Genomic DNA, 72,089 nt, shown 5'->3' on the forward strand with positions numbered 1-72,089 from the left:
ATATATAGGGGTACTCTAAAACTACAGATAGAGAAGTTTTCTAGTGTATGTATTTCAACTATTGTGTCCCTGTCTACAGTTTATGAATTTTGTATACAAAAAATTTTGTCGTGTAGGTTATTAGAAATACATCTAATCATAGTAAATGTCTCCTTGACTTGCTCAGGCATGTCTTCCTCACTGTGAGACATTTTGAAGTCATTCATTTTCTTCCAATTAATATCTTTTTTTTTTTTTTTGAGTCCGAGTCTTGTTGTCACCAGGCTGGAGTGCAGTGGCATGATCTCGGTTCACTGTAGCCTCCGCCTCCCGGGTTTCAAGCAATTCTCCTGCCTCAGCCTCCCTAGTAGCTGGGACTACAGGAACATGCCACCACGCCCAGCTAATTTTTGTATTTTTAGTAGAGATGAAGTTTCACCATGTTGGCCAGGATGGTCTCAATCTCCTGACCTCGTGATCAGCCCACCTGGGCCTCCCAAAGTGCTGAGATTACTGGTGTGAGTCACTGCATTCAGCCATATCTAATTCAGATATTAAATTCCATTTGGAATTCATATTAATGTTTGCAACTGGGAAGAGGTTTAACTATATACAGGCACAAAACATGCATTGACATATATTTACAAATAAACAATTGTATAAATTCCTTTATTGAAAAACTTTTCTCTTCTAGGTTAGTTGAGTCACCATTATCACATATTAAATGATCATACATGTATGGTTCTGCTTATGTTTATTTCTCTACACCAGGTGGAATATTTAGTAATGTTGAAACAGATACCATTGTCTTGTTCTGGCCTTACTAAAAAAGTCTTTGTACGTTAGAAGCAATATGATGTTTGATATTGATCTTAGATAATTATGTTTCATAATATTCAGAAATTCTTCATTTAGTCCAATTGTATCTTGGTAATTTTATAAAAATGTGTGCTGTATATGATCAATATTTTTGTGTCTACTATATATTCATAATTTCTTCCCATTATTTGCTAACTGGATGATAAATGTTTGTTTTCTCATACTTATCCATCCTTGAATTGCTAAAATTAAATATGTTTGGTCACATTTTTGCATTTCTAATGGAGCATGGATACATCTGTTACAAATTTAGATGCTATATTTAACTATAAAATAAATGTTTTTTAATAAAGGACCCATAAAACAAACATGTTTCTCAAATGATTAGTGAAATAAATATACATTTACAATATGAATAAAATAGTTGCAAAATTCTCAGAACTTTTTTTGATTTGCTTGTTTTGAGACAGAGTTTTGCTCTTGTTGCCCAGGCTGCAGTGCAATGGCTCTATCTCAGCTCACTGCAACTTCTGCCTCTCTGGTTCAAACCTCCCAAGTAGTGGAGATTACAGGTGAACACCACCATGCCTGGCTAATTTTTTTTATTTTTAGTACAAATAGGGTTTCACCATGTTGGCCAGGCTAGTCTGGAACTCCTGACCTGAGATGATCTGCCTGCCTCCGTCTCCAAAAGTGCTGGGATTACAGGCATGAGCCACTGCACCTGGCCAATTCTCAAATTCTCAGAACTTTTTTTTTTTTTGAGACAGAATCTTGCTTTGTTGCCCAGGCTAGAGTGCAGTGGTGCGATCTCGGCTCACTGCAACCTCTGCCTCCCAAGTTCAAGCAGTTCTTTCCCCTCACCCTCCTGAGTAGCTGAGATTACAGGAAGCGCGCGCCACCACACCCAGCTGATTTTTGTATTTTTAGTAGAAACGGGGTTTTATCATGTTGGACAGGCTGATCTCGACTCTTGACCTCAAGTGATCTGCCTGCCTCAGCCTCCCAAAGTGCTGGGATTACAGGCGTGAACCACCACACCCGGCCAATTCTCAAAATTTTATACCCACGCATGCACACACGCATGTGTGCACACACACAGAGACTCACGCAGATTCTCTTTAACCATGGAAGTCTAAAGAGCAGTTATGAAAAGAAATAGATTATGGAATAAATTTTAGCAGAGCACGACTCTTTAAAAATACTGTAGTGTGAAATTTTGGCGAAAAAATTTAGCTTTAAAAATTCTAGGAATTTAGCTTTGTACTGTCAATGTAAATAATAGAAGGAGGCTCTCTAAAAGAAAGTAATAGGTGTTAGGGAATAGATCACTGCAATGGAATATGTATGTCATAGTAAACTGAATATTCAGGGAGGAAAATAAAAACAAAAGTCTTCAAAGAAAAGGAGGAGGATTATTTAATTATTCTTGGGTACAAAGATCAATAAGGAGGGTCACACTAGTCAAAGGTTGGACAGGGAGTGGCTGAGAAAATGTCCTTGCAAAAGAAAAAGCTTTTTTGTGTAAGATTGGTATGGTCTGTGTGCAAAGTTGTTGGTTTTGCAGTCTTTTGTGATAGTTCTTTTGTGATCTTTTTTTTTTTTTTTAAATCAATCATTTATGTATGAGAATTCTTCTCTTCATGATTTTTTTGGCTCTATTTGACAGGTACTCCCCAACCCCCAGCCCCCAACACACACACACACACACACACACACACACACACACAAGTAACTTCACTTTGATTCTGATAACTTTCACATTTCCTCCTTTTGATCAAGATCTTTCTTCAAAAGCATCACTAATCAATCATCCCATAGTTACGTTTGTATGTTCCTTGGTGTCAGGATGGACCTGTCCTGAGTTGCTGGTCTTATCCTACATTGGAAGGATTGAATGGTGGGTAGGAGTCAGTGTTAAAATGCTTTTAGCCACATTTGAGCAACACGGGAGGATTGAAAGGAGTGGTTCGCAGACTAATTCTACTAGGAGTCCATTATAAAGTTCAGTTATATCTGTTCCATAGTTTCATAAAGTACTGGGCCAGCATTATTCTCTTAGGAGTTGTTGTCTGCAAAAAATTTTAAAGTTACAGACACAAAGTTTTAAAAGGAAAAATGAAAGGAAACATTAATAGTAATATGACAGTCCTACTTTTATAATAGTTTTGAGATATGAACTGAGGCTGAAAGGCAGCCAAATGAATAAATTAAAGGACCTTTAGCTTGCCAAGTGAAAAAGTGGGCACTAAGATGGTTAAGAGTCTCATTACAACACGTCCTGGGAAACGTCTTGGGAAAGGCAGTGTAATGGGTGAAAACTTCAACTTAATTTTCCAGTTTTGTAGTTTGAATGTCTCTGGTTATGGCATTGGATGGGTTTGTGAATATTTGTGTGACCCTGGACATCAAGCTTGATAATTGTTTTGAAAAATGCATCTAGTTTCAGCTTATAGGGCTTCAGAAACAGAGTAGTTTTCATTTTTATTAATTCTGTGGAAGAAAATTAAACTGGAGGAACCTGGAAGAATTTAGGATTTTGTCTATTCTACTGGTTAAGAAGAGCTTGAAAACAATGCATAGAGCTACAGTCTAAAGCCTGGTATATAATAGCGTTTCTTTAAAAACATTTCTTCTATCTACATTAATCACACAGTAATCTCAGATTTAAAAACCTGTTGAGACTAGAAAGCAAAACCAAGGCAGACTTTAGATTTTACCAGATTCTGGGCTTTCCAGGAAGTTACAATTTTTATGTTATCACTATAAGGCTATAAATCCTCGAAGCCGGGTATTCTATGCACTCAAACACAATATTTTAGTCAAAGTCTTGGTAATATAACCAGTGTTTTCACTTGCATCATATTATAATGAAAGGGATGAGTTTTACTGGACATATGCAAATAACATATTGCCATAAGAATGCTCATGAGTAGTTTCTGTATTATGGAGAAATTAAGTAGGTAAAAAAAGACAAATGCTCTTATCTTTGTTCACAAAAACATATTTTAACAAATTGCTGTAAAGTGTACGTAGCTTAAGAAAGAAAATTTTCTTAAATGTGGAAAACACAACATTTAAGTGAAAAACTAATGTGTCAAGTAAAAGTCATAAAAACATTACCATCATCAATTATTCAATTATTTAATGGAAAAGCAATTTTTGGCTATAACTGATTACAGATGCTTTTAGAGAAAAATTAAAAAATTACCATAGATGAAAAAAACTTTTAATAGCCGTGGTTAAACTCAAATGAAAGTCCACCACTGACTATAAAATTTAGTTATTTCTGTTATATACAACCTTTTTTGTAATAACCAGAATCATGACAGTTTGAGAACCAGATTATCAAATGTTTATACATTTTATATCATCTTTAGAATACACACATAAATAATATTTCTATACAATATAACTTTAAAGAAGATTTGACATAAAATAAAGTTATAACTAATAACATATTAGATTTTATGAATTTATATCATTTTTGAAACACTTATATCAACATTAACTTATAAATGTAACTGAAAAAATACCTAGACTTATCATTTGACAATGTTTCCCATACAGTCTACCAAACAAGGCCTGATAATTTACTATATCTACAAGATGAGGAATACATTCTTTGAGGCTCTGCAGGATTCCCAACTTGAAAATCCGTAAGTTAATTCTAGGTCACATAAGACTTAAATTTGAAGTTTTTGTGTTTTAAAAATACTTTTATTGACGTACAATCAATATACAAAGAATAACACTTATTTAACATGTGCAATTTGATAAATTTGGATAGAAACAAACACCTGATACCATCACCAAATTCACAATGACAGACATATCATATCCAACACTTCCCAAAGTTTCCTTGTGTTCTTTTGTTTTTATTTCTTCGTGTGTGTGTGTGTGTGTGTGTGTGTGTGTGTGGTAAGAACACTTCACATGAGAACTTCTCTCAGCAAATTTTTAAGTGTACAATACTGTATTATCTATAGAGAATATTTAATAGAGCAGGTCTATAAAATTTAATAATTTAGAATTTGATCTTGGGAAGATCTGCCAAATATTTCAAAACTGTTTAAAACACTTGATCATAACAAGATCACAGGTTAGTGTGAAATAACAATAATTTAAGTGGGGTGATAATTGAAAGTTTCATAAGCAATATAGAAAGTTACATAGATATAGAAAATCTTAACCTTTTCAAAGTTCAGTTTTCTTAAGTAATCAATAACATAGAAAAGAGAACACAGGGCATTATCTTAACAAAACACAAAATTATTATTTTTAGGCTTGTTACCACAAAGGTAAAGGAAAATCCCTTGCACTGTGATTACTTCTCCTTACTGGGAGTCTATTCCATTTAGATAACCTGGAAATCAATCTGATAAAAAAGAGTAGTTGAATTTATCAGACACAGGAAGAGTGTGTCCAAGGTTATGCATGTATACCAGATTCTAGGGGAATGTAAACAAGAACACTAATATGTTGATCAGGGGAACACGTAACTTTTAGTAACAGCATGGAAAGTATTCTGCTTAAATGAAACAATTCAGACACATCAAGAAAAATGAAGTGTACCAAGTTACTCTGGAGGAAAACTTTGCTTCCTAGGCCTTTATGAAACACATTTCAGCATTAGGTCATAACAGTAAAATTAGAACAGCAGAAGAAGGTTATAAGACCTGACAAAAAAAAGTAAAAGGAAAGAGAGATTATCCCAGGCCTCTTTGGGAAAAAGAACTAAAAGTAATGATGCATGAACTATAAAGAATATACTGTTGATTACAGAAAAAAATTAAAGTTTTGAGGTATGTATCTGAGAAGCTTCAAGAAGAAATCTCTGCTGCAAGAAATGAGATTACTATGCTGAATATAAAAAAGATAGCATTTCTTATCTGAAACTTGAAAAATTAATTAAAATTAAGTAGGAGATACATGGCAGAAATAGAAGCTGCCTGCAGTTGAAAAGATAGCTATTAAACAGATTTTAGAAATAGAAATCAATACCTGTTCCAGTTTGGCTAACAGCAGATTAATACTTTAAGAAAACCCTGTTGTAATATAGGGGACCAAATTTTCAGTTTTGTCTTAGTTTATTTTTAATATCAAGGCTCAAACTTTTGAATGGCATATAAATAATTTTCTTCTAATTATAGCCAACTAGATCACATGCAAAATTACTTTGATAAACAAAGGAATGACAGTGTGAAGTTAGTCTTACTTATCAATCAACAAATATTCTGTTTTAGGCTGGTTTATTGTCTTAAAACCTTTGTGTCAAACCCTAATCCCTTAAAATATTTAGCAAAGACAAATTGAAAACTATATGACCCATAAACCCAGGAAAAATATATGCTATTTTGAATATATTTCTATTTGTATTTTTCCAGCAAGTTTAAGACCAAATTATTTATTAAAGATAACTCCAATTGGGTGAAGTAAAAGGCATTTGAGTCAATTGCTACATATTTTACATGAGTGCTCATTTATTTAAGCCAAGCTGGATAGGATTCCTTAGGGAATTCTGGCGAACAATGCCAGATTTTACCATGTAAACACAATATAACATAGTGCATGTGCATGAGTATAAACACCTTTACACACACATACACACACAGAGATCTTGTAGCTTTCATTTAGAATTTTAGTCACAAGGCAATAAAGATAATACAAATTAACTTGTTTACAAAAGATAGTTGTATCCAAATACTTCTGACAAAATAGGATCAGTTCACATGAACAAAATTTCTTTGCCCCAGTAGGTAACCTAGTGAAGATGATGGATTGCAATTTTGGATAAAACAGTTTTCATAGTATTTTAAGTTTAAAATGTTTTTTATTCAGTTTCAAATAAGTTGAGGTTAAATCTTTAAAGTTTACATTTTAGCTAAAACCGGTTGAATTGTGGAAGAGAAATAAAATCCTCAAATAATCTTATTTTTTCAGGAACAAATCTATCTTTTGTTTGCTATTTGGTTTGTTTAACTAGTCAAAACAGGCAGGAAAGCATTTTAGCAGTTTCTTTTCTTTTTTATTTCATTTGTTCTGCCCTTGCATGGCATAATAATTAATTTGTATGCCTGACTGAAACAATGTACATTATTACTGTGAGCTCAGGATTTTGACCTATTTGATCCGAAAGCCTAACTTTTATAAACTTTTATCTAGTTCTTTTGTCATTGACTATCAAGCCTTCAATTAACTGTTCTATCAACCTAGCAATTATTATCAAGTAAACCTAAATTTACATTTCCAAAATGTGTTTGGGTTGTTGATTAGCATGGAGTTCTTGTAATTTGTAAAGCCACTAATTTAAAAGTCCTTTAGGATTTTATTTTTAATATTGGCTGGAATACCATAAGCAGTGAGTTTTATTTCAACACCAGTAGGCCTGTCAGGAGATTCAAAATAGCAAAAAACAACCAACCAACCAACCAACCAACCAGACAATACAGTTTTAAGAACATAGAAGGCTCTACATGTTAACTCTGGGAGTTAACATGTGCATTTGATACTTGTTTTTCAGGTTTTGTAAGAGAATTTGAATAGGGACCATTTTAACTCTGAACCTTCCATGATGTAATTTGTCCCTCAATTAAAAATGAACACAAGAATGAACTACACTGTGTAGTTGGCTGGAGTCACATAAAATTTTGGCATTCCATAATGTTTGAGAATCCCATTACATTTCTTATTAATTTTCTGAAAGAAGTGAAAAATTTTATAAACCCTGTCAGAGTGTCAAAAATTTGGACCTGTATTTTAGATGGTGGTGACTGACTAGTTACTTTGCATTAGCCACCATGTGTACATCATTTAGAGTGTTTCTTTCTGCTCTCAGAGGATTTTTAGAAACAAGCAAACGAAAAGAGCCAAATAATTTATGAAAGCATGTAACTAAATCAAAATAAAATCACAAAGAGTGTTCACAAAAAATTTAACCCAGATGCACATATCAAACAAAATATTAAGTTAGGCATGCAGAGAGAACCAAAAGTACCTTTACAAGAAAAGTCATGCCTCAGAGGCAGAACAAATTTTGTAGAAACCAGACTGCTCCAACCAGAAAGATGCTTGCTTTCACACCTGAAAGAACTTGCCAGAAAGTACAAAAAGTATTTGGTTATCCCAAGAGGGATGTAAAGATTTTTATTAAGGCAGGCTTAAAACCAAACCAAATCTCAAATAAACTGAAAACCTTCTAGCAAAAGAGGGAGGCTTAGTCTGGGAGAAGACTCACCTTGAGGAGAAAAGGTGAGTTGTGGAAACAAAGAGCTCAAAGGTCTCAAGTGGGTACCTCACACAGGTTTCAAGAATCAACAATTTTTTTTAGTGATTTTTCTTAAGATCCTGTTTTGGACACAATTTATGTCAACCTAAATAACAAATAAAGAGAGATTCTCTAAAATAAAATGATATTTATTTAAGAATAGGACATTGCAATGAAAATATGTGTGTCATAATAACATATATGTGTATTCGGAGAGGTAAAGGAAGACAAAATTTTTTAAAGGAAGAATGAGGAGGATTACATTACTATCTTGAGATAATTATCCTTGGCTACAAGTATCACTGACAAGGGTTACATCATTCTAAGTTTGGACAGGCAGTTGCTAGGCAGATGTCCTTTCAGAAGTGCTTTCTGTGTAAGGCTGTGATGACCTGTGTGCAGTGTTGTAATGTTTGCAGTGTTTTGTGACAGTATTTGTTATCAGGCATTTATGCATGAGAACTCGTCCTTCACGGCCTTATCCAGCTCTATTTGTCAGGGTTTTTTTTTTTTTTTTTTTTTTTTTTTTTTTTTTTGGGAGGGGCTTTAACACCAATGACTCTATTTTGATGCTGACAATTTTCACAGTGCTTCTACTATTGAAAAAAAGATGAAAAATTCCAAGCCACATTTCTTTTCTATTATGTTATAGTTAAAAGCTCTATTCACTTCAGTGCTCTTTTGAAGGAGATATAACTTCTTGACTTTTCTTCCACTGCTTCTCCTCATTCTCTTGCTTCTTTACAAAATCCTTTTGGCTTTTGTAATCTGATTCTGTTAAGTGTGGGCCAAGGCAATAATGGGATGGGATCTCAACAGTAAGCTGTGAATAGAGGCAATTTCAAAGACAGTAATATGGGTTTCAAGTCCTGTCTTGGGGTCATGATGCCAGGTACTCTCAGGGCAGAAGCGTGACTCTACACAATCAAAAGTTGAGCCATGACATAGGACCCATCCACGGGTAATGCTGGCCCAAAGGCATGATGACTGAAGCATCTCTTGAGAGTCACCTAGTGTTGCTGATGAAGCATGCAGGATGAGTTGACTCAGTTGTTTGTCCCCTCAGATCAATTTCCTTCTTTGTATATGATTTGAAAACCTGAACACTGAGGTATACCAGACATGATCAGGCTTGTATATTCAGTTTCAATTCTCTCTCTTGGAATCCACAGTCTTACCATATACAATTTTACCCCAAAAGAAAGAAACATTCTCAGAGTTCAGCCATTTTGCAAAGGGAACTATTTTGCTGTTCTTCAAATAATTGCCACACTGGAATGAAAGTGTTGAAATCTTCTCACTGTCTTCTAGGAAGAAACCATTACAAAAATACCTGTCCCTCGTGTTTCACTGTGTGGTCTTGGAACTGCTCCAGATTCTGAAAATCTTATATATAGTCAAAATAAATATAATAATATAATTTTACTTAAAACGTATCTTTTTTTCTTGTTTAAAAAGTGTGTAGTTGGCCCTCTGTATCCATGGGTTTTACATCTGTGAACTCAACCAACCATGAATCAAAAATTTTAAAAAACAACAACTAAAACTACAAATAAAAATACAGTATAAAAACTATTTACATTGTATTAGTTATTATAAGTAATCTACAGATGATTTAAAATACACAGGAGGATGTGCATTGATTATATGCAAATACTACATTATTTTATATAAGAAACTTGAGCATCTTAAATTTTGGTTTCTGAAGGGGCATTTAGAACCAATCCATTATGGATACAAAGAAACTACCCTATAGCAAGAAACTTATTAGGTATCAGAAAGGTATGGAAGGCAAATTGAAGTAACATTTCTGTATTCCTCTGAGACACTGAGCATATTCGTAAGTGAGACTAAGTGTGTTTTCTTTTCTCTGTTTTCTTCTTTGTCTTCCCTCTCTCTCTTCTCCCTTTGTCTCTTCTCTTGTTGTTGATATTTAAAAAATGTCCTTTTTTTGTATGTTGCCAGACATTTTCATTTTAAGGGCACATAGCATAGATATCAGAAATACTAGTTCTGCAGTGAGGGTGCAGATATTTACTTCTAATTCTCCTCATATAAATATTCTGAGCAAGACATGCATCCTTCTTAAATTTCAGACTTCCTATCTCTAACATGGGCATGAAAATGCTGTTTATATTAAAAATGACTTTATGATAATTAAAGTAATTTAAATAGAAGAATGTATATCAAGCACTCTATAGATATTAAGTAATGTATTATTTTATAATTAGCATAGTTAATAAAGTTATAGTAAATTATTATTTTAACATAAGTATTTATTAAATAAATCATGACCTTTTTTTATGTCTTTTTTGTTCCTGAATAGTTAGGTAACATGGAGAAAAAAAAAGAAGAAGTTGTCTGTGAAACACTGACTCCTAATACAGTGCTTAATCTTTGATGATATTTTCTGTGTGTTTTATGGCTGTCAGTTTGGCTACTTGAGTGAATTAAGAACAATGTATTTAAAAATTTAACTAAGTTTTCAAATTTATCATGAAATTTTATTGAATATACTTCTGATTACTTAACCTCATTTATTTTCTTTGACTCAATGTTATTGTATATTTGTAGCGTTTCTTTAGATAAATTTGTTAGCTACGTCTGTTTTACAAATCCTTTATAAGCATTATAATTTTTATTAAATTTGATGTTTATAATTTTCTGTTTTCTTAACTTTGCTTTTATTTTAATTATTTTTTTTTTGAGATGGGATATAACTCTGTCACCAAGGCTGGAGTGCAGTGGTGCAATCACAGCTCACTGTAACCTCAACCTCCCTGGGCTCAGATTATCCTCCCACCTGGGCCTGCTGAGCAGCTGGAACTACAGGCATGCACCACCATGCCTAGATAATGTTTATGTATTTTTTGTAGAGTTGGGGTTTTGACATATTGCCCAGTCTGGTCTTGAACTCCTGAGCTCAAGTGATCTGCCGTCTTGGCCTCCCAATGTGCTGGGATTACAGGTGTGAGTCACTGTGCACGTCCTATTTTTATTTTTTAATTTTATATATTTTCTTTGATTTTATGTGTGTGTCTTTTATTAAACGAAGTAATCTAAATATATCTTTTTTTAACTTAAAAAATAAAACTTTAAGACTCCACTTTTCTATTGAGTACAGTGATTTATATTGATTCTCATTGATTGATTTTTTCAATATATGATTCTTGAACAACCTGGATGGATATTTTTCAGAAGTGAGATGCCTGGGATTCAGTCAAAAATGTCTATGTCAAAATATTAGAAAGCAAACAACACACAGTTGCATTAAAATATATAATTGTTAACTATAATAGTTTCTATATTTTTAGTTTAATGATTTCCATTACTTTCTCGATCACATTGCAGTTTAGTTACTTTAAAGCTAATATTAATTTTAACAAATATTTTAGGCATTTCAAAAATGGTTAAACTTTTATTTTTTGTGTTTGTTGTAATTTATCTTTTCATTGTTGATTTTGTTTGTTTGTTTCTCACTTTTGGTAAGAGAAAAAGCACCTTTACTATTTAGAATTTATTTACATTCTCCTTATGTTCAAACATAAAATTATTTTACAAAATGTCTTATAAACAAAAATTGTAGCCTCTGTTAATTATACCATTAACATTGTTTTCATACTAATCCATATTTTTTATTCTTCATTGCTCAAATTCCAGAGAAGTAAATTAAAATCCCTCACTATAATTGTGCTTTCTCTAAGTTTCCTTGTATTTCTAAGAATTTTGCCTTATGCATTGCACTGCTTGTGTATTATATAAATGTATTTCATCCTTGATTATTTGTTGCTTTCATATTTACTACTTTTTATTTTGCCAATCTGATATATTTGGCCGAAATTTCTATTTTAATTTATGTGTCTTTGCTTGAAATATTGACACATTCTTGTTCATCCTGTTACTTAAATGTAATTGAAATTCTTTTGGCCCCTTTGGCTTTTAAAAGGGGTACTAACCCATTCGCAATTATTGTGATAAATGATATATTTGGTCTTATTCTTAACATTTCTTATACTTTTATTTTTTGGTACTTGTAGTTCATGATTTCTAAACGTGTTGAGCTTGATCAATTTTTCCTTGAATTAAACCAAGAGAATTTGTATTTGTACAGCTTGCCAATTTAAGTATTCATTAAATATTGAAATTTAAAACATTTCTGTTTTTATGTTCAAGTTCTTCAAGGTGAAGACACCCTCCGCCTAGTAGATCTTCCAAAATGGAGCCTGAATCCTGATTTGAACATATCAAGACATTGTACCTTGCTCATAGAGTAAATAAATGTGGACAGCAGATGGCTATATAGCTCTTCATAAGATATATGTTCTGAAATAATGCTAACACATGGCCTTGTAGAATTTTATACTCTGGTTGTATTTTGCTTAAATAAATGCTTTGAAAATTTTATAACCTGTTAATATTTAAGTACAGTCAAATCACCACAAAGATTTCTTTTCCTTTTATTAAGTTTATCTGCAGGTGTTTTTATTTAATCAAAAAACTATATGCTAATGTTTTCCATTAACAGAATGACTGCTGTTGGAATTCAAGTAGCTCACAATTCTGTGTAACTGCCATATAAATTCACGATATATCATAATCAAGTTTGTACTAGAAATGGGTACTTATAGAAACACTAATGAGGAAGGCCTCAGAGAGATGACATTGATATGGGCTATGAAAATGAGACATTGAGGAATAATATTTTAGGTAGAGAGATTAGTGTAGAAAAAGTCATAGATGTATGAGTGTTTGTTGAACACTAACTGCGATGTGGTTACAGTACCACCCAAAACATAGGATGTGAGATGAACCCAGACTGGGCCAGTTCTGAATGGCATGCCAAGTTGTTGGCTTTTAGAATATAAACAAGAATGAATTAACAGTAAGTCATTGTAAATGGTGACACATGATATAACTAGATGGATTTTGAGAAAGGGAACATTAATAATGTTGCAGAAGATAAATAGAATGAGGAGGAGAGGGAAGATAATGAGAGACAGTTGGTAGGAAAAGGTTTCAGATATGAGAGGCATTTTTTAAAGTTGGAATTTTTGTGATTTGTTTGCTGTTTGGATATTAGAGATGAAGGGAAGGCAGGAATTCAAATAAATATTACCTACTTAAAGAGTATTACTTAATACTTATAACAACTTTAAAAAATAGATGTCATTATCCTCATTTTAAAAATGAGTAGTTCTTAATTTTTGTGGGTACATAGTAGGTATGTGTATTTATGAGTTACGTGAGATATTTTGTTACAGACATGCAATGCTTAAGAATTATATCATGGAAAATTGGGTAATCATCCCCTGAAATGAGAGAAAATCCTGAATCTAAAAGAGTTTAGCTAATTTGCTCTGATACTTGTTCCTTACAGATACTGAAGTTCCAGGAAAACCCCAGTTTATTTGATTGCTGAACTGACACCAAAACCTTACCTCCACAGAGGTAGCTCGGGGTACTGAGTGTATGGTAATTCCTCAACCGATCTGGGGAATAAAGGAGAGAAACACGTTTGATGGTGTCGGGGGAAGGAAGATATATATTCTTGCAGATAATTTTCAACCTCGAATTCTCACTCAACATAATTATTATGAACTGTTTTTGTGCTATTTTTGAAAGGAAGTAAAAAGCTCAATTGACCTACCTCATTATAGAGTTGGTGCAGTAGAAAGTAGGAGGGTATAAACATTTGAAGCCAATTTAAATTTTCTGCAGTAAAACTGTTCCTAATATATAAGTTAGCCTTTTCATAGCTATGTAGTTTATGGCAGTCTTTCTACTCATCCTCTGACAAGACTTTGTTTACCAAAAATGGGGAATTTTTACATCTTAAATCACAACCACTTTGATCGGATATGCAATATTTTTTTAAAAATTGGAAAAATATTAAACTTAAAATACAAAGTTTTAAAAATGTATCATATCAAAATTTAGCTCTAATAACATACCAGAAGTTATAATTATGCACACATTGCTTTGAGATATATTGCTATGAAGTAAAATTATTTTAGTATTTAGCTTGAAGCTGATAATTCATTTTTAAGGATCTATAATTTATGACATAAAAGAGTTTAATATTTATAATAATGATAAGTAATAATGAGGCTTATCTCCCTTCTAAATTTTCTTAGTCAGGTTTGAAAACATTTTATTTAAAAGACATTTTGCTATAAAAGAAAGTGCACTTTTGGAGTGTTTGCCAGTGTAATTAATGTCATCACACTTAAATGCATCAACAAGCTCAAATTGGCAGAGCTTGTACTATGAAAAATGGAACATTTTTTATTATCAGCTACTTTCTTTGGTGAAAAAAAACAAGAGTTATGAGTTATATTTTTTCACATAAACGTATTTATCAAAAGGCATGGCATAATTTGATATGGATCTTTTGCCTCTAATGTAAGGAAATGAGAAGGTAAAACAATGACATCAAAGACATGGGATGGACATTTTATTTGATTAATGTGTCAGCCGGGGGAATTCCATAAAAACTGTAATGGTATCTGGTTAAAAAAGGTGATCTTATTTTTTAAACTCTTTATGTTATATTTTTTTAAAAAAGGAAAACTGTATTTTCACAATATTTCAGCACATTTTAAATCATCTACAACTCTACAACCTAGCACAATTAAAGTTCTTATATTTTCTCTATTTTGTTCATATGCCTATAAAATTTTATATCATTATAATCAAAACATATGTACCATTTGGCAATTTAACATTTTCTATTACATTATATAAATTTACACAATTCTACACATTCTTCATATATTTTAAATTGTATTTTAATACACAAGTAAGCATAGTGACATTTTTCAAAGAGAGAAAAAAGAGCTAAGTTATCAGCAAAGTTATGGAATTTTCTGTTGTTTAGAATTAGTTTTACTCAATGAAACATCTTAAACTGAATTGTTGTGGTAGCTTTATGGTCGTAACTAATTTTATTGGTTTGCCAGACAGCAATGACTAACATTGGAACTTCACCCTGGTGAGAATGATTTTGAACTTCATATCACTTTCACTTCTTATTCCCATGAAACCTTAGAAATCTTAGCCTAAAGTCAGTTTTCTTCCCCCTCAATCATTTTCAACATGCGTCCTTTCCAAACATAAGTAATGTAAGGTAGCCTTCAGCACACGTTTTTGTGCTTGTCTAAGATAATGTATAACCATTATTCTCAGAAACTTAATGATGAATACTAGAGAAATTTAGTCCATAAATATATGTGAAATCATAAAAATTGTATGTCTGTAGACACATATGCAAGCACACATCCCTTGCTACCCCCTTCCACCATCACACATCTTTCATCTTCCTTTTTCTTTTTGTGACTGACTCTCACTTGTTCTATTCTGTCATCTTAAAATGGCTAAATGGATTGTAAAAGTCCAGGATGTTATGTTCATTGATCTTCTCAGAACACCTGAGTATCCTAATATAGAGTTTGGGAAGCAGTAACAGTGGCCCAGATGAAATATGCAGATGTAAATTTCTCATTAAATCTCCTCATTTAAATTCATTGTTTAATATCATTTTATATTCATTAAGATTTACATAATAAATTAGACCCAGGTGACCAACTTAATATCATTTCTAATGCTATAACAATGAACCCCCCAAATCCACAATGTCATGAAATGTCTTCCCAAATCTCTCAGTTCTCTAATGTCATTTCTGAAACAGATGCTCACACACAGGGAATAGTAATATTCATTATTCATTCTAGACAGGTTAACAGAGCATCTTCTAAATACTTAGCATTTTTCTAAGCAGCATGGGAAATGCAAAGAAGATGAAGTTCTTGACCTTAAGAGACACAGAATTTAGTTGAGGAAGCAAGACATATTGACAGGAACACTCTCATAACCAAACAGGGTATCAAAGTAAGGTGCCAGGTCTGAGAAAGAAAGCAAACATTTTAGAGATTCACAAAATAATTGAGTTCCATGCATACGAATGAGAGAAGGGTCTAAGATCTAGCTTAACCCTTTAGTATTTAACACTCTATAATGTGCAATATAGAGATGCCTTGTATCTCTTAGTTATTTGGTAATTTTGTAAGTACTTCTGACTCATGTGTGGTTGGCTAAGTGTGAGGATCTACCATAATCTTCAAAAGTCTACTGTTCTATCAGCTTTTTTATTTGCTTCCACTGCAGGCTCTCAAATTGACTTTTAGAATAGTGGAAAGATCATCTGACTCTGAGTTTCAGGTGGTGATCTTATTATCATAGTATCTTGCAGTTTGTGTCTCATGTCTCCTGCTCCAGCGACTTGCCTGCATGCTGGCTTTCTTGCTTTGCCCTAGCTTTCCATCTTCATAAGTTTCTGGACTTTTCTTTGACGGGTTTTTGACCTACATCTTTGATTTGTTCTCGAGTGACCAAGGTGTCGCTCTGCTCACTCTCTTCTCTCTGTTTGGTTTGCTGTATGGCTTTTCCTCAGAACTCTAATCTATTGTGTTCACTGATTCAACTCACTCCCAGGTTTCTATGTTTTCTCCTGATGTGTCATGTATCTTTTTCAATGTATCTATACAGCAAACTCTAAATACTGTGGTTTCTATTGAATCTCAGCTCCATCCCCTCAACTCATGAATTCCAGTGGGCTCTGCCTGGGTTCTTCTTTCTCTCCTGCAGCCTAGAGACTCTCCATGCAGAAAGCTAGAGCAACAATAAGCTGATTCCTATATGGGAAGGGGTGGTGGTACTTTCATTTAGTAGCTTGAAGCCAGAAATGTTGCTAAAAATTTCATAATATACAGAACAGTCCCCCACCTTCAAATGCCAATAGTGCTGAAACTGAAAAATTTTACCCTAGGCATAAACAACATCCAGTGTTTTGGAGCAAAATTATGCTCACTTTTTCTCTTTCTGTATATTTTAGTCCTAAGAGATGACTGTGTGTTTGATTTCTATTCAATTTCTGCATATTAACAATTTCGGCATGTTCAAAGAGAGAAGCAAGAGTACTGTTTTTGCCGCTAATGAGTAAAGGCCACCATGAGATCTGAAAGGGAAAATACAGCAAGTGAAGGAAAATCAGTAAGATACAAAGATACAGAAAGACTACTAAACTTTCTGTTATCCCCAAATAATAAACTCAATTGAAATTTGTTAGATTGAGACTTACCTTAATTATTACATTTTAACACTCTATAATTATTTTATAAAAACTACCACGTGTTATTATTCTAATTATGTAAGGAACAGAGAAGTTAACTGATGTCTGAGGTGGTGTGGGTGATAAGTAGAAGAGTTATTGTTTTAACTTGGTTCTTTCTAACTCCTAAGCCTTCATCCATCACTTCTTATGCTGCATGAAACAACAGAGATAGGCTAATGTGAAACTTCAAGCTGTTGAGTAAAAAGGTTTAGTTTTACTGTCTCACAACTAAGATTTTTGTTGGTGATAGGGGAAACTCCGTTCTGATATTGGGAGAAATAGGACCATATAAACTGGCCACCTGGAAAATCTATAGAATGTTTATCTCAAGGTATTATGGTTTTTTTAGTAGAACATCTAAGAGGAAATAAGCCCCATGAAGACAGCCTTTTAAAAGGAGGAGAAATTACTTGACTTTTTGAGAGTCAGAAGAATTGTGTGGCCCAGGGATTCCTATATATAACATAGCATCCCTATGTATAACATCCCTACATATAACATTCCTATATATAACCTTATATATAACATAATATCCCTATATGTAACATTATCGGGGGAAACTTTGTTCTTCAGTTTAAAGCTTTCTAATGCAGAACAGATGATACTCTTGGGAGCAGCTGAGCTCTTGGTACTCTGAATGTCATGACTATTTTAAAAATAAGATCACCAAGCTGAAATTAACACAATAGAAATCATACATCGGCAGGGAGCGTAATATCAGTCTGAATTTTTTTCTTGTAATATAGCATTGGTTTGGAGCAACAGAGTTTTGATATAGTCTATAAGCATCTTGGCTTCTCATTGATTCTTCGTAGTTCTCAGGTCCCCTACATATATCGTCAGACTGACTCCTTCTTGACATCATCTGTACCAAACAAAGCACCTGGGTTGTTCTCAAAAGCTTTACAACCAATCCCCAACTGGTGTTGGCTTTACTCATTCATTTAAGTGAAGTCTAATCTTATATGAGACCTTGTAATTAACAAATTAGTGGGGACTTCTTTTCTTCTTCCTCAAATATACTCTACAAACCCTGCTTACTTTATGAATTAATGTGAAGAGCCTTGTAAGGCTGCCATTATGGGTATTTCTGTCTGTAATTTCAGTACCCTCTTTATGACTCTGTCTTCTGCTGGCTGTGTGCTCCCTGAGGTACTGGAACAAAGAAGATTGTTTTATTCTGCTTTTTTTGATGGAAGATACTTCTATATTAGAGTTAAAACCCTCTCAGATATAGCAAACTCTTGTTTGGCAATTTCTCATGAGCTGTACCATAAGCAATGATGGCTGAGCCAAATATGAACCTGTGTCACTTTGGTTAAAAGGTTTAACACTTTAAGGAACACCAAAGCTGAACAACAACAACAAAAAAGCAGATGAAAACAAGGACAACTAAGTGTCCTGCCAAAATGATATAGTTTATACCACTGTTGTAATTCATATAAACATTGGCTAAAATCCAGGATTTTTTCCTCTGGAAAAGTGAAGGATACTCCTTTCTCATAAAATTCTGTCATGTTTATAGAAAGGTGAAATCCCATTCATGTGACAAACCGCAAAGGTACAGAGTAAGTAGACATTTAAACATGAAATTTTATGTGAAGATTCAGTAGTTTCATCTATTTGCCTGGCAGAGAGGGTAGGTGGTAGAAAGGAAGTAGATTATACATACATCAGCATTTTTAATGCATTTTGATCACCAGCCTTAAAATGTAACTCATACATAAGATCATTATGTGTTTTATTATGTTTTTTTTCCTTTTCTTCTCTGATTATTCTATTCTATTCTATTCCTTCTATTACAGTCCATTTTGATTTATTCTACTCTATTTCCTCTTTTTAAAAGATGATAAAAGAATTAAACAACAAATTGGTGTTTTGACTCAAAAATGTATTACAGCCAAATGATATAGATTGATTTGTAGACTTCCAGTTATTTTTAAGCAACAGTTAAAAGTCAATATTCTTTTTTGTTGCTAGTATCCATTTTTAAACAGCATTAGTGAGATATAACTCACATATCACAAACTCACCTATTTAAAGTATATAGTTCAATGGTTTTCAGTATATCCTCTGAGTTGAGCAATCATCACAAAAATCTAATTTTATAACATTTTTATTACCCCATAAAGAAATCTTGTACCCATTAACAGTCATTCTTCACCCAGTCCCCTCCTTCCTTCCTGGCTGGCTTGAATAACCAGTAATTGAGTTTTTTCTGTATCTTTTTTTTCTAAGCATTACATATAAATGAAATTACACAATGTATAGTCTTTTGTGACTGGTTTAACCTAGCATAACATTTTTAAGGCTTAACAATGTCATAGCATGTATAAGCATTTTTGTCTTTTTTCTGATGTTCTTTTTTTTTTTTTTTTTTTTTTTTTTTTTTTTTTGATCTGTTCTGGAAGCTTTTTATCGTTGCTCCAAGTTTAAGAATTTTCACTGATGACAGAAAATCAACACTTAGACAACCTCCCGCATAGCCCTGCCCAGCTTCTGAATCTTGGTCTTGACAGACGTGCCAACATATTTCTCTCCAATGCTCACAGTCATTCCACCCGTGATTGACAGATCAGTCTTAGCCTCCAATTTCAATACTTGGCCTTGACTTACGAAGCTCTTGAGGACAGTTTTTAATTCAGAGAGTATGGCTTCTTCTAAAGGAGATGCAGTGGTCACTGTGCAAGGTACCTCTCCGCGATGGACACTCATCATGGTAAAAAAGGCAGAAACGACTCCTTGGGTATTGCTTAAGCGACCATTTTCAGCAAGCACATTGATCCAGTTGGTGGTGACGGGAGAGAACCTCTCTTTTGCTGTGATGTCCTTTAGGCTTTTCACTCTAACTGAACGCTTCACATAGGGATTCAAAACAGAAGCAGCCACTTTGGGTTCCTTCAGGATTTGTGCTACTCTCAACAACTCCTTTTCTACTTGCTCCAACTTACTCTGTTTTGATGCAGCAGAATAAAGAGCTGTGGCATAGCGACCTTCAATACTGTATACCTGAACAGGAGGCCTCACAAGCTTGGCAAATGGTCTGACCACAGAGGTACTGAAGCATCGCACCTGCCGGGACAGCCCGGACACTGCTGGGGCGGCCATCTTCTCGCTGTTCTGATGTTCTTTTATAACAAAATTTTATAGATGCACAGTATTTTACATATTTATGGGTTACATGTGATATCTGGTTACATGGATAGAGTATGTAATGATCAAGTCAGGATATTTGAGGTGTCCATCATTTTGAGTGTTTATCATTTCTATGTTTGGAACAATTTAAGTTATCTCCTCTATCTATTTTGAAATATACAATACATTGCAACTAACTATTTGAAATATACAATACATTGTAACTAACTATACTTAAACTTTTTATCTAGCTGTATGTTGGTACCTGTTAACACATCTCTTTTTATCCCTCTTCCCATTCACCCCACCTTCTCAGGCTCTAGTATCTATTATTCTACTCTACCTATATGAGACTTACTTTTTTTAGCTCCCACATATGAGTGAGAATATGAGATTTGTCTTTCTGTACATGGGATATTTCAATTAACATAGTGATTCCAGTTTCACTATGTTGCTGCAAATAACATGATTTCATTCTTTTTACGACTGAATAGTATTCCTTTGTATACACACACCATATTTTCTTTATTCATTCATCTGTTGATGGATACTGTTAGGTTGATGCCATATGTTTGCTAGTTTAGATAGTGCTGCAATAAGCATGAGGAGGCAAGTATCCCTTTGATAAAATGATTTTCTTTGGTTAGACAGCCAGTAGTAGGATTGCTGGATGGTATTGCACTTCTATTTTCAATGCTTTGAAAAATTTCCATACTGTTTTTACATTCCCACCAACAGTACATAGGAGTTTCCTCTTTACCCACATCCTTGCCAGCATGTTATTATTATGTTTTATCTTTTTAATAAGAGCTATTTTAACTGGAGTAATATGATATCTCATTGCAGTTTTTATTTTTGCTTTTCTGATGATTAGTGATATTGAGCAATTTTTCATAAACCTGTTCTGTATTTGCATGTTTACTTTTGAGAATTATCTATTCATGTCCTTTGCCCATTCTTAATGAGATTAGTTGTTTCATTTTCTATTGCTGAGTTGTTTGGGTTTCTTATCTAGATATTAGTCCATGGTTGGATGAATAATTTGCAAATATTTTCTCCCATTCTACAGCTTGTTTCTTTACTGTTTTTTCTTTGCTGTGCAGAAGCTTTTTAGTTTAATATGGTCCCATTTGTCTATTTTTGTTTTAGTTGTCTGTGCTTCTGCGGTGTTAACCATAAAATATTTACCTCGATCAATCTCCTGAAATGTTTTCCCTATTTTCTCTAGTAGTTTTATATTTTGAGGTCTTACATTTATGTTATTAATCCATTGTGAGTTAATTTTTGTATATAGTGAGAGATAGAGGTCCAGTTTCGTTTTTCTGTATATAGATATCTAATTTTCCCAGCACCATTTATCGAAGAGGGCATCCTTTGCTATTGTATGTTCTTGATGTTTTTGTCAAAGATGAGTTTGCTATTATATATATGTATTTGTTTGTATGTTCTCAATTCTGCTCCATTGGTCTATATCTCTATTTTTATACCATATCATGTGGTTTTGGTTATGATAAGCTTGTTATATATTTTAAAGTCAAGTAGTGTAATGTTTTCAGCTTTGTTCTTTTCGCTCAGGATTGCTCTGTATATCCTGGCTTTTTTTTTTCTTTTATATAAATTGTAAGCTAAGGTTTTCTACTTCTGTGAAAAATAAAATTGTTATTTTGATAGAGATTACATTGAATCTATAGATTGCTTTGGGCAGTGTGAATTACAGATAATCCTCTACTCTTCATATTTTTTGAATAGTTTCAGGAGGATTGATATTAGCTCTTCTCTATATGCTCCATAGAATTCAGTAGTGAATCCATCCAGTCCTGAAATTTTCTTTATTGTGAAACTTTTTTATTATTGATTCAATTCCACTATTCGTTATTTGACTGTTCAGATTTTCTATTTCTTCCTGATTCAATCTTGGTACCTTGTACATGTGCAGAAATGTATCTACTTTTTCTAGGTTGTCCCGTTTGTTAGCAATCATTTGTATTTCAGTGACGTCAATTGTATTGTCTCCGTTTTCATTTCTGATTTTGTTTATTTGCATCGTCTCTCTTTTTTCTTGGTTTGTCAGTGAGTGGTTTATCACTTTGTTTACAAAAAAAAAACTTCTTCATTTTGGTAATCATTTGTATTTTTACATCTACTTCATTTAGGTCTGTTCTTATGTATATTATTTCTTTCATTCTGCTAATTTTGGGTTTGGTTTGTTCTTTCTTTTCTAATTCCTTGAGCTGCATCATTAGATTGTTTATTTCAATCTGTACTTTTTTATATCGGAATTGATTGCTATAAACTTCTCTCTTAGCTCTGCATTTGCTGTATCCCAAAGGTTTGGGTATTTTTTTTTTTTCATTTTCATTTGTTTCAAGAAATTTTTTAATTTGCATTTTTATTTTTTAATAGATTCAATGGTCATTCAGGAGCATGTTGTTTAATTTCTATGTATTTATTTGGTTTCCAAAGTTTCTCTTGGTATTGGTTTCTAGTTTTATTCTAGTGTGGTCTGAGAAGATACTTGATATTATTTTAGTTTTTTGAATTTTTTTTGAAACTAGTTTTGTGGCCTAACATGTGGTCTATTCTGGAGAATGTTCCACATACTGATGAGAAGAACATGTATTCTGCAGTTATTGGTTAAAATGTTTTTTGATTGTTAGGTCTAAAGTTCACTTTAAATCTAATGTTTCTTTGTTGACATTTTGTCTTGATTATCAGTCTAATGCTAAGAGTTGGGTATTGAAGTTTCCCACTATTTGAGTCTGTCTCTTTAGATTTAATAATATTTGCTTTATGAATCTGAGTGCTCCAGTGTTGAATCCATATATATTTAGAATTTAGTCTGAGCTACTTCAGAATCAATACTTGGACTTGTTTTTACAAGATTTCATGAAGTTCTTTCTGATTGGGATCCGTTTCTGAAAAGTTATTTTGTTCCTTTAGAGGTGTCATATTTCCTTGTTTTTTTCGTGTTTCCTGTGCTCTCATTTTGATGTCTACATATCTGATATAACAGGCTCTTTTTCCAGTTTTTTGAATTTGCTTTCATAGGAGATGACTTTTCTGAGTATGTATCTGTAGTGTCGATTGGGTAGGGCACTTGGGCTTTACTTCTTGGTGTGTGGTAATGCAGTCTCTGTATGATTTCTTCACTGTAAACAGTGTCAGTGGTATGTGTGATTTTCTCAGTTGCTTAGAGTGTAGTTTTTCATGGGGGCTGTGGTGAAGTTTTTCTGGGGACAGGGATGCCAGGTAGGCCAGTCTTTGGGCCCCAGTGGTGGGGTTTAGTGTGTCTGCCCTTGGATTCCAGAGTAGTGTACACTGACACTGGTGTTAACAAATCAGGTCAATCCTGTGACCTCCATGTGCCTTATCTGGATTCCAGTAGTGGCAGTAGTAGGTCAGGTAGATGAGAGGCTTCTCTGTTCCCTGGCCAGTCATATGGCATGAGTGATCACATTGGCAATGGTGGGATGACCCTCAAGGTCTTGAGTGGTGTGTGTTGGTGGTGACAGTGGCTTCAATGAGTTGAGTAGGCCAGTGTCTAGGCCCACAGGTGACACATGAAGATAGGTGCCAATTGTGGCATTAATAACTGGGTGGGTAGGTCCCTAACCTCAGGCCTGGGAGGAGTGTTCTAGTGTCAATGGTGATGGACTGGGTTGGGCAATCCTCTGGCCTCCACACTGTATACTCGGGCATGGGATGTGAGACAAAGCTGGGCTAGGGAGTCTTGTTTTTAGGTCTCTTGGTGATACACGCAAGAGCCGATCATGGTAGATAGGGGTGGGTTGATTCCCAGGCCACCATTGGAATGCTTGGGTGGCGGGCATCAGAAGTCACGCTGTTGCTTTGCCATTGGAGAGGGAGGTGCCACTCTCAGAGATAGCAGTTTAGGCTGGCAGGTGTGGTATAGCATGAGTGCTACTTGTGCCTCAGCTCAGGCAGCTTTAGCAACTCAGTCCCTGCTGTGGTAGCTGATACTCACAGCTTTGGGTAGGGTAACCTGCAGTTGTTCACACCTCAGACCCAGTGGTGGTAGCTTACATCTCAATCATGCCTCAACCCTGTCTTCAGTAGTCCATAGTCACTCATGTCTCAGCTCTGGGGGCAGCAGTCTGCTCTATTCTTGTGCCTCACCTACAGCACCACTGGGCTACAGGACAGTGTATAGTTCTGTTGGGGATAGAGCTGTACAATAACTCCTTGCTGTAGCTGCTTAGGTCTCAAGGAGTGTGTGGGATTCAGTGTGAACTTCCTCCCTGTAGCAGTACCATCACGCGGTCTCCTGACAGCTTCCTATGTTAGTTTCATGGCCCATGACATTTGAGGGGTTCTCTCTTGACAGGATTTGGTGAGTCCATGGTGGAAACGTGGTCCTCTGGGATTTTCTCACTTACACACTTTACCCACACTGGTGAGTCTCTCCTGACTTCCAGCCAATCCTAGCTGAGCAGGCTGCCTTGCTTCCATCATCTTCCTTATTTTAGATATTTCCTATTACTTTTTTGTTGAATTCAGGGTTCTTTCTTGGATGTTCTACTCAAAGTGTGGTTATCTACTCACCATTTGGTTCTTCTTAGAAGAGGAGGTGAGTATGAAATGCCTATAGTTAGCTGTCTTGAAGCTCCTCCTTGTGCCTACTTCATTCTTTTGTATTGCCGAGTAATATTCTATTGTATAAATATACCATATTTTGTTTATGCATTCATTAATTGAAGGAAAATAGAGTTGTTTTAAATTTGGGGCTATTATGAGTAATGCTGCTATGAACATTTATTTGTATATTTTATTTTGTGTGTGTGTCTGTGCATTTGTGTGAACACCTGTTTTCTTGAGCATACATCTAGGTATGGAATCACTGGGTCATATGATAACTGTATATTAAACATTTTGAGGAATTGCCAGGCTGTTTTCCAAAGCAGCTCTACCTTTTACATTCTCATCAGCAATGTATAATGGTTTCAGTTTCTCCACATTCTTGCCAACATTTGTTATTATCTATATCTTTCATTGTAGCCATTTTAGTGAGTGCAGAGTTGTATCTCCTTATAGTATTGATTTAGATTTTCCTACTGACACGTTATTTTAAAAGTATTTTTACATATTTTCATGTGCTTATTTTCTATTTGTGTATCTTTGGAGAAATGGCTATGCAGATGCATAACCCATTTTTAAAATGGTTCATTTTTCTTGTATTATTGAGTTATGAGTGTTAGTTATACATTCTGGGCATAAGTTTCATATCAGATATATAATTTGCAAATATTTTATCTCATTCTGTGGTTTGTCTTTTTACTTTCTTAATGGAATTAATTTCAACACAAAAAGTTTATTTTTAATTAATTGACTGACAAGTAAAAATTGTATATATTTATGGTGTATAATATGATGTTTCAATATATGTATACATTGTGGAATGACTAAATCTAATTAGCATATGTGTTACCTCACATCTGTATCAGTTTTTTGGGAGTGAGACCACTTAAAATCTACTTTTTAAATAATTTTCACATATACAGTATGTTGTTGTCAACTATAGTCACCATAATGTATAATAGGTCCCTTGAAGGTATTTCTCCTGTCTACCTGAAATTTTGTTTCTTTTGAATAACATTTACCAATTATGCCACCCACCAGCCTTTGGTAATCACCATTTACTCTCTGTTTCTATAAGTCCAACTTTTTTTACATTCCACATATGTGAAATTTTGCAGTATTTGTCTTTCTGTGTCTGGTTTATTTCATTTAACATAGTATCCTCCAGATCCATCCATGTTGTCACAAATGACAAGATTTTCGTCTATGTTATGGCTGAATAATATTCCATTGTGTGTATATAACACAATTTCTTTAACCATTCATTCGTGGATGGACATTTAGGTTGCTTCCATATCTTGGCTATTATGAATAATGCTGCAATGAACACAGGACTGCAGATGTCTCCTCAACATACTGATTTCATGTACTTTGAATATACTCAGTAGTGGGATTACAATAAAATGGTAGTTCTATTTTTAATTTTGAGGAAAGTTTGTATTGTTTTCCATAATGGCTGTACTAATAAAAGGCTTTAGTTTTGATGAAGCTCAACTTATTTATTTTTGTTGTTGTTGTTGCTTGTCTTTTTGGTGTTATATCTAAGAAACTATTGCCTAAAACTCTGTAATGAAATTTTACTTTTAAACTTTCTTTTAAGAGTTTTGTATTTTTAGGTCTTACATTTAGAATATTATCAATTTTCATTTAATTTTGTAGTAAGTACTTTTTAAAATCAATTTCACTGATAGGTCTAAAAGAGTAGAGAATATGTTTATGACAACATGGCAGAAATAAATAGAAAAAAGTAGAGATGGCACAGACACACGGATATAATAAATCCATTTCGGTAAGCTATCTGGGTCAAACCAGTGAAAGATGACAACGCAAAAAATTTATAACTGAGTTCAGAAAATGAGTCTCAAGCTGATTAGAATAGTTGAATTTTCCTATTTAGGAAAAGTGAAGCTGCGGCGAATGATGAGTCCTGCCAGGTAATGAGGATTGACCTCCTTCATGAGACCCGTAAATCTTAAGTTGTTCAGGAGAATGTTCAGATTTGGCTGCAGTATGTTAAAAAGAAATAACTACTTAGCTATATGCAAATTTTTAGCAATGAACTATTGCTATTCTTAATCCTCACCAGCTTTTGTGATTGATCTCTTTCGTCATATTATACTGACTTTCAAATCAGAGATTTCCTGGTTTCAACTTTTAGAAGCGATTTTTATAGAGGCCTTCAAACTCAGGAAGTTGAATGTACTCACTTTCAAATGTATCAGTTCTGCAGTTTTGTTAAGTTGACAAGTGACAGAAAAATTTTAGCATTCTCCTTCTATTGAATTAATCTTAAAAGAAAATTACTCAGTGAACTCTTTCCTCCTCTCATATTCTAATATAAAAATAAATGCTGCATTAGCAAACTGTAACCAGTCATCAGTCGAAATGAAGTTGAGGTGGAATACTTACTGTCCATCAACCGTGATAATCCTTGGATCAGTGCAGAACCGGCACTGTCAGAAGGTTTCGAACTGTGACCTGATTAAAAAGAAAAGTCTAATGAATAGAATCTATGCGGCAGCTTCCCTTCATTATTCTCTCTCGACAAAACGTCACAGGCAGTATCTGGTGTCAGGAACAAATCATATTCTGACTTATGTCTACACTAAACACTTTTGCAGCCATAAAACATGCTGCAAACTGGCTCAGAGACATCCATTTTTAAACAGCTGACATTAATGATGTATAGAGAGAGAGCAAAAAGCTGTATTTTGCCCATCTCAGTATGCTATATTTTCAGGTGAAATCCTTTTGGAAGAAAAACTTGTGTATCAAACTTCCTTTTAAGAAGAAATGGCCCCTCCAGAATATGAAATGCTGTTACAGCTATTTCCTCATTTAAGAGGGTGAAGTGTGTGGTGAGGAAATATGCAATTATGTACCATTAGCATATTTTTGCAACTAGTAAACATCCAGCAATATGACCTTATATTTTACTGTACAAAGCTTGATTAAGTAACTTACCACACAGATTACTACTAATATTCTTAAAATATACAGTAAGAAGTGCAAGTGCAGAAAGAGGCAAAGCAATATGCATCCTTTTCTTTGATGCAAAATAGTATTTGTCCCACTTCTTGTAGTGAGTACCATAGAACAAGCTAAAATAATTCCTAAAGAGTGGATATTAAAAGGTTAAAAGGGGGCAATGATTTCATATTTGGCCAGTGTAAATGAAGTATATCAAGAGCAGACAAATTAAAATCAACTAGAATTATGAAAGTACTTGTGGCATTTGAGCACTATGTTATAATAAACCAATCACATGACATTGCAGGACATGAAACAGCTCAAGGAGATGATTAGGTCATGAAGGTGGTGCTCTCATGAATGGGATTAGTGCCTTTATAAAAGTGGACACAGAAAGAAGACTCTGGCTATGAGGCCAAAAGTGGGCCCTCACCAGAAACTAACCTGCTAGTGCTTTTATCTTGAACTCTGCTCAGACTCCAGCACCATGAGAAATAAGTTTCTGTTGCCTATAAGCTACCCAGTTTATGATAGTTTCTTATAGCAGTCTCAATGGACTAAGACAGGGGTAAAGACAAGATGTTTTCCAGAGATTTACTAGTGCTTCATCCTAGAAGACTATTTTTAGTTCTCAAGGATGTTAAACTTGGGACTTTTCTATATACAGCCTGAATTTTTCTTTTAGCCCCTATCCTTATAAGTGGTTCTTGCATTCCTATATATTTGTCTTGTTATTTTATCCCTTAGATTTCTAGTCCTTTTAAAAAACTCTTTTTAAGTTTGTGTTCATAAGTGTTTTATCTTTTCAAATCTTATTTTTCTACTTTATTCTTCAAGATTTTTTCATATCAACCATCTTTTAACATTATGTAATTATCCTAGCTCATTAACCTTATATTTGTAAAATTTTGTCTTAATTCAGTTTATTTTTACCCTACTACATTTTTCTTATTAGTATTGCTTAGCATTGATCTTTCTTTTTCATTTTTGTTAAATAATGAGGCAAATAAAATTCCTGGTCATGTTTAGCTTGGCTCTAAAAACTAAAACATACTTTTAATAAGAAGGTTGGTCTATTTTTTCTTTCTCCAATTATTACTGATATTTTTCTATGATGCGGGTATTTATTGGGTTATAAGCTATGTCTGTTACATTTTGAAACATCAAAAAATTGATGGAAGTCAACATATATGCAGTTTAGAAGTTTCTGAATATAATATTTTGGTTTTACATTATCTATTCAGACTCTGATTCAAGCTAATCTAGGTTTCTGTCCTTTACTGCCTAAACGTGCTCTCTGCTGTGTGCCTACCATGGTTGGACCACATTCCCCTCCAATTACCCTTGAATATCCTCCTAGTCCCATGTAGTGGTCCTCCAAATGTAAAGCGTTCACTTCTAAATAACTAAAATTGGCAGCACAATATTATATTCTAACGAAAATTCTTTCTGATCTAACAGTAGGCTAATGAAAAGATTCTCCTATGAGATTTGTCAAAAAGTTTCTGAATTTTCACGTATCATTTAGTCATTTTGCAAAGACTTCAGATTTGAAATCCAAAGTCTCTATCTAATGGAATTCATCTTTATTTTTTAATACATGAAAACAGACCACTGCAAATTGGACCTAGGATGCCTGGGCAGATTTCTATTCAGGAAAGATCCCTGTAAGGACCCATATTGCATTTAAAATTAATAATCAATGACTTTGAATTATTCAACAGAACTCCTCTAATGAGAAATAATGAAGAATTATTAAGACTACTGAGTTAAAATTAAAATCTTCTAGGTTGAGTTTCTAGATTATAAGAAACTTCTAAAATGTGTGTTTTTGGTGCCTGCTTTATAGAGTTCATTCGGTAGTAAGTAAGGACCAGGAATCTGAATATTTAATAAGCACACCCCCATGAATCTGAACCAGGTGGTCCACAGACTGAACTTTAGAAACACTACCTGTAACACTGATCTTTCTATTTCCCTGCCCTATTCTGAACATCAAGATTTTTATCCAGATCAGAAATTTAGACAAATTGGCATTTTAGAAAAAAAATGAAACCTTATTAGAGTTATTTAAGAAAATAACAAACCTAGATTTGTCCCATAGGCTGCCATTGAGCTGTATTTGATTCTATCTGTTGATCAACAAGACCAATTTGTTTCTGTTCCCTGCATTCAGTAACTAATGCTGAGAAGCAACCCTCAGGGAAACAATTGTCTCGGTCCAGATTGTGTATTAGTAAAGGTTTGGCAGTGAGTTAATCAATCGTGGCATCCAAATCTCCAGAAATCATCATACCAGCCAATGAATGGAAACACTGTTCAAACTGACAGAAGTTAAATTGGGAGCAAACAACTCTATAGGCTGTAGAACATTGGTATTTCAAATACTAAACATGAGCAGTATGGTCAGCCCTTTTTAGATGTGTTAATACTTCTTCCCCCTTATAACCAGAAAGAAACAGGTTTAAAAGTGAAGGAACTTCTACCGTAAAAGTCATGTATTTTAGGCCTGAAATAAAGCTTGCTTTCACATTTAGAAACCCTTTCTTCTAATTGTTGGAAATAAATCTTACTCTAGTTTTTTAGAGATGAGTTTAGTCACCCTACCAAGTCGTTTACTTCTGTTAGTTTCAATAATTCCATTAGATTTGGGTGCCTTTTTCATATGAATTAGTAAATATTATTTCTTTTTTATTCTTTCTGAGTTGGTGCATACAGATAGTGCTCAGTAAGGTGCAATGAACAAGGTTGGCACTTTTCATGCTGTTGCTCACATACTGGCTGTCCTGAATTATCCTTCATAATCAAGACTTTGATTGTCATCAGAGGGAACTATAAGAATCAGCATTTTGAATTCTATTTCTTTAAGCTTTGAAAGTATCAATAAGAAATTGTCCTCTTATTCCCACAATATCACCCTATATACATGAAATGCATTTTGTAGGGTTTAGGTGAAGAAGGGTCCATTGTAACTCCTTTTTGAATAATAAGTTAGAAAAATCCGTATCTTTCCTCCTTTCTCATTGTCTGCCAGAATAGATGCTCATTATGATACAAATGGGTTTCCTTTTGTTTCTTCTTAAATTCTGCTCATTTATTTTTATGTATTAATTTTATTTTAAAAATTATTTTAGATTTGGATTTGGTTTGGTTTTATCCTGATCCACCAGACTAGGTGGAAATGAAAACATTGTTTTGATTCATATTCTTTAGTTTGGTGACATCATTTCTTCACTGGTCCAAGTAATACCCCATTGTTTTTCATTTTTAATACTTTTATACCCCATTCCCAATTCTATTTTCCTATTCTGACATCCATTTTAACATATTTAAGGTGAATGTTGCTAATCTATTTTATTTTACTGTTTCTTATATGTGTAAAGTCAATGAACCATGAACAAAAATATTTGATGTTCACTCTAAGATGTTACATTGAAATGTATCTCACTGCACTTTTCTTTGCAAAATCTTTTCTCAATATTATTTTAAAAATTCATTTATTTTGATACTTATAAATCAGATCATTATTTTTAATTGTTATATAGCATTTCATCATGATGTAATTGATTTCTTCCTTCCCTGATGGAATAAAGGCTGTTTCCAATACTTTTGCTGTTATGAATTATTGTGAACATCTTTTTATATTCATGTGAAAGTATAGGTAACATAATTAAAGATGAAGATATTTTTATTTTCAGATGCCATTTTACCTATATAGGACAATCAAAATAATAACTGGGTAAATTTAAGTAAGAATTAAGTTTTTTAAAGTTTAATAGGGCATCTGAATACAAGATCAATATTTTAAAAGTAGTAGTGTTTTTCCATTAGCTTCAGTAATTACAATTACAGACTTTCTTTTCTCTCTTCGAATTCCATTTCTTTGTCTTCCTGTTTCAAATTTTTATATTACACTTGTCATCTCATTATTCTTTTCTGATGTAATGAAAGAAAATTCCTAAATCAAAATTGGGATTTGTTTACTGTTTAGTGCAACAATGGACTGTTTTTGTTTAAAACTTTATTTTTTATCTTCACCTTCACCATCTCCAGATATTTGTTTATACATTTTTTCTAACTCTTTCTGCTGATGTTCCTTTGATTAAATACCTTCTCTCGTCTTCTGGAAATTGTTAGTTTTATTTGGTTTGACTTTTTCTAGCTGCTCTGTCATCTATTTCCTTGGATATAATGTCTTTTGTTTGTTTTCAGTTTCTTTAGGCTCTGGTGTTTCTTGGATGTCTGGTAGTTTTTTGCTTCATTAATGTTTCCAGTTGAGAAACCGCACAACATTGTTGGCTGCTGCTCCTCTATCTCAGCCCTCTCCCAGCTTTCAGCAAAGGCCCCAGACTACTGTTCTAATCCTGTATCTGACCCCATTTGCCCTCAGTCTCTAAGGTCCTTAACAACATCTCTGCGAGATATCCCCTTTTACCTCTAGGCATTGGCATATTTTTTAAAATTTTTTATCCTCAACATATATTGATTATGGAGAAGGCAGACAAAAAATTGAACTATCTTCTATTTGTGTTTTAATGTACAAAGAATTATCCTGAGGTGGTCATATAATTTATCAAACCCATACACTTATGAATGTTAAAAGTGACACTAACTCAAACATACGGTCTACTTTAATTCTTCTTGAATAAAAGATGGACTATCAAAAGATTTCATAGGTTTATAAAAATAAATTTTTCTGGCAGGTGCAGTGGCTCACACCTGTAATCCCAGTACTTTGGGAGGCCGAGGCAGGTGGATCACCTGACGTCAGTAGTTCCAGACTAGCCTGGCCAACATGGTGAAACCCCATCTCTACTAAAAAATACAAAAATTAGCCGGGTGTGGTGGCGTGTGCCTGTAGTCCCAGTACTTTGGGAGGCCGAGGCAGGTGGATCATCTGAGGTCAGTAGTTCCAGACTAGCCTGGCCAACATGGTGAAACCCCATCTCTACTAAAAAATACAAAAATTAGCCGGGTGTGGTGGCCTGTGCCTGTAGTCCCAGCTACTTGGGCGGTTGAGGCAGGTGAATCGCTTGAACCCAGGAGGAGGAGGTTGCAGTGAGCCGAGATAGCGCCACTGCACTGCAGCCTTTGACAGAGTGAGACTCCGTCTCAAAATAAATAATAAATAAATTTTTCTATCTAATGAGTTTTCATGCAAGTATCTGTGATACATATTTTAAAGTAACATTTTATGTGAAAAAGTGTGTAACTTATTAAGTATGATATTATTTTGGAGAAACTATACACTTAACAAAGTTTGGAAACTGCTTTTCTTTTCCTTTTGCTTTTTTGCTTTCAAATGAGATGAATAATAAAACAATTGTAGTGTATCAATGGCATGATGTTGTCATGCACATGAAAGATTCCCTATGTTTGTTAAATCTATTGAAAATAATCCTTTTGCCTATAATGGTAGAAAGTAGTTGCCCAATAATTCCAATCTTAGCAAATTAACTAATTTCCTTTTCCTGTCTCGTTGAGATGGATGAGACCAGAAACTGCTATAGGAATTGGATAAGAAATTAATTGGAGTTCCAAAAATCTCACATTCCGACAGTAAAGCTTTGTTGTCAAATGATGAACTTCTACCCTTGATTCTGATTTAATGAGGTTTACATATTACGCTTGAAACTGTAATGTGGGAAACAGAATAACAGTCCCCAAAAGATGTCCATGCCCTAATCCCAGAACCTGTGAATGTGTTACTTCATGTTGGAAAAGAGATTTTGTAGACTTTAAAAATCTCAATATTGGAAGATTATCCTGGATTTTATGAGTGAGCCCAATAGAGTTGCAAAAGTTCTTATAAAGGGGAGGCAGAAAGTTCAGATTCAGAAAAGGAGATGAGACAATGGAAGCAGAGGTCAGGCAATAAAAGAAGGATTTAAAGATGCTAAGCTGCTGGCCTTGAACATGAAGGAAAGGGTCATGAACCAAGAAATGTAAATAGCCTCTAGCAGCTGAAAAATGCAAGGGAAACGTTCTCCCTTAGAGCCTTCAGAAGGAATGTGGCCGCCCTGATGACACCTGGACTTTAGAGCTTCTGAACTCCAGAACTACAAAATAATAAATTCATGTTGTTTTAAGACACTAAGTTTGAGGTAATTTGTTACAGAAGCAATAGGAGACTAATATGTATATCTGTCCTTGGAAAACTTACACAGCATATGTCCTCTAGGCATTGGACCCAAGTTTTAGTTTTGCTGAATTATCCTCTTGTTTCTGCCATCCAAAATGACAGCACAGTATCAAACAGGAGTTTAAACAAATATAATATCTATTCTTATATATACACAACTGATTACATATTTATATAATATAGTACATAGTTATAATGTAGTATATAATTATGTATTAAATATAAATAAATATATTTATATCTAAATATAAATAGATATTTATATAGACTTAAATTTATTCAAATATAAATAAATACATAGTCACAGCATCAGTGTATTTTTGGGAACTTGCTTTGTATTTCTATAAGTAAAGTCAGACTAACCTTTGTGACATAATTTCTACTCATGACAGATAATTTTGCTGTCAATTCACCACTTAATAATTTCCTTTATTAAACTTTCATCTACAAAGAACACATGTGGGTTAGTGATATAACTCCCCAAGTTGTTTCTAAATTCTCCAGCTCTTCTCTCCCAATCCTAACTCTCCCTGCATTCAGAATCCTAAAGAAGATCTTCAATTAGCACAGTCTTTCTTGAGATTAGGGAAACTGCTCTTTAATCATCACATTTTTTTACTCACTCAAAACTATAACTCCTTTAAAATGTTCTCATAATACCCAGAGTCAAGTTTCAAGAATTCCGAAAATTCTTTACTCGATGAAAGCCAGGCTTGTATTAATAAGAAGTGCTCTGAATTTTATTTTTATTTCTGCTACACAAACAAAAATATTTATTTATAAATTATTATGTCCTGTTTGTTCTAGGCTAATGTATACGTCTCCTTGAGGCAATAAATGCTACTGGGTGGAGTGTAATGATAGTAACAACGAGAAATGAAACCTTGCTTACTTTCTCAAAAAGCTTACACTATACTAGATCTATTGCTTGGCTCAATCACCTCAAGGAAAAAGGATTAACCCTGGATAGTGATGCCCCTTACATATGTATTCGCAGAGATGGAGGAAAACAATCACGGGCATGCCCCAGGGGCCAGGACATTTTACAGCCCTTTCTCTGCAATCTCTTCTTTTGGGAAATCTCTGCTTAATCAACTATCTGCTTTTTTGTAGCCTGAAGAGTGCTTTCATTTGTAAGATTCATTGTGTACCTGTTTTTGTGCTTTAAAAGTAAACATCAGAAGAAATTTCCTGTTGGTATGCAGTAATCTTAGTCAAATCTCAGCTTCCAATACCACCAATCATCACCATCAGCATTTCAATATTTCTGTTTTTTTTTTTCTTTTTTATGTAATTTCTGGTAACCATTTGTGTGGATTACTCTTCACATTTGTGGACTGAGACTCCCAGGAATGAGTTTCCTAACATGTAGGGGTAAAGGGAATTTTCCCTACCCTTCAAATGCTTGAATTAGCTAAAACAAACAAACAAACAAACAAACAAACAACACTGACAGTAGATTAACGGAAGAAAACGGAATGTTTAGTATGAGTACAAGGAAACCACAGGAGAGTGATTACCCAATGACCCAGTGAGGTGCAGAAGCTTATATACTCTTCTTCATAGTGAAGAGGGAGACAGGGGAAAAGTAGGTAAATTTGAGGGGTAGTACATGATTTTTAGGATCATCAAATGGGCTCCAAAACAGACCATAGTTTGTAAATGATTCTTTTTGGAAATTGAATGGGACTGAAGAACACACAATGGCTTGTGACAGTCAGTCTATGTTTGATGACATTCCTCAGTCTTCCTTTCTACAATCTGAGTTGAATTTTTCCTGCTTAAGACATTTTAGGGAGGGGTTGGAAGGCAAATGCTTTCCTCCTGGAGGAACTTCAGACAAGGGAACTTCAGAGAGAGAGTTCACCCGGTGCTTGTGGGTGGAAACAGAAGGTCAGGAAGTCCATGGTTCTGAGACTGCTTCCAAGGCCTTTTAATTTTCTTCAGTTCAAAGTGCTTGGCATGCCAAAGTGCCATACTTTGGAGAATTATTTTCTGAGCTGCAATACATCCAACAGCTTTTTTTGCCAATCTGGAATAGTTATTATGTATAAATCACGCTGGTGTCTTACCCAGGAAGGTACAGATTCAATATTACAAAGATGAAGAATAAGTATCTGCCTACAGAAATAGGTGTAAGCATTGCAGAAAGCCTCCTGAAATAAAACTATCCAGCAGACTCTCCTATGTGGCTCATTAAAATCAATCTGCAAAAGCAACAGGTATGTAGTGGGAGAAGAGCTTAGATTAAAGAAGAAAGTTCTGGTTAGATTTGAAACATATAAAGAAGAGGGTAGGCTTGTGAGAAGCAAATTACCATGTACTGTGACAGTCCATGGTTTTCGTTTGCTAAGGGATAGCACTGCGATTCTCAGAATGTGGTAATGAAATTAATAAAAGAGAAAAATGAGGTAATCTAGTGGAGGTTGGAGAAGACCCATATTTCACACATTCAAGTAGTCACACTCTTTGAGCATTGTGGGTTTTGATAACAACATGCTCCCTTAAAATTGTGGAAATGAGGCACACTAATACTAAATTCTCAAAGCTTATCAACAGTGCAGAAACACTTCATTCAGATCCTTCTTTGGGAACTGGATCATAATATGGGTTGAAAGTAGTGTCAGGAATTCAGCTAAGCTGGGAGAGAATGAGATTGCTGAGCTGTCAGGTGTCAGGATAGCCGAATAAAGCAATAAGTCAAAAAAGAAAGCCTTAAGATTTTAATCTCTTACGGCTATGGTATATGCAAGAGGCTAAAACCAGAGAAAACACAGACTCCCTGTGCTCCATTTTCCACCACAGAACAGAGCACCTATGGCAGGTCAGGTGAATCAATACAGATGTGGAGTCCTCTCACAGCTGAGGGAGCCTCCAACAAAAGGCTTGGCAATGTTATGGACTCGGGTGGGTGGAGAGGTGAAGGGAGAGCGGTAGTAGTGGAAAAATGCTGGGTGCTGCATCAAAGTGGGAAAAAGTGTCTTTAAGCCCCCACCTGCAAACCATAAGGAAGCCTTGGTAGAGACACCTGAAGAGAAACTCTGCCCAAGGCCTCAGATAGAGACCTAGGAAAGAAGACACCTGGGCTAGGAAGGTAAGTGCACAAATTTGTTGGGATCTCCACTAAAATGAATATTTTTGTTGCATCTATTATTGCTGAAGCTGCCACTTTATTTCAAGTACCAGTATAGGCAATATGCAAAGTGTTCACTTTAAAGTGTATGCAGGAAAGGAACATTAAATATTAAATGAATATACATATTATCTGTATTTGCCTTCGTGTCATTCAGACGATCACCCTTCAAGCAGGGTATTCAAGGGCAAGGGTTTATTAGTTTAGGCTACAAGCAGTAAAGATTAGAACTGACAGAAACCCAAGGCTCAACAGAGGACTTTTTCTCCATACTGAGGGTTAATTTCACTTGTGGCTTAGCTAGGAGGATTTTATTTAAACAAACAATGGGAGTAGGAATATCTTAACCAATGATTCTTTCACTTGCTATAAATTACAGGAATTCATTTTTTTATTTTTTGAGACAGTCTCGTTGTGTCACCCAGGCTGGAGTGCAGTGGCACAATCTTGGTTCACTGCAACCTCTGCCTCCCAGGTTCAAGTGATTCTCCCGCCTCAGCCTCCTGAGTAGCTGGGAACACAGGCGCCCGCCACCACTCCCAGCTAGTTTTTGTATTTTTAGTAGAGATGGGTTTTTCACCATGTGGGCCAGGCTTGTCTTGAGCTCCTGACCTCAAGTGATCCACCCAACTGGGCCTCACCACACACTTGGATAACAGGTGTGAGCCACCGCACCCAGTCAAGAATTCATTTTAAATACAATTCTAAGAGAAAAATATTTTGAAAAAGCAGCAAGTGCTAAAGCAGATACATTAAAAATGGAGCATCGTTCATAGCTTTGACTGATATTTTGGTGTTTGTAAAATATACCTCACTGGGTAAGCATTTTTGGAAGCAAAAGCTGATACAGTTTTCCTCGTTTATTTAAAACACAATATTGGTAAATTTCAAAGCATTTCTGCTGTGCAAAAGTTTAGAGAAATGTGCTCTTTGAAATATCCACTTGTCTGAATAATTGGGAATGTTTTTAACTAAACAACAGATATGTATTTTAATTTTTTTTGTTCTTTCTCCAGATATATGATCTCTGGTTGTTTTGTGATCCCAGTATCTACTGAGATGTATAGCAATAGAAGTTATGCAGGTCCTGGATTTTCTGGCTTTTTTAAGTTTCCCAGTTTCTCCATTGCTCTTGAGTATCATTTTTCAGGGCAATCATAAAAACGGGCAGGGCATGAAGCATTGTACTTCTCCTAAAACTTGCAAATCTGAAAACTGGATTTCCAAACATATCAGAGGTATGTGTAAAATAAGAATACCTATTTTCTGAGTGAAGGCTTGAGGGAGTCCTCTATGAATAAGTGACACTATTTTGACTACCTAGAGGTCATTTTTGTGTTCCTTTGTTTTATTTTTTAGACAGATGAAGCTGCTTGGTATTTAAATTCTACCCAGGAGGGATGTTACTGTATTTCTTTGGATTACCTATCATTTTCTCCATTGAGATGAAAGGTTTCAGATGTCAGAGGATAATGGAAAACAGTGAGGTGAAGAGTTCAGTTTCCTGCACATGCATCTGACTTTTACCATCTTGTAAGACAGAGAGTCTAGATTCTGTGGCTTATTAGAATTTTCTAGGGGGCTTTTAATATATATCTTTATACTTGGCTTTACCCCAGTCTTTCTAGGGGTAAGGACCTGGGCATTGGATATTTTCAAAATCCCCAACTGCTTCTAATGTGCAGGAGGTTGTGAATCATTGGTCTAATGTCAAGTCAATGATATTCTCCAAAATCAAGTTTCCCATCTATATAATAAAAATGTTGGATTACAAAATGGCTTCCACTTTTTTTTTGAAAGGGGACACAAATCTCAACCTATATCTTAAGTGAAATCTTACATTTGTGGAAATAAACAAAGACCAACCAAATTAGAAAACAAAAGCAATGTATTCAAAGCTTGCTATAGCAAGGGGTCAGCCCTTGTCCCTTGCATTTTGGCAGAGACTCAAAGGCAGGCAGAGTAGTGGAAAAGTTTTAAACAGCGGAGAAAGAGAAGGTTTCAATTATGCCCTGATCAAAGACTGTTGGCATGGAATGCTACAGGCTAACTAGAGGTGGGACATCCTATGTGATGGTTAAGGGATACATATCTGGGTTTCTCTGGTTGGTCTTAAGTTGGACATGGAAACCAAAATTAGAAAGGTTGTAATTTATTAAGTTCTGAGTATTTAGAGCTGATTGTTACAGAAGTTCTTGCTTCTAGATTGTTACTCGAGATGGCAATCTGGCTTCCTACAAGTCTGGCTTATGGCAGGCTGGCTTCCTGCTTGGGATCCTAGGCAGGTTGCTGCCAGCTGTGGGTCAGAGTTTTATATTTATACATGGTCTGGTCATTGTCCATTGGTATACTCAGTCTCTCACATTTATAATCCAAATTCCTGTCACTCCCTTCTCCCTGCCCCCCACAAAAAAATAAAACAAAAGGAAAGACTTAAACCTTATCTCATATAATAGTGGAATCTATTCCCTACTTCAGTTTTCATCAATCATCTCCTTCCTCTCTATCCTGGAGGGAAAGCAGAATTGCCTGAATGTACCTCTTGAGTATTGGCAGCCTGCTTTTCTGCAGTTATCTAGTTCATAAGCATTGTTTCAGCATCTCTGAAACATGGTCTGCACTCCCACAGAAGGACCCAGGTTAGAGCAGCTCTTTCTCTACTTTCCCTGTAGCATAAACATGGCTATTAGTATCACATTACTACTAAAGTTTTACAGATCATGGAAGTGGTGTTGGGATACTTTTAGCAAAAAGAATAAAACAAATCATAATTTAATACCCTGAATTCTAAAATTCACTGACCACCTCCACCACAAGAACATTCTTACAGGTCATCTTCTGAGATTTCACTTGGTATCATGTTGCAAAGCAAACTCCCCACATCCGCCCTTCCATTAATTCTCTCTTCTGCTTCTTGTGCACACCAAGGTCACTCTTACTACCATTCTGACAGCATTTTGTTTCAAAGGTATAGCAGGAAGAAATTGAGCGCGTTTCTTATATTATAATAAGTGTAGTTTGCATATTTGGTATAAAGCTCTTATCAATATCAGGACCAAAGAACTTTGCTTTTTTACCAAAAGGCTTATTAAGATATTTTCTGCAAACCAAATTTAACAGCATATTAGGAGAATCATATACCATGATCAACTGAGATCTATCTCTGGGAATCAACAATGATTCAACATATGCAAATGAATAAATGTGATACACCACATTAACAGAATCAAGAATAAAAATTGTATGAGCATCTCAACTGAGGCAGAAAAAGCAGTCCAAAAAATCCAATTTTTTAACGATAAAAATTCTCAGCAAATAAAGTATAGTATGTTCCTCCACATCACTATCAGGGAAATGCAAATAAAAACATCAGAGAGAGATTTCTTCACATTTATTAGAATGGTTATTATAAAAAAGGTGGAAGATAAGTGTTAGTGAGAATAGAAAGAAAAGGAAACATTTTTACATTGTTGGTAAAAATGTAAATTTGTACAGTCATTAGGAAAAAACATGTAGAAATTCCTCAAACGATTAAAAACAGAACTACCATATGACACTTGAAATCTCATTTCTGGGTGTATATCCAAAGGAAATAAAATCAGTATGCTGAAGAGGTATCTGCACTCCATGTTCACTGCAGCATTATTTACTATGGCCAAGATATAAAATCAAGCTAATTCTCGATTATTGGATGAACAGATAGAGAAAATATGGTGTATATATACAGTGGACTATTACTCAACCTTAAAAAAGAAAGAAATTCTGCCATTTGCAACAACGTGGATGAACCTGGAGGTGAAATAAGCTATGCACAGAAAGACAAATACTGCATGATCTCTCTTACTGTATTGTATACTTGGAACTCACTAAGAGAGTAGATCTTAAATGGTCTTGTCACACCCATATACAAGGTAACTGTGATGTGATGGATATAGTAACTTGCTTGATTGAGGCAATCTTTTCACAATATATGTGTATAACAAAACATCACGTTGTACACCTTAAATATCTTAAATATGTACAAATTTTGCTTAGCACTTTTACTTCAATGAAACTGAATAGAAGTGATATTTTCTGGAATAAGAGTCTTTGACCTCTAAGGCAATTGCTACTATTCCCCTTGATTATGGTAGAAAAGGTAGTTTAATTTTTTTCTCATATTTTTTCTTCTACTTATATATTTTAATCCCATATGTAAAACAGATAAGATCACCAAATCTGACTCAAATTAAATATAGATCAAGTGTGGGCAAACTTTTCGTAGACAGGGGCAGTAATCATTTTAGATTTTTCCCATTTTATGATCTCTGTCACAACTCATCTCTGTCACAACTCCTGCAACAAAATCTCCTGTTGAATCATAAAGTGGCCGCAAACAATACATAAGTAAATAGTTATAGCTGTTTTCCAGTGAAATTTTATTTATAAAAACACATTGTGCGATTTGGCAACAAGACATAATTGGTCAACCTGCCATCTGGATAGACTGACTCTAGAGCCCTGGTCAATCACCTGCCATTTCTTTCCATATTCCCCTTTCTTGTTCTATTTATGATTCCCTGGAAGTTTCCTCTGAGCTCTATTGATTTCAAGGGATACAGTATGGAAAGGCACGTTTATAAAAAATATATGAAGAGTCTTAAATTTCAGAATCACGTAAGTTTAAAAAAAAAAATTGTTACGCCGGGCGCGGTGGTTCAAGCCTGTAATCCCAGCACTTTGGGAGGCCGAGACGGGCGGATCACGAGGTCAGGAGATCAAGACCATCCTGGCTAACACGGTGAAACCCCGTCTCTATTAAGAAATACAAAAAAACTAGCCGGACGAGGTGGCGGGCGCCTGTAGTCCCAGCTACTCGGGAGGCTGAGGCAGGAGAATGGCGTGAACCCGGGAGGCGGAGCTTGCAGTGAGCTGAGATCTGGCCACTGCACTCCAGCCTGGGCGACAGAGCGAGACTCCGTCTCAAAAAAAAAAAAAAAAAAAAAAAAAAAAAAAAAAAATTGTTAAAGACTACATGTGTTTTTAAGTCATGTTTTTCATATGTCTCAATTTGGAATTTAGATCTATGGTAGAAGTAGAAACTTTCCATGTGAATTTTACCAGAAGAATAGAAGTTTCTTGCAGTAGAGTTACGTGTATGTATTTCTTGCCCCATTAGGGCTGTGAACTTCTTAAAAGTGCGTATTTTATTTTTCTCATCTCTATGCCAAGCATAATAATTTATATAGAATAAGTGATTAGTTAATACAGAATAATTGCATTGAAAAATTTGTATCCTTGTATATTTTGAGATTGTTAGCACTTTATCCTAATTATCAGATTAGTCTCTGGAAATAAATGAAAATGAAATTTTTGTAAACCCTATTTCCTCTTAAAGTCACTGGCTTTAAGAGGAAAGATAGTTGCTTCATAGGAAAGAGAGTTGCTTAGGATAATTAAATCTTAAATACTTTAGAAGTATCCCATGTTTGAAAAATAGCCCAGAAATCACTGGGAGAAAAGAAAGAAAAAATAATTGGTTATGCAGCCATTTAGACATCCCAGTTTCCCGAATAACAACTCCAAATTCTATTTTGTTTTCTTTTGAAAAGAGAGGCTGGCTACTGTCTGTCCAGTCTAACTTCTGTGACCACCTTCCTTCTGAAGAGCTATGCTCATGACTGACTAGGGACTCAAGCTGATGGACAGGTTTTCCCCTGGCTGAACATACATTAGAGGCCTACATTAATTCAGAAATTCTCCCAACTACTTCCATTTTTTTAGGGTATACCCTTAGATTCTGGTAATTTATTTAAAACCAAACAAATGGGTGCCCAGAATTGTTCATTTTCAGGTTGCTTAAGGTGTGTGCTCTGTGTTCTCACTTAAAAACAAGCAAGTAAAGAAACAAGAAAACTTGAACAACAAAACTAAAATACAGTTCTCCCACTGAGTGCATTTTAACATTTTATTTTATTTTATTTTATTTATTTTGTTTTGTTATTTTATTTTATCTTTGGTTATTTTTCCTAGGTAAAGAGCAGCTTCATAACCGGGTACAAAAAAAAAAAGCAAGATAAAGATCAAAACAAACCATGTACCACCACTTCTAAATATAAACCAACATTCATTATGAAATGTTCATTCTGAAAAAATGAAGTGCTTAAAAAACAAAATCAAGCTGAAACTTCTATTTTCTGGTGAAAGACCAAGTAAGAGATCATTAACTGGGCTACATTTGTGGTATAATTTCATGTAAATCACTGTCATAAGCTTATTTTATACACAAGCACACATGTAAATGTGAACACACTCAATAGCCATATATGTAGCTCTTTCGTGGATCAATTGCCATCAAATATATATAAAAAATAAAAACATTACACTTGCAGCAACTGCTATTGATTAATCATTGAATATCCTTAAGTTTTTAAGTGACTCAGAAATATTAGTCATATAGGAGGATAATTTAGTTAAAACGAATACAAAGATTCTTGTGCATTCATTCTTATTTCTTTTTTTTTTTTTTCTTAGCAACTGTTTTTCAGGGTACCAAGAAGAATAGCTACAGAAAACAGAGCAGTTAAAACAGTAAAGTCAAGACCTTCAAAGTGTATTAAAAGAGTAGAGAACTATCCAGAGGTAACAGGGGAAGCCAGTGCCTCTCTCTAGCAGAGCACTGCAGGATAAACCAGGAACCATAGCTCTCATGGTTTGAAGTTAGAGCCAGTATCCTACCAGCAATGGCAAGGAGAGATCTTACCCTGTGCTTTAGGTAGCTTCTGAAATGGCTACCAAGGATCCCTGCTTCCTTGTATTCACACCTTGTGTAATCATCCCTCTGAGTGTAGGCTGGACCTACAGACTTGCTTCTAACAATTAGAATTCATTAAAAATTATGACATGTCACTTCCAAGATTAGATCCCAACAAGGTTTCAGGTTGAGAACCCTTTCTCGCCCTCTCATGTGCTGGATCTGAGGAAAGCAAGCCGCCAGGCTGAGAGCTGACCTATGGAGAGGCAATGTATTTTGAGGGTCTGGTACTATGGTAGGCAGTAAAAATTTAGCATTTAGCAAGACTGACATGATACAACCTCAGTCCTTACAGTGCTTTCATTATTACTTAGCAAAAGAGAGCATGGATTTTTTGTCAAGCAGACCTGGGCCTTTATTCAATTTTCTACACATATTATCATGACTTGGAGGAAGTCTCTTAACCTTTCTAATTTTTAATTTCTTCTTTTTTAAAATGTGGGGGTGATAAAAGTACTTCTTCCATGGAATTGCTGGGGTTAAGTGAGATAACAGTAAGTTTCTTTGTAAAGAGATTATTGTAAGCATTTATAACGAGTAAGTACTATGTTGCTGTTCCTCTTACCTGTATCCTGGTCATCACTGTTAGAAAAGGGGAAACATTTTTTTCCCATTTCTTTATTTCCAGAAAGAGGAGTTGTCCCAGACTACATTATATGTCTCTCTTGTCTTTTTACTCTTTTTACCTTTGGGGAATTGAAATAATTTATTTTTAAGTCAGTAACTGTGACAGAAGAACACAAAATCACTGGATGAGAGAAATAGACGATTTTTAAAGCAAAAAGATCAGGCAGAGCAGCATCTTGCATCAGTTCCTAGCACCCCAGTTCCCACAGGGCAATATGATGAAGGCCAAGTGTTACCTGTGTGTGCACAGGGTTACATCACAGGACAGGAATTGTGACCATAGGAGACTGACTTTCTGTGGGGCTGGTGGCACATCTACCTTTCTTGTCACGAGAGACAGAGACAGAAAGAGTGAGAGAGAGAGAAAACATATTACCCTGATGTAGAAGCAAATGTCTCCAGGAAGGAGAAAAAGAGGGCATTATGATTATTATCCTTAGGTAGTTCTGGGAAGGTTTGTCTTCAGATCGCTCTGGAGGCATACATCATCTGTAAGACTGTTCTTCAAAGAAAGGCCCTCACCATGCAGGTGCATGGAAAATCGTCTTTCAATAGTAACCTAGTAGGAAATCGAGAAAGAATAATTTACTAGATTAAGCTCAGCTCTACCTTTTTACCTCAAACAGTGACCTTTCCACTGGAAGCATTGAAGGCCTAGAGAAAAACTTGAATCAGGAGGGTTAATAAGCACGACGTTCCAGCAGCAGGTCCAGTTTGCTCTCACATAAATTGTTCATATTCATCATAACAGCCCCATGTCACTGAAGCAATTATTTTGTTCAATATGATTTAAAAATACATGAAAATATAATTTAGTTCGGAAAATTTTCATCCAAAATCATGAGAATCAATTTTAGATGTTTAAAGCTATTGCTTATGTATTATTTCAACTAGTTTCCGGAAGTTGATTAAAAAAAAAAAAAAAAAACTTTTGTACTGGGTGACCCTCATATGAATGTGTAAATTCATGCTATTTTGTCAACTAACTTGTTTTTAGTTGTCTGGATTGCAGCAGGGCCCATTACTAAAGCAAATAATAGGGTGGCCCAAGATTTTATGACAAGATAGAGAAGGATCCTCTAAGCATGTGAGAGGCTGAAAGTTGAAAAATAAATAGGCCCTGGCCAAGGTGGTAGGGATAGAGTGAAGAGAAGGTTCTAAGTATAAAGAAGAGAAAAGTAGTGATCACTGCACTCAGAAAGGACTTGGGAATGATGTGACTCTGAAAAAAAAAAGGCCACTATGGCAGAACTTCCCAAAGGAAGGGAAAGACACATCAAGATGAAGCTAGATAAGGAAGCCAGAACTGGATCCTATAAGGACTTAGAGTGCAGGTTGAGGATTGTACCTTTATCTTAAGAATTATTATAGTATAGTAATAAGGACACTGGGGTAATTGCATAATTTATATCAAGAGAACAGAAATTGGTGAGGAAACCAGTTAGCAGGCTATAGCAGTTGTCCAAGTGAGGGACACAAATGGAAGAAACTTCCTGGGTCGGGCAGGAACTTTCCAATATAGAGACTTTCCCACCACAAAAAGAAGAAAAACAGGTCCTCGTTGCCCTATAGGACAAACCAGAACACGGAGGTTAGAGGATTCAGTTCCTGATCAATCAAATAGAGGATTCAAAAACAATCAAGAGGAGGATTGAAAAATAGACTCTTTTGAGTGGACAAAGGGAGAACAGGGGAGGGAACAATATGGGGAGGTAAGTCGGACTAGCAACGGCACCCTCTTCCAGGTCCCCTTCCACCACGTGGAAGCTTTACTTTTGCTTTGCTCAATAAACTAACCGGCTACTGCACACTCTTCTGCACTGTGAATTTCTTTGAGCTGCAACACTCACCGCTGGACCGTGTCCCACTACTCCGTTCTTCGCAGTCAGTGAGGCCAAGAACCTAAATTCAACTCCAGTTACACAAGCAGGTAATTAAACTGGCCCAGCAGAGTAGGCGACAATAGAAACAGTGGAAAGCAAGTAGATTCCAGATATATTTAGACAAAAGGATTCTATTCAGATTAATTCTCCAAAGTGAATGCTGTGTCTTATACACTTAAAGATCAACAGTAAATGTTCACCAGTCGTGCTAAGCACATCACCTACCGAACATTTTTTGATTTACCTAGCTTCTTGCTTTTTGTAGAAAACCAAGAAAAGACTGCACAGAACATTCTTTCTGAAGTAAAAAGCTCAAGCTAAATTACACAAAGCAGGTAACTAATTAAGAAACAATTGTTTAGACAACTCTTGTAAATCTACACTTTTCCTGGTTAACAGTCAGATGTGGAAGACAGAGTATTTGTTTTGATATACATAATGTTTCCTGTGGGGAAAAAAAAAAACAATGAAAAAGTGTCTGGAAGTCATAAAGTTGGATAGTGCTATCAGAGACACCCTTTCAGCAATGAAAATGGTAACCATATGACTCCTCCATGGCTAACAGCTGTTGGAAAAGGGCCTAAGCCTTTCTTTCTATGCATTGAGTCCAATTAAGTTGTAAAATCCTGACATACTAAATTAGTCTGTGGCCCACATTTTGAAGAGCTTTAAATAATTACTTACTCCTGCTGGAGAAGCTCAGTTTCTAAAGACATTTGGGTTATTTAATTGGGTGGCATTCATCCTTGCACTTATAGTTTCTACTAGGGGTGATGTGGTTGTGATAAATCCATTATAAATGGATTCTATGAAGACAATCTTTAAAAGCTAATACTTCCTTAAAAGCTCCAGGGATTATGTGTCTGTAGCTTGAAGGAGTGACCAGTAGATGGGGCTCAGGATAATAAAATTTTAGGAAAAAAAAAAAGTAAAGTGATCCATTTATGTGTTGTTTAGTCAAAAATTCTTATTGAGCCACCACTGTGCATCTTGGATTATGCTAGGCACTGGGAGTACATGAAATTCAAAAAAAAATATGGTTTATTAAGGTATATGGATTTTTTTTTTTAAATTGTAATCATGGCAATGAGTCTAAATTAGAAGCATGCTGATGTTACAGTGTTGACACAAAGAAAGAAGTGGTCGTTTATCTGAGGTTAGAATTAAAATGTTTATGGAAGCCGATCATTTGATCTGAGTGTTAAAATGAGTGTATTTAGTATGAAAGGGAGAAGGCATGCATTTGAGACAGAGGGATCAGTATATGCAAAGCACAACAGATTGAACTTTGTATGCTTTTGGAAAGAAATACAATTTTGGCTAGGTTGAAGCAATCAGAAAAGAGGAAGTTAACCATTAAAGAAATTATGGGAAACAAAGACCCAAGGAGGCCAAGGGAAGCAAAGAGTTCAGCGATCGTGAAGACTGGAATCAGCATGGACACAATCAGAAAAGACAAAGTAAACCATTAAAGAACCCCAAATTCAAATGAATTCATGGATTAGGCAGAAAGGTTTCTAACATGAAGAATATCAGGAAGTAAGATATAGGAAACGGTTGAATTCTGTATTGAAGGGGATGAGTGAAGCCACTAATTGAATACATTCAAATCTAATGCTTTTAAAACACCAAAAAGTGCCAAACAAAATATATCTGAAGAATGAATGGATTAAGAGTTTTAAAATCCCACATTATCTTAAGGTGCTGAGATCATTAACAAATTCAAGGAGACTGACATGATCAGATTTAGTTTTAAAACAGTCACTGTGGCTACAGAGTGAGGAACAAAGTGAGATGATACATCTATGGAGGAGGAGAAATTATATCCTATATGCCCCATAGGTCTACCAGAATAATTGTTTAAAAAATTAGTGTACGTCTAGTAGGCTATTATAATTAGAAAAGATAAGGTAGTAAATTGGACTGAGATCAATGGTGATAGCAGTAAGTATATATTTCTAAGAACCACTTAAAATACAGAATTTTTAAAAAATGTGATAATATGATAAGATGTGGTGGTGGAGAAAGCGATGAGAGATAACTCCCTATTCTACAGCTATAATTATAATCAAATACATTGTTTGTTCAAACGGGCATATCAGATTAGCATATTTAAAAAGGAAAACACTGCCAGAGGTTAACAACTTAAAACCTAAAAAGTACTTAGATGAAAATGAGAAAGTCAGATTTTAATTAGTTCCTTTTTTGACTTTTAATATTTGAGGCATTGGAAGGCACGCAAGTGGAGATACCTTCTCTGGGCCTGTAGTGTCTGTAGAGAGCTGTATTTAGAGGTGTGGAGTACAAAATGAAGATCTTTAATTTGAAGTTAGTGGTATGAAGGTAGGTAAAGCTATGGAAGTGCATGGGCTGTTTCCAAGGGCAGTAACAGAGTGAGAACACAAAAGAGCTTAGTTTGGAACCTTGAATAACAACAACGACAAACTTAAATGAAGGTCAGATGGAGAAGAACTGACACAAAACTGAAAGAAGTCCATTGAAATGATGGGAAACAAAGACGTGAGGAAGCCAGGGAACAATGACTTCTTCCCAAAAGATAACTCATTCATATTGTGAAATGCTTAAGAGTGCTACACAAGTTAAACAGAGACTGAAAAGTGTCCATTGTGTTCAAGAACAAGGAGGCTGGAGAAGGTTGCAGCAAGTTGAGTTTTCAGCAAGTGGTAGGGTAGGAAAACAGTTTATGATTTAAATTTGAATGGCAAGTGTGAAAATGTCAATGGAAAGTATAAGCATCACTAACAAAAGTTTGGATGGGAAGAGAATTTAGAGCAAGAGCAGAAAAGGATATTCATAGACAACTTGGAAATAATGAGATCAATTTTAATGGGAGGGAAGGTTTACACAAAGAAATTAGAACTACAGATTTATCAAGATCTGTATTCAATTAGTGGTTTAATTATTTTAAAACTTTTTTTCTGCTTCTCTTAAGCAATAACCATTGCAAACTACTCATTTTGAAATCCACTTAATCTCTAAGCCTCCTTTGTAGAAATTCTTCTGTCATCATCCCAGCACCTAAAAGGAACTAACATAATTGGGAGAGGGTAGAGACTTTTGAAAAACAGTGTGATCAATGTGTATACTACAGTATGTGGAAGAACATTGCCAAAGTTTAGGTGATTTAAATCAATACCGAATGTACACAGCTGATGATTAGAAAGTCAAATTTTAATTAAATCCTTATGGATTTGTGAAAATTCTTAATTATTGTTGCTGTTTTATCCTTAACTAAATTTCACTCTATTGAAGCACAGCAGAGCCTTAAGTCTCCTGGTGGAATGCATGTAACCTGAGCAATTCATTATAAAGCAGTTTCTCTAGGAGAGCTTAGAAGTGTCAGAATTTATGAACATCCAAGCCCATTTGATTTGATTTTGTCTCTGGAGCATGTTTGCTAATGCACAAATATTATTCATTAATGTGCTAAGGGGTGTTCGCTAAAGCTGAGTGGTGGAATTAAAACTTCAGCAGAAAAGTCATCACTCTTTTCAAGCAAAGAATGCTGATGAGAAAAGTCTCCCAAATAATTGTGATGGTGTAGAACAACCCCAATAAAGAAAGTGCATGTTACTGCTTTTGTTAATGCCCATGGGAAAATAATTAAATCTACCTATTTTCCATTAATCTGTTTGGGAGATTGTATGTCTAATGAAAATTGTGGAGAAATTCAAAAGTGGGCCTGAAGAATGGTTAACTTTTAAGGCCCTTGTTATTATTCCTTTTAGTCAAGAAGAAAAGAAATGGACTGTCTAAACTCTGGCAGTATGAACTCTAATTTTGTCTTAGTGTTTAGTGCGTAGGAAAAAAAAATACTGCTTCCTTACTTTATATGTAACAAGATAAAAATATCTGTATCATGTAAGAAAAGCCCAGAAGTTGCCAGTTTAGGGCTGGCATAGCAGCTTCATGTTATCTGGGACCCAGGATCCTCCATTCTTATTGCTCCGCCATCCTGAGAATGTTGTCTCAAGATTGCTGACTTAAAACAGCTGCTTGTGCTCCAACCATCACATTCATATTCCAAGTAGAAGAAAAGAGAAAGGGAAAAAAGAGAAGTGTACCTTCTCCCTTTTCTAAATTTACAGTTCATTAAAATATCACATAATAAAGAAACACACTCAATGTACATCTTGATTAATTCTCACAAAGTAAAGACAAACTTTTAACCATTACCTAGATCGAGATACGGAACACTATCAACACTCTAGAAGACACTCTCATGACCCTTCTCACAAGTATTCCCTTCAAAGAGAATCATTATTCTGAATTTCAAAACCATAAGTTAATTTTGCTTACTTTTGAAACTTACATAACTGCAATCACAGTGTATGTTCCTTGTTTTTCTCAAAACCATGTTTGTGGTATGTATTTATTGTTACTTCTAATTATAGTTTGTTTTTCTCTCACTGATATATAGCATTGCACTGTAAAAATATACTGCAATTTATCAGTCAGTTCTTCTAACATTGGGTGGTTACTATAATCATGCTATTTATGAACATTGCTTTATGTGTCTTTGTAAACATATGTGTGTATTTCTGTGGGGTATAATTAGATTGGGAAGACCAGGGTATAACTTGTGTCTGTCATCAGCTTTAGTAGCTATTACTAAACAGTTTCAAGAGGTGTTGTACCAATTTATATAACTTCCATCATTGTATGGGCATTACAGTTATTTCATAGCCTCAGCAACACTTAATATTGTCTTTCATTGTAATTACAAGCAATTCTGATAGGTTTTCTAATTTTAATTCACATTTCTCTGGTGTCTAAGGGTGAGCATCTTTTCATATATTTAATAGTTATTTGAATATCTGTTTTGAAAAGCATCTGCAAAAGTTTTGGCCGATTTTTCCTTTGAGTCTTTACTTTTCCTATGGATTTGTAAAAGTTCTTTGAATATCCTGGATGTGAGTTCATTGTGGCATATATGTTTTGAAAATATCCATCGTAACTCTGTGGCCTGTATTTTCATTCTCTGAAACTTTTGATTTCATTTTATTTTAATCTAAGTTTTCATTTTAAATAAATTTCATTTCACCAATATTTTCCAATATAGGTAGTTCTTTTTGTGTTTCATTTTTTAAAACTTTGCTTTCTTCACAACTATGGTGATATTATATTGTCTTTGTCCAAATAGCTAATTATTTTAACATTTATATTTAGATCTGTAATCCATCTGGAACTGGCTTTTGTCTGTGGTGCGAGGTAGAGGTAAAGATTCAATTTTTTTTTTCCCCATATGGAAACTCTAATACCCTAGCATCATTTATTGAAAGGCCTTCTTTGTCTTATGCACTGCAGTGTTATAAAGCAAGTGACTTTGTTATAAAGCAAATTATTACATTTGTGTGAATCTGCATTGAATCAGGTTTCTTTTTTCCCCATTTCTTCTGTCTACTGGACTTTCTACATACCAACATAATATCATCTAAATTACTGTAGTTTCATGACACGTTTTGATTTCTGGAAGCATAAGTGCCCTGGATTTGTTCTTCAAGATTGTCTTGGCTATTCTTAGCTCTTTGTATTGCAATGTAAATTTCAAAATAAGCTTGTAAATTTTCAAGAAAATAATGTAGAGATTTTGGTTAAGACTGCATTGCCTTTATAGATAAATCTGATGGAGAGTTGCCATCTTTATAGTATTGAATCTTCTAACCTGTGAACATCGCATTTGCCTCCAATTATGTAGTTTTCCTTATCTCAGTGGTATTTTAGGCTTTTTGTTGCTGTTTTTGTTGCTAGATTGTTTTAGTGTATATGCCTCATATCTTTCATGAAAATGATTAATGGGTTATATTTATTATAATATAGTAAATATTATCATTTAAAATGAACTTTTCTGTTTGTTACTAATATCTAGCAATACAGTTGATTCTACATATTTACAATATTTAGTGACCTTGTAATATTCTCATACGAATTCACTTAGATTTTCTTCCTGAATCATTATGTCATCTATAAATAATTAGTTTTATATTATCTGTTTCATTTATTGTTTGACATCCTATTTTTATCTTTATTGCACAATTCTAGTTTCTAAAATTCAAGGTGAATACAAATGTTGGTAACACATGTCCTTGTTTTTTTCTCCAGTTTAGGAAAAGCTTTAAATATTTCACCTTCAGTATAAAGTTGCAGAATTTTCACAGGTACTGTTAATCAGAGCAAAGAGTTTTCTTTTTAATTTAATTCAATGAGTAGTTATCATGACTGAGTTTTTACATTTAACAAGTAATTGTTATTTACCTATTAAGATAATCCTATGATTTTCTTCTTTATTCAGTTAATTTGATAAATGATACTACTTATATTTTTATTATTAGGCTAAGTTAGCATTCCTCAAATGAAATTGTAATGAAGATCAATGAAGTAATAGGTTATTAGGCAATATTTGAACGTGAGATGAGGCTGGTTAGACAGATGATATAGCTCTACCTATAGATATAAATAAAGATGTATGTCTTACCTGAACAGGGAGATCAATAGTGCCAGGACTACAGTGATGTGTGTGACTCAGAACCATGAATCCCATGTCCGTATTACTTTCTCCCATTGTATAAGCCAGGATATGCAACCACCACCACCCGCCTATTAAAAACACACATCCCACACAGATATATCCTAAGTAGCATCTCGTTTATCTCTCTCCAAAACAAACTTGGCTTTTCAGACAGGATTGAAAACTTAAAGCAAAGGTGAGACAACTGGAAGCCTGGATATTAATATCACTCATGGAAACATTTTCTCACTTGTTGTACACTTTATAAACTCTGTGCACTTAGGCTACATTGCATATCATCCTGTTTTTCTTCCTGGGGTGACAGAGAAAAGCATTATGAATTATGACCTGAAAGGGATGACAAGAGGCATTTGAGACCTAGAAATAACCACCCAGATACATTTTCGTTTATGTTGAACATTGGATGCATTATTTTAAATAAAATGTCAAATGGGCTTTTACTTTTAAAGGCAAAACAAATTGTTTATGTATAACCGTGGGAAAAAAAATTATTGGAAACCAATGTTTAAAATGTTCCTTTTGTTGAAATAACTTGTCCTAACATACAAGTGAAGTCAGAGGCTATTATTGTAGTGAGAGACAATAAGTGCAGAATAAACACCTTAGACCCAGAGTTATGAAATGGGGGTGGGATTTGAAGCTCAGTTCGATGTTTACTAAATCCTCCATTTGGGGCAAGCCATTTAACCTGAGTTAGAATATCCTGATCTAAAACAAGAATAATGTCTTTGTCCAGGGTTATTTGGTGAAAAAATAATGACATAGTATTTCTGAAAGCATTTGGTGAAATACAAAGTACTCTAAATACTGTCTTTGTTTAAGGGGTCCTGCACAAAAATTTCCATCTATAAACCTATTTAAAAACAAGACAAAACAAAAAACATTTCTGCCAATCTAGAGGCTTTGGACCCCAGATTATGTACAAGTTAATGTAGGTAGATTGGAAGGGCAAGCTAAATTTATGTGGGATGTATTTTGATTTTTCATGATACGAAATGTTTTTTAAAATTTAGAGAACACAGAAGAAAAGAAATAAAAATTAATTCCTGCATTTACAGTTCTATCACTTCAGATGACGTGATTTTTTTTTTCTCAATCTCCTTTGCAGTTTGTTTCATTTGAGATTTTCTTTTTTTTTTTTGGAGGGATATATGCAAGTAAAAAGTAAAATATTCTATATTACCATCTTCATAGACATGACTTCAAAGGCTCCATTGTGTGAGACTTATCACTATGATTGATTAATTAGTATACAGTCGTGCATTGCTAAGCAAAGGAGATACATTCTGATAAATGCATTGTTAAGCATTGTGAGAACATTTACAAACCTAGATAGTACAGCCTGCTACATACCTGGTTTATATGGTATTGGCTGTTGCTTCTAGGTGACAAATCTGTACAGCATGTTACTGTACTGAACACTGTAGGCAACTGTAACACAATGGTAAGGATTTGTGTATCTAAACATAGAAAAGGTACAGTAAAAATAAAGTATAAAAGATAAACAGTGACATACTTGTATCGGACTCTAACCCTGAAGGAGACTCCCACAACTGGAATTTGCTCTGGGTGAGCCTGTGAGTAAGTGGTGAGAGAATGTGAAGGCCTAGGACAATATTGTTCAGTACTGCACACTTTATAAACACTGTACACTTAGGCTATATTGAATTTATTTTAAAACGATATTTTTCAATAATAAATTAACCTTGGTATATGCTAACATTTTTGCTTTGTAAACTTTTTAATTTTAAAAAAAGTTTTTGACTCTTTGCAGTAACGCTTAGCTTAAAACACTAACACATTGTTTAGATGTATAAAAGTATTTTCTTTTAAAATATCTTTATTCTGTAAGCTTGTTTCTATTTTAAACATTATTTATTGACTTTTTTTAACTTCTTAAATGTTATTGTAAAAAAACTAAGATACAAATACACACATTAGCCTAGGCCTACACAGGGTCAGATCGTCAATATGATTGTCTTCCACCTCCACATCTTGTCCCGCTAGGTCTTCAGGGACAGTAGCACCGTGGAGCTGTTATCTCCTATGCTAACAATGCCTTCTTCTGGAACACCTCTTCAAGGACAGACCTGAGGTTGTTTTACAGTTAACTTTGTTTTCAAATAAGCAAAATGAGTAGGCTCTAAAATAACACTAAAAAGTATAGTATATACACAAACATATATAGTATACATATAAAAGTATAGTAAAAACATAAACTAGTAACAGTCATTTATTAACATTAACAAATATAATATTTGTTGTTGACTAAAAGGTTATATGAAGCATGACTGCATTTCCAGCTTTTTATTGTTATGTGTAATATACATAAATCTTCACTATATTTAGCGCTGTTTTTTTTTAAATTCTAGTGACCTTTAATTTTATTTTTTTATTTCAAAGAGAATGTCTTTAAAAAATCAATTAAAATAATAAATGTGCTACAATAGACTACTCTGGCTCCCAGAAAATTGTAATCTTCATGAGGGTTCAGGTGGTGTAATTAACCTTTGCCATCCCCAGCGGTACCTGACACAGTATTTCAGCAGAGTTGGCACCTATTATTGGAGAGTGAATTGTTTGTTAGCTCCAGAGTATTTCATTCCCCAAGCTAGAGAAATTGCTCTCCTCCAATAGCTGTGTAGAGAAATGATGTCATGGCAGGGCCTATAATTTTTGTCATATGAGATATTTCATTTCAAGGCTAGTTGAGCAAATGATAATATAGGCAGAGCACATCCACAAATTGGATAAACAGATGGGTTTTTATTGCTGGAAATAATTTGTTCTTGGAAGAAACATCTAACACCAGTGACTGCCATATTTTGACAGAAGAATGACATTTGGGATTGGAGTCATAACTGAGCTGGCACATTTTGGATGGATAGCATTGCTGAAACAAATGAGTGGCAGTTATTTATTAATATAGTAAATTTAGTACATTATTTACCTGAAAGCTCATTTACTTGCTTATATTTTTTATTTCTAAATACGTTATCTTTTTATGTGCAATAAGTGCATGAATTCTCACTGGTGCTAAAACCAATGAGCTTAGCTTATACGTTAGACAGTTGTGTTATAATTTCAAATAACTACGATCAGGAGTATTTCATTACTGCAAGCCCATGTACTGAAGAAAAATCTGATATGACATTTTATTACCCACTTAATAGTGGTCCAGAATCCTCAAAATTCCAGATAAATGATGTAGTTTTATTTGCATTTGTTTATACTGTGAACAATTTAAGGTTAGGAACCACTTCTCATATATTTTATATACTTTATTTCTATCTCTCAAAGCCTGCTGCTGATGTCATAAACAAATTCTCAAGACCTGCCTGCTAGTTGATAAATTGATGAATGGATGAATAGATGGATGGATGAATGGATGGCACAATCACTCACCCCATCACTAGTCATTGTCAAACTTGTTCCATTTTTTCTTTAGTGCCTAAACTTCTTTGAATACTAAAATTTTAGTAACGAATGGATTATTCTTTTGTTTACTTTTCTACTCACTCAATAGCTAAGTTATGAAAGTCATTCATGTGTTTAACACTGCAAATGGGCTCAACCTGCAAACACCACAAAAGGCCAATTGCTGCTTTAAGATTATAATCTAGTAATCATATGGCATGTGCCACAGAAGTGTTAGAGGGTGTTACTAAAGTACTTATGATGGATGCCTAACTTGAATGGGAAAAGTTGTAGAGGAGAGGGAGAAGAGATAGAGACACAGATAGCGGGGGTGGGGGGAGGGGGGAGAGAAAGAGAGAGAGAGAAGAAATTCACTAGTGAATTCACTCAGTAAAGATTATTTAGAGCATTAACTATGTGTCAGACATTATTGATAAATCTCAGAGTAGCAATAGTGAACAAGGAAGGCACAGTTGCCAACCTGGCATCTTCATAGTTTAAAGAGCAAACATAGAGTCTAGTGAAGAAAAGGATTAGTACAAGTAAGTCAAGCAATAAGTGGTGAGTTTCAGAGGGGATTAGACACGCAAATGTCTGAAATAAATGGACACCTGAGCTGATATTATTGTTTATGTAGAAATCAATCTTTACAATGTTCTCAAAAAACTTAATCAACTTGAAATTAATCTAGAGGAAAGTCACAATACCTTATTAAGCATCTACAATACAATTGAAATTTTTCCAACACTATCTTTTTAGCCCTTTTTGAAGTGACTCTAAACTTTATTTTGAAGATGAGGAAGCTAAGGTGAAGAGATAATAAAAATAGCCATGCAAGTTTATAGTTAAGTAGGGATTCACAGTGATATTACTGAGTTCTGATATTTATTGACCACTTGCACTTATAATAAGCCACTTAAGCCAAAAAGAAAAGAGAAAGTGCTGAAAGTTTTGTCCTGACCAGGATCTTACATTTCAGCATTTGAGTAAGAAAAGACATTGCAGTACAATAAAGAAGCGAGAGTAAAAATTCAAGAGAAAATATAGTTAAGCACATTTATAGATTCAAGAAAGTGTTTATTGCTTCTTTTAATATAAATGTTCACCCTGATTTTCAGAGTGAAATGTTCTCAGTTTTCCATTAAACATCCCTTTTATCAGCATATCTCATTACCCAACTCTGTGCTTACTATAATTTACAGGAGCCCAGGGCTCCAGGAAGGGATTGGCCTCTGTCAATACCATATAAATAAGATATAAGGCTGCTAGGATTTTCAGATCAGAGGAATAAAATTATTTTAGGTTTTATATAGAAAGAGTGACAGATTATAGATTTATTTATTAAAACTAAAATAGTTTGAATAACATAAATGTTACAATATATTGTCTGTAATAAGAAAATCAGTGCCCAGAGTAAAATTGAAAAGAAAAGAAAAAAAAGAAGCACATTTGAACATTATAAAGAAATATCTCTGCCGGTTTACGCCGGGAGAAAGTCAATAAACGTTCAAACCATAATGTGATACTAAATCTCAATTACTCTTTGTGAGGAACCATTAAAACAATTATGTAGTTTTATTTATTTAGGAGAGTATATTGATGGTTTCTTTATTCTTGGTTCTGGTACTTACCTAGTAGGGTAGATATAAAATAGAAGGCTTTGTAGGATATCAATTACTTCCAGGGTTTTGTTTAAGGTACCTTTTCCTTTATCAAGTGATAAGTTTGTGAAGCATGTAAAAGGAACTAATAGTTTATCCCTTTGAGCAATGAAATGCCCAAGCTATGCACAAATCACAGAAGATCAAAACTGGTATGAATCAAATTAGTATAAAAGGATAGGCAAAATTTTTTAAAAGTATGTATTGGGGCAGTTTTTTTGTGAAAAGTGATTCAATTTAAGCATTAAAAACTGGATATATATGAATTCTAATAACCAGATTGTACATGTAAATGAATGTGAGATTTGGATTACTTCTAAGAGTGTGACTCAAAATATTAATGCCTTGCAATGAGTATGAGATTCTAAAACTGAAGAAGGGAAGAAAAGAGCAGTCATATAGAGCTAGGGAAAAGGTAAATCAGTGCTTTACATTGTTACAAACTTTTTGCTTTATTGTACATGAATATCTTTGTGTGACTATGTATACGAAGAACAGAGGAGAAGGGAAAGCTAGAGAGTGTTACCCTAGAGAGCTACCTGCATGCTACATCAATATAATGTATATTGCATGTGCAAAAATTACCCATATGTTAATGTGTAGAAAGTAAATAAGAGTGCAGAAAAATAGAAATGTGGTCTCCAACCACTGGAAATGTAAAAATATATAGAAAAAAAGTAACAGTTGCAATATATATCCATGTCATTGTAATTATTTAAAAACTGACTTAATCTATCACAAAGAAGTATAACCCCTTTTTAAAAAGCCAGAGAAACAAAAGAAACATATTTTTGGTGTCTTATAACACTCAGATTTTCTTCATTTGATATCAAATGAAAAGGAAAAATTAAAGTCTAGAGGAAAGTTATACATACTTTACTGAGAATCTGCAACATGCCTGATACTTTCTCAACACTATCTTTTTAACATTTTTGAAACAACTGTAGATTTTGCAGATGAGAAAACTAAGATGAAGGGATTAAAAAATTTACCAAAATCATAATGGAAGTGTATGATTAAGTTGGGATTCAAAACATCGTAGAATTCTAATCTTTTTTGACTATTTGCATTTGTAATAAGTCCCTTAAGCTGAAAGAACAAGAAGAGGTGTTGAAAGTTTCGTATTGGTGAATGTACTGGTCTTCTACAACAGGGGTCCCTAACCAGGCCACACAGCAGGAGGTGAGCGGCAGGTGAGCGAGTGAAGCTTCGTCTGTATTTACAGCTGCTCCCCATCACTTGCATTGCTGCCTGAGTTTCACCACCTGTCAGATCAGTGGCAGCATCAGATTCTCATAGGAATGCAAACCCTATTGTGAGCTGCATATGTGAGGGATCTAGGTTGCGGACTCCTCATGAGAACTTGTCACTGCCTCCCGTCATTCCCACATGGGACCATCTAGTTGCAGGAAAACAAACTCAGGGCTCCCACTGATTCTACATTATAGTGAGTTGTATAAGTATTTCAGTGTATATTACAACGTAATTATAATAGAAGTAAAGCGCACAATAAATGTAATGCCCTTTAGTCATTCTGAAATCATTCCCTTATCATGCTGGTCTGTGGAAAAATTGTCTTCCACAAAACCGGTTCCCGGTGCCAAAAAGGCTGGGGATCGCTGTTCTACAATACAAGTAGTATTGTATTTTAGTTTATAGGTTTTTAAAAAATTGGTCGTTTTAATTATCAATGTGTTGTTTCTAACAGAAAATGGAATGTAATTAAATAATGATAAATACAGTTCAAAGTCCAATAGAGAAAAAAAAAAACAATAGTTTTCTTCTTTCCCTCTAACTTTTAGAATAGCTTATGATGTTAGTAATATATTTTTATTATATAAAAATTTGAACATTTACGTAAGCAAAAAAAGTGCAATATTTACAATCTTGTCCTAGAAATAACTGTTGCCAACATTTTGGTAAAGTTTCTCCCAGATGTTTTTTTTCCTTATGTATTACAAGTTAAATATTCTCATAGCATCATGTAGCATATCTTTTTTATTCCCACTAAACCATTTATCAAGAGCATAATTTTTTGTTATAAAACTTTATCCCAATATCACTTATAACAGTGTGGTATTATTCTGTTAATGAATTAATAAGTTTTTGTTATAATAAGTTACAGAAAATGTAAATGCTTAGAAGAGACCAAGCAGGTAACCTCAGTGTCTAAATTAGACAATAGAGGTCTGTGAAACACCAGAAAACCCAAGCCCAGCCTAATGAATTTTAAATTAATTTTTTACTTTAATGTAAAATAAAAACATAAATAAATATCAAAATGCTAGCCAAACCAAACTCACCTCTAATAAATGCTGTCTGAGGATTGTTACTTTGTCACCCCTAAACCAAAATGGCCAATTATGGATATTTAGGTTGGTAAAAGAAAGTTTACCAAAATTAACTACAATATAGAATGCCTAGATACACCCACTTTACCCTAAGGGACAAAAACAGATGAATACCCCCTAAGAACTAAGACTATTCTCAATGTGGAGAAAATGTACATACTTTTAATTTGAACAATTAATACTGAAATATATCTTTAAAAATATTAAATTTTGTACCAAATACAAAATCTAGGGCAGGGGATACATACATGCAAACAAAAGATAAGAGTAGTTGTGTCAGGGAGGAAGAGAATTGGGTGGCTAGGAGACTTTTTATCATATAACCTTATCTTTGATAGTGAGTTAACCAGTTTGTGTAAGTATAGCTGTCTTTTCCTTTTCACTCTTTTAATATGTGTTAGAATTTTGAAACTGAGAATTCATATTCCTCATTAGTTTTTAAAACTCCTTAACCATAGGATTAGTTTTCTAGGAATGCCATGACAAACTACCACAAAGTGGGTAATTAAAACAACAGAAATGTATTATCTCATAGTTCTGGAGGCCAGAAGTCCAAAATCAAGGTGTCAGCAGGGTCGGTTCCTCCTGCAGGCTCGGAGGGAAGAGTCATTCAGTGTCTCTCTCCTCGGATGTGGTGGAACACAGCAATTCTTAACACTCCTTGGCTTATCAATATATCACTATAATCTCTGCCTCTATCTTCATGTAACCTTCCTCTCTGTGTCTTCTCATTTTATGTCTCTTATAAACACAGCCATGATTGCTTTTATGGCCCATCCTAATCCAGTATGATTTCATTTTCAGATCCTTATTTTAATGGTATCTGTGAATTAAATCTTTATTCCAGATGATGTAACATTTTGAGATTCTTGATGAAATTATCTTTGGGGTAGGGGATGGGCCACTACTTAACCCACCACAAACATTATTAACTTTTCAAATATCTCTTCCTTATTCTATTGTTTTCTTTAAGAATTTCAAAGTGAGCATTAGATCTTTGCATGCTGTCTTTGAAGTCTCACAGCCAATCTTATAATCTTTCTCTCTGCAAGTCTATCTGTGTTATATTCTGTATAACTTCTTCACATATGTATCAGTTAGATTTTACTATGTGTCAACCTACTCTGAACTTGGAATAATAATTTATCCAGCTTATGGTTCTATACCTCAGCACTTAGGTCTGTGTTCAAGTGGCTGGTCCTTCTCTTATGAGCTGGGCTTGGATGATGTTAGCTAGGTGTGTTCAAGTGTCTGCAACCAATTGGAGGATCTTTAGGCTAGGCACTTTGTTATAGCTATGGATGAAATAAGCTTTAGTCTCTCATCCTCTAGCATATTAGCTTGGGCTTATTTGCCTCATGGAAGTAGAGTTGCAAGAGTGTGAGCAGAAATGCTGTAATGCTTTTTTAAAGCCTAGATTTGAACTAGCACAGTGTTGATTCAACCATATTCTGTTGGCTAAATCAAGTCACAAAGCCAAAACTTTACTATTGTAAGCAAAAGTTGATAGACTTCATTACCACCAAAACTGCCTTACAAGAGGACTTGAAAGGAATACTAAATATAGAAAGGAAAGACTGCTACCAGATAATACAAAAACACACTTAGACACAGAGACCAGTGTCACCGTAAAGCAACCACACAAACAAGCCAACATAATAACCAGCTAACAGCAAAATGACAGGATCAAATCCACACATATCGATACTAACTTTGAATGTAAATGGGTTCATTGCCCCACTTAAAAGGCACAGAGTGGCAAGCTGGATAAAAAAGCAAGAACCAATGGTATGCTATCTTCAAGAGACCCATCATTCACACAATCACATTCATAGGCTCACAATAAAAGGATGAAGAAAAATCTACCAAACAAATGGAAAACAGAAAAAAGCAGGGGTTTCAATCCTAATTTCACACAAAATGGATTTCAAGAGAACAATGATTAAAAAAAACAAAAAAAAAACACAAAAAAACGAAGAGCATTGCATAATGGCAAAGGGTTTAATTCAACAAGAACTAACTATCCTAAATATACATGTACCCAAAACAGAAGCACCCAGATTCATAAAGCAAGTTCTTAGAGACCTACAAAGAAACATTGACTCCCACAGAATATTAGTGGGAAACTTCAACACTTTACTGACAGTATTAGACAGATTATTGAGGCAGAAAATTAAAAGATATTCAGTATCTAAACTAAGCATTGGACCAAATGGATTTGATAGACTCTTACAGAAGTCTCCACCTAAAAACAACAGAATGTAAATTATTCTTATTGCCACATGGTGCACACCCTAAAATCAACCACATAATTGGGCATAAAATCATCTTCAACAAATGTAAAAGAACTGAAACCATACCAAATACACTCTTGGACCAAGGCACAATAAAAATAGAAGTCAACACAATGAAAATTGCTCAAAACCATATATTTACACGGAAATTAAATAACATACTCTGAATTACTTTTGGGTAAATAATGAAATTAAAGCAGAAATCAATAAATTATCTGAAAGTAATAAGAACAAAGATACAACATACCAGAAACTCTGGAACACAGCTAAGGCAGCGTTAGGAGGAAAATGCATAGCACTAAATGCCGACGCAAAAAAGTTAGAAAGATCTCGAATCAACAACTTAACTTCACAACTGATAGAATTAGAGAAGCAAGAACAAATCAACCCCAAAGCTAGCAGAAGATGAGAAATAACAGAAGTCAGAGTTGAACTGAAGGAAAGTGAGACCCAAAAAAAGCATTCAAAAGATCAGCAAATCCAGGTGTTGGTTTTTTTGAAAAAAATTAATGAAATAGGCCACCAGATAGACTAATTAAGAAGGAAATAGATAAGATCCAAATGAACACAATTAGAAATGACAAAGGGAATGTTATTACTGACCCCACAGAAATAAAAACAAATATCAGAAACTACTATGAACACTTCTACACACACAAACTAGAAAACCTAGAAGAGATGGATATATTCCCGGACACATACACCCTCCCAAGACTGAGCCAGGAAGAAATTGATTCCCTGACAGAGCAATAGTGAGCTCTGAAATTAAATCAGTAATAAATAGCCTACCAATAAAAGCCCAGGACCTCATGGATTCACAGTCAAATTCTAACAGATGTACACAAAAGAGCTGGTACCATTCCATGAAAAGTATTTCAAAAAATTGAGGAGGAGTGATTTCTCCTCAGTTCATTCTATGAGGTCAGCATCATCTGAATATCAAAACCTGGCAGAGATACAACAACAACAACAACTACTACTACTTCCGGCCAATATCCTTGAGGAACATCAATGCAAATATCCTCAACAAAATACTTGCAAACCGTATTTAGCAGAACATAAAAAGTGAATTCACCATGATCAAATAGGTTTCATACCCTGTGATGCAAGGTTGGTTCAACATATGAAAATCAATGACTTATCACATAATAACTAAAGACAAAAACCACATGGTTATCTCAATGGATGCAGAAAAGGCTTTTGATAAACTTCAATATCGCTTTGTAATACCTAGCTCGGTAAGCTAGGTATTAAAGGAACATACCTCAAAATAATAAGAGCCACTTATGACAATAATAATAAAAAGGCTTTTGATAAAATTCAATATCCCACCAGGCACTGTGGCTGACAGAGTGAGGCCGAGGCAGGCAGATCACGAGGTCAGGAGATTGAGACCATTCTGGCTAACACAGTGAAACCCCAACTCTAATAAAAATATATATAAAAAAAAAAAATTAGCTGAGCATGGTGTCGGGTGCCTCTGGTCCCAGCTACTCAGGAGGCTGAGGCAGGACAATGGTGTGAACCCGGGAGGTGGAGCTTGCAGTGAGCTGAGATTGCGCCACTATCTCAGTGAGCTGAGATAGCTCAATAAGCTAGGTATTGGATTCTAGGTATTGTCGAATAGGTACACTATTCAACATAGTATTGGAAGTGCTAGCCATAACAGGCAAGAGAAAGAAATAAAGGACATTCAAATAGGACGGGAGGAAGTCAAATTATCTCTGTTTGTAGATGACATGATTCTATACCTAGAAAACCCCACAGTCTCTGCCAAAACGCTCTTTTAGCTAATAACTTCACTAAAGTTTTAGGATACAAAATCAATGTACAAAAATTACTAGCATTCCTATACACCAAAAACAAGCAAACTGAAAGCCAAATCAGAAAGGCAATCCCATTCATAATTCACACACACACACACACACACAGCCCTAGTAATACAGCTAATTAGGGAGGTGAAAGAGCTCTACAACGAGAACTACAAAACACAGCTCAAAGAAATAAAAGAAGACACAAACAAATGGAAAAAATTTCCATCCTTATGGATAGGAAGAATCAATATCATTAGAGTGGCTATACTTCCCAAAGCAATTACAGATTCTATTCCTATGAAACTACCAACAGCATTCTTCACAGAACTAGAAAAAGTTATTTTAAAATTTATATGGATCCAAAAACAAGCCTGAATAGCAAAGCAGTCCTAAGCAAAAAGAACAAAGCTGGAGGTATCACAATAACTGAGTTTAAACTATACTACATGGATACAGTGACCAAAACAGCATGGTGCTATTACAAAACAGACACATAGACCAATGGAACAGAATAGACAGCCCAGAAATAAGACTACACATCTACAACTGTCTGATATTTGACAAAGCTGACAAAAACAAACAATGAGTAAAAGATTCAATCAATGGTGTTGGAAAAATTGGCTACCCATATGCAGAACAGTGAAGCTGGACACCTTCATTATGCCATATACAAAAATCAACACAATATGAATTAAAGACTTAAATTTAAAACCCAAAACTATAAAAACCCTGGAAAACAACCTAGGCAATACCATCCTGGACATACGAATAGGCAAAGATTTCATGACAAAGACACCAAAAACAATTGCAACAAAAGCAAACATTGACAAATGGGATCTAATTAAACTAAAGAACTTTTGCACAGCAAAAGAAACCATCAACAGAGTACGCAAACAACCTACAGAATTGGAGAAAATATTTGCAAACCATGCATCTGACAAAGGTCTAATGTCCAGCATCTATCAGGAACTTAAACAAATTTACAAGAGAAAAACAACTCCTAAAAAAGTGGGCAAAGGACATGAACAGACACTTCTCAAAAGAAGAAATACATGTGGCCAACAATCATAGGAAGGAAAGCTCAATATCACTAATCATTAGAGAAATGCTAATCAAACGCACAATGAGATACCTATCTCACACCAGTCAGAATGGCTATAATTTAAAAAGTCCAAAAACTACAGATGCTGGCAAGGTTGCAGAGAAAAGGGAACCCTTATATATACACTGTTGCTGGGAGTATAAATTATTTCAACCATTATGGAAGACAGTATGGTGATTCCTCAAAGTGCTAAAAGCAGAACTACCATTCGACCCAACAAACCCATTACTGGGTATATACCCAGAGGAACATAAAGCATTCTACCAGAAAGAAACATGCATGTGAATGTTCACTGTAGCACTGTTCACAGTATGGAATTGACCAAAATGCCCATTAATGGAAGGACATGGAATCAACCTAAATGACCATCAATGCCAGACTGGATAAAGAAAATGTGGTACATACAAAACATGAGTATTATACAGCCATAAAAGAACAAGATTGTGTCTTTTATGGGAACATGGATGGAGCCGGAGGCTATCATCCTTAGCAAACTAATGGAGGAACAGAAAACCAAATATCACATGTTCTCATATAAAGTGGAAACCAAGTGATAAGAGCTTATGAACACAAAGAACAAAGCAGTAGACACTAGCGTCTACTTGGGGTGGGGGCGGGGGGTAGAAGGAAGGAGAGGAGCAAAAAAGATAACTAATGGGTACTGATACATGGGTGATATAACAATATGTACAACAAAACGCCATGGCATGTGTTTATCTATGTAACAAACCTCCACATGTACCCTCAAACCTAAAATTAAAAGTTAAAAAAAGAAAATACAATAGTTTTCCAAAAGCTTGTGCCATTTTACACTCTCACTAGCAAACACTCTATGAGACATTCTGAAAGATATGTTTTGATATTTCCATAATGACTGATTTAGCTAAACATCTTTTCACATACTTATATCTGTATCTTTAGTAAGGTGCACCAATGCATTGCGGACCTTTTGTGGGTTGTTTGCTTCCCTATTGGGTTTGAAGACATTTTTACATACTCCTGATATAAGTACTTCATCAAAAATACTATTTACAAATGCTTATTTTTTCCATCCTATGTCTTTCTATTTAATTATCTTAGCAGAAACTTTTGAAGATTAAAAAGTATTACTTTTGATAAAGTCTAATTTACATGTTTTTTTCTTTTATGGGTCATGGTTTTGGTGTCATATCTAAAAAATCTTGGGTTCTGTAAATAAAGAGCTTAAAAGTCACCATTCCATCCTAATAGTAAGCAAAAAGCTGAACAAACTGAAAAATAAAAAAAATAAAAATCTTAGATCCATAAGAGAAGTCAGATCACAGGGCAAACCACTGTCCCTAAAATTGGAGAAACTGACAGGGGGATATAGGGAATCACAACGTATCAGAGTAAAAACTTCCATGGGAACCACTGTCAAGGTAATAAAACCTAAACTGTATTTGACATTGCTGGAGGCTAAGTGTGGACAAGTATGAGAGTTAAAAACTCCAGAGAGACCTAGTCATAGTGGGGACCCCACACTTTCATGAGTTTCCCCTCCAGGAGTTTACCCAGGTTCTCACAGTAAATATTGGAAAAAAATCCCTACAGACAGAAATGAAGAATATGTTATTGGAGACTGGAGAAAAGGCAATCCTTGTTATAACTGACAAAAACCTTGGCTGAATTGTGTTTTGTGGAAGGCAAAAGTTATGAGCAATGAATTGGGTATTTGGCTGAAGAAATTTCTAAGCAAAGTGCTTAAATTGTGTCCTGGGCCCTTTTCAATTCTTACAATAAAATGTAAGAAAAGATAAATGATTAAAGACCAAACTTTTAATCAAAAAGGAAGCAGGACTTAAACATTTGGAAAATTTTCAGCCTACTCATGTTGCAAGGAATGATAAAATATGTTTAGGAGAGAATAAAGGTAGAGACAAAGGATTTTCATAAAATTTGTCTGGATGTGCTATCTCAAGAGAAGCCAGGGACTACTTATCTAGACAATAGAGGAATAATCCTGAGGGCATTTTGTAAATTACTGGAGTTACCACCTCCCATCATAGGCCCAGAGTACAAGGAACTGGAGGTCCAAGTGATTTCAAGGCTGTGCTCCATGAATTTTAGCACAATGCTCCTTGGCTGCCCTAGGTGTGGCTCCAGTGGGTTCAGGTGCAGTGTGAACTGAGTTGGCTACCTCTCCAGAGGGCACAAATACTCAACGTTGGCAGTGTCCACTGTGTGCCATCTCATCTTCTCCAGAGCACAGAGTGCATGAACTGTTGGGATGTGGCTATCTCCATCTCGGTTTTGTAGGACAAGGTTGCCTGGATTCTGGTGCCCAACCCCTATCCTGTATTTCCAGAAAGCAGGACATTGAGTGAAAGATTATTTTTGATCCTCAATATTTAATTCCGTTTGCCCTGTTTGGTTTCAGACTTGCTTGGGACTTGTTACCTCTGTCATCTTTCCTAATGATCCCTTTTGGAATCAGAATGTATATCCTAAGCCTGTACCAACACAGTACTTTGGAAGAACATAACCTGTTTATTTTATAAGCTCACAACTAGAGAGTGTCACCCGTATCTAGATAATATTTTCACGTAACTTTGGACTTCAGACTTGAGTTGATGTGGGAATATGTTAAGATTTCTGAGGCTATTGGGATGGAATAAATGTATTTTACAAGCAAGAAGGGCATAAATTTTGTGGAGATGGGGTGGAATGGTATGATCTGAATGTTTGTGTCCCTCCAGATTTTATATGTTGAACATCTAATCATCAGTGTGATGGTATTCAAAGGTGGGGTTTCTGAACAGTGATTAGATTATGAGAATAGTGCTTTCATTAATGGAACCAGAACCCTTATAAAAGAAACACCAGAAAGCTGTCTTTCCCCTTTCGATACACATAGTGTATTGAACACAGGGAGAAGCTATCTATGAAAAGCTATCTATGTCCCTCGTTAGACACCAAAACTTGGCAACTTTATCTTAGACTTTCCATTCTCCACACCTATTGAAAATAAGTTCCTTTTGTTTATAGGCTACCCAGGTTATATAATTTTGTTATAGCAGCCTAAACTTACTAAAACTCTTCCAAAACAGAAAGCACAAGGTCCGGATAAGAATTCACTGGTGAATTCTACCATACATTCAAGGAAGAAATTGTATCAATTTAAAAAAAGGATCTCTTTAAGAAGATAGAAGCAAAGAGAATACCTCTTAACTCATTCTATAAGTCCAGCATCATCTAATATGAAAACCAGACAAATGCATTGCAATAATTAAAAAGATTTTAATTACTTTCACAAGCATAGTTGCAAAAATCCTTAACAAAATAGTAGCAAACAAAGTCCAACATTGTATGAAAACAATTGTACACCAAAACCAAGAGGGAATTTTCTCAGGAATGCACAGATAATTCAACTTTTAAAAATCAATTAATATAATTCATCACATAATGAGGCTGAAGAAAAAAAGCCATATGATTATAATCAATAGATACAGAAAAAGCATTTCACAAAATCCAATACCCATTTATGATTTAAAAGAAACTCCCTGCAAAATAGAATACCAGGAAACTTCACCAACTTGATCTAAAATATTTATTTAAAAAACTATAGTTAACATCATTCTAAAGTGTGAGAAAATAGCTGTTTTTCTTATTGAGACTGAGAACAAGGCAAAGATTCCAGTATGGTCAAGATGCCATTTCTTTCCGGTTGGATCTTCAGATTCAATGCAGTCTCAAACTGCCAGACAGTTATTATTTTTTTTTTAGCTATTAGCAAATTAATTCTAGAGTTCATATAAAGAGGTGCAAGATCCAGAATAGCCAAAACAATATTCAAGAAGAACAACAAATTTGAAGAACTGACACTACTCAAGTTTAAGATTTACTATAAAACTGTAATAAAAGAAACAGTGTGATATTGGCAGGAAAAAAAAAATCTACAAATAGAATGGAAAGCTCAGAAATAGACCCACATAAATATAATCAACTGATCTTTTAAAAAGGAGTAAGGAAAATACAATGGATAAAAAATTGTCTCTTTAATAAGTGGTATGAGAATAACTGGACATTCACTTGAAAAAAATGAATTTAGACACAGAACTTAGGCTCTTCACACAAGTTAACTGAAAATGGATCATAAACCTAAATGTAAAACGCAACACTATAAAACTCCTACAAAACAACAGAAGAGAAGCTCTTGATGACCTTGGGTTTGGCCATGAGATTTCAGTTATGAAATTAAAGGCACAAACCCTGAAGAAAGTCAAACTGTCTCTCTTTGCACACGCTATACCTAGAAAACCCCATAGACTCTATCAAAAGACTGCTAGAACTGCAAAACAACTTCAGTAAGGTTTCACGAAACAAAGCCAATGCACAAAAATCAGGAGCATTTCCATATATCAGAAACATCCAAGCCGATAGCCAAATCAAGAATGCAATCCCATTTACAATAGCCAAAGAAAGAATAAAATACCTTTAAATACAGCTCACCAAGGCAGTAAAACCTCTACAATAAGAATTACAAAACGCTGCTGGAAGAAATAAGAGATGACAAAAACAAATGGAAGAACATTCATGCTCAGGGATAAAAGAATCAATATTGTTAAAATGGTCATACTGTCCAAAGCAATTTACAGATTCAATGCTATTCCAATCAAATTAGCAATATTTTTTTTCACGGAATTGGGAAAATTCATATAGAACCAAAAATGAACCAGAATAACCAAAGCAATCCTGAGCAAAAAGAACAAAGCCAGAGGCATCCCACTACCTGACTTCAAAATATACTACTGGGATACAACAACCAAAACAGTATAAATCTGGTACAAAAACAGACACAGAGATCAATGAAACAGGATAGAGAACCCAGAAATAAATGTGTACATCTACAACCATCTGATCTTTGACAAAGTCAACAATAACAAACAATAGGGAAAGGACTCCTTTTTCAAAACCCGGTGCTGGGATAACTGGCTAGCCTTATACAGAAGAATGAAACTGGACCCCTTCCATTCACCAAATAAAAAAAAATAACTCAATATGGATTAAAGACTTAAATAAAAGACCAACAACAGATGGTGGCAAGGTTACAGAGGAAAAGGAACGCGTACACTGCTGGTGGAAATTTAAATTAGCATAGCCACTGTGGAAAGCAGTTTAAAGGTTTCTCGAAGAACTTAAAAAATTACCATTTTATCCTGCAATGTTACTGCTGCATATATACCCAAAGAAAAATAAGTTGTTCTACCAAAAAGACACATGCACTAATATGTTCATTGCAGCATTATTCACAATAGCAAAAACAGATTCAACTAAAGTATCCATCAATGATGGACTGAATAAAGAAAATGTGAAATATACATACACACACACACACACACACACACACACACACAGCAGCCATAAAAAATGCAAAATTATTTTCTTTGCAGAAATATGAATGCAGCTGGAAGCTATTATCCTAAGCAAACTAATGCAGGTATGGAAAACCAAATACCACGTTCTCACTCACAAGTGGGAGCTAAACATTGAGTACACATGGACACAAAGATGGAAGCAATATACACTGGGGAGTGCTTGAGAAGCGAGAATGGGAGGGGGCTGTGGGTTGGAAGGCTACCTATAGGGTACTATGCTCACTAGCTGTGTAATGAGATCATTGTACACCAACCCCCAGCAACATAAAATTTACCCTTGTAACAAACCTGCATGTGTTCCTCTGGATCTTAAAAGTAGAAGAAAAAAATTAAGAAAAAAAGAAATAATTGATAAGTTGGACTTAACTAATAGTTAGTTTTATCTCCCATGCATGAAACACTCTCAAGTGAATGAACAGACAAGCCCCATACTGGGGGAAAGTATTTGAAAAAGACATAGTTGATCAAGGACTATTATCCAAAATATACAAAGAGCACTTAAACTTCAACAATAAGAAAATAACAACAACAAAAAAACTTAAAAATAGGCCAAAGACTTAACAGACCTTACCAAACAAGATATGTAGATGGAAAATAAGCATATGAAAACATGCTCCACATCAAATATCATAAACGAAATGCAAAGTAAAACAATGAGATACCACTACATATGTATTAGAATGGCCAAATTCAAAACACTGACAACACCAAATGCTGAAGAGGATGTGAAGTGACAGGAACTCTAATTCATTATTGGTAGACATGGAAAATGGTACAGTCGCTTTGAAAGGCAGTTTGATGTTTGTTTCCTTTTTAAATATAACTAAGAATACTTTTATAATATGATTCAGCAGTCATGCTTCCAAAGGAGTTGGAATTTACCCAAAGGAATAAAAATCTTATGTGCACAGGTGTTTACATCATCATTAATCATAACTGCCAAAACTTGGAAGGAATCACAATGTCCCTGTTTAGTTCAATGGATAAATAA

General features: G+C 34.7%; 1 pseudogene; it reads right to left on the reverse strand.

Moving 5' to 3' along the window:
• Positions 1-19,646: 19,646 nt before the first annotated feature.
• On the reverse strand, positions 19,647-20,342 carry LOC105492602 (ATP synthase subunit O, mitochondrial pseudogene; annotated as a pseudogene).
• Between the last annotated feature and the right edge of the window lie 51,747 nt (positions 20,343-72,089).

Source organism: Macaca nemestrina, chromosome 11 (genome assembly GCF_043159975.1).
Source record: "Macaca nemestrina isolate mMacNem1 chromosome 11, mMacNem.hap1, whole genome shotgun sequence".
Taxonomy (NCBI): Eukaryota; Metazoa; Chordata; class Mammalia; order Primates; family Cercopithecidae; genus Macaca; species Macaca nemestrina.